We start from the raw sequence: 70,572 nt of genomic DNA on the forward strand, positions 1-70,572 counted from the left end.
GCCGGAAGTCCCCTCCCACCTCTCAGCTTCAGTGAAGGAGGAAGAGAAGAAGGGAGGGGAGGAGAGATTTCTTCACTGACTCAGCCCCAGTATTAGAGACAGGGTTAGACTCAGAAATAGCATTATGTGAGTCTGTGGGTGGGTGAATGGGTGGAGAGATGGGTGGATGGATGGATGTAGGTATGAATGGGTGGATAGATGGTTGGATGTATAGATGCGTGGATAGACGGATGGATGGGTGGGTGGATGGATGGATGTATAGATGGGTGGGTGGATGGGTGGCTGGTTGGGTGGATAGATGGATGATGGATGGTTGGGTGAATGGATGGATGGATGGATGGATGTGTGGATGCATGGATGCATGGGTAGGTGGGTGGGTAAATAGATGGATGGGTAGATAAGTAGATGGATGGGTGGATGAATAGAACGATAAGTGGATAGGTAGATAGGAGGATGGCTGGGTGGATAGGTGGACCAGAGGATAGGTGGATAGATGGATGGGTAAATGGGTAGATGAAGGATGGATGAATGGATGGATCAGTGGATGAGTAGATGTGGAAAATGCTGGAAGTGGTTTTCTGAGAGGCATCAGAATAACATGGTATAACACAGAAGTTGTTTGTTTCCTTGAAGTATGCCTCAGAGTTAGCAGAATTGCGATGTCACCCAAGTATCACCCTGGCTAGGTGGCTTGTGCACGGGCCACACATCCACGTGCCCCTTCCACAGGATGTGGTGGCCGTCAGTGGCAGCTGTCTGTGCGCTCTGCAGGTAGCTGGCTATCCTCTGCTCCCCACAGGGCTGCGGACACCTGCTCTGGCTCCACCTGGCAGGATGCGCTGAGCTGTCTCTCACACAGGCCCAAGGTTTGTGGGGGGAACGGGGAGGAGGAGTTGCTTCCTTCCTTATAAAGATTGTGTGTTTGGGGTTTCATAGATCTTTGCACTGATTTGGTGTCCAGGGTCCACACAGGAGGAGAGGCCGCTCCTTTGTGCTTCTGGGACCACTGATGTAATCAGTAAGCTGATCTCTACCATCTTTTCCAGGAAGCCCACTGGGCTCCCGCTGTAGGTTTACTTTGTAAATGAGACTACACAGAGTTCTTTCATGCCCGGGAAAGTGAGACCTTCCTGCTGGCTAGTCCCGCACCATTCCAGCCATCCCAGCCAAGAGCTGCCCGAAACACAGGACGCTAGCTGCCATCCCTTTGCTCTCGCCATTTCTTAGAAAATGCCATGTGTTCTGTCATCACTGCTGGTGGGAGATGAAACTCAGGAGCATGGGCTCTGGGGATAGCTCTGGCTCAGTCACACAAAGGTTTGGCCGTAAGATACAGAAGCCCCCAAATAACTGTTGTAAATTGAAGTGAATTTTTGCCAGCGCTGGTGGCTCAAGCCTATAATCCTAGCTACTCAGGAGGCTGAGATCTGAGGATTGTGGTTTGAAGCCAGAGAAATCCATGAGATTTTATCTCCAATAAACTACTCAGAAAAAGCCGGCTCAAGTGGTAGAGCACTAGCTTTGAGAGAGAGGAAAAAAAATGAAGTTCAGGGACTGTGCCTATGCCCTGAGTTCAAGCCCTAGGACTGGCAAAATTAAACAAAACAAAAACAGCAGCAGCCCAAAGCTGTGTGTTGATTGTGGAATGCAGCTCTTCAGGGACTCAGCCTCCTCCTAGTTCATTACCGTTTCCTCTCCCCACTTTCTCCCTCCCTCCCCCAGCCCCCCACCCCGTGTCACTCATGATCTCATGATGCACTCCTCTCATTGGCCAGAAACTGGTTAAAGTAAATGCAGAGAGGACCTGTGGGGCCCACGTAGGAATGAGAGGTTCTCTGTGCAAGAAGAAAAGATGGCTATTTGGGGTGGGGGAGCCAATAGTGTCTCCCCGACTATACCCAGATTTGCAGGGCTTTCCCTAGAGAGGGGCCTTGGATAGTTTCTGACCTCATTAGATCTCCTTTGTCGTAGTAAAGCAAGCACGGTCGCTGTCTGGGCTTCCTCCACTCATGCTCTGGGCTTGGTGCTCAGTTGGGCTCCCCGCCATGATGCCATTCGCCATGCCCGGCGGAGGGGAATCTGTAGCACTTGAGGACTAGGGGCTTGTCCAGGACAGCGCCTGGGCATTGTTCCCAGATGTTTGTGGCTTTGTACAGGGACAACAGCATGTACAGTCGTTGTTGTCCTCCTTCTCCTCCTTCTCTTTCTCCTTCTTTCTCTTCCTCTTCCCTCTTCTCTTCCTCCTTCTTTTGGTGGTAGTGGTACTGGGATTTGAACTCAAGGCCTCACACTCTTGCTCTGCTTGCTTGCATCTTACCCTTTGAGCCATGCCTCCATCCTAGCTTTTGGCTGATCATTTTGGAAGATGGAGTCTCGAAGATATTTCTGACCAAGCTGGCTTCAAAACTCCATTCCCCAGATCTCCGCTTCCTGGTGGCTACAGTTACAGGCACAAGCCATAGCGTCTGCTGATTTATTCTGATTCTTTTTGTCCGCGCTGTTGGTCTTGGGGACTGTCTCTGCACTTGGGAATTGCACAGGAATGATGCTGTGTTGAGTCTCAGCCCTGCCGGCTGCATGCCCTCCTTCGGCTTCCTTCATGTTCTCCACCCCGTGTCACGGTCCTGAGCCGGCCCAATTTGCACAGCTGGGATGATTGCTTGTGGAGTCCCTGGCACCTGCTATAGCGGTCCCCACGCTCCGTGTCCTCTGTGCACTGGTGGGGGCTGGGCGACCCCGACCCCCACCCCACGCCCACACCCCGGCGCCAGCACACGGCCCTCTCTCCTGGAGGCTCTTGAGCCAAGTCCTCGGGGTGGGGACCCCCAGCACCCCATTCATGCCTTCTTGATGGCATTGGTGCCTCTGCTCTGTCAACTCCCCCCCCACCCCCGCTGCTGGGAGGGCTCATGCTGTGGATCGGTGGGCGACTGCTACCGTCTTGTTCTCACTTCTGTGTCTTCTCTAACTTTTCCGTAAGCAACATGCTGAGTTGTTACAATAGCAAACACCATCAGTGTCTTGAAGAATGGATTTCCAGGAGCGGAGGGTGGGGCTCTGTGGGAGAAGGCTTGCCTAGAAAGCACAGGGCCGGGGTTCCATCCAGCCCAGCATCACTCACTGAGGGAGGTTTCTATGCTGGGTGTAGTGGTGCATGCCTGTAGTCCCAGCTACTCACGAGGCTGAGATGAGAGACTAGCTTGTGCCCAGGACAACCTGACGTCACAAGAGAGATCCTGTCTAAAAAACGATTGGGAGGTGTGGCACGTTGTCCGTGGCACAGGCGCAGTGTTTGGCTGTCCTTCGGAGCTGGCTCGTTCTGTCCCCAAGGACATGGCCACTAGCGAGAGTGTTCTGCCTGAATCACAATGTTCCCTGCAAGGCGGGATAGACTCCACCAAACTCACCATCACTTATGCAATTGGGGAAGTCAATGCCGTGTCTGCTTCACCTTTCCAAAGGCTGCAGTCTGCCCAGAAAATCAGAGCTGCTCAGCTGTGGGGCCGAGCCGTGAGCCTCGGCACGGCATTGGCCATGTGCACCCTGATACCCTGTGCACCTGCACAGTGGAGGCCTGGGGAGGCTGCTTCCTTAAGCCGTGGCTCCCCAGCCACAGCTGGGAGTGGCCCAGATGAGGCTTTCAGAGCCTCTGGTGATCCACCTTCGTGCCTGCGCTGGCTGCAGGGCTGGAGGGGTAGCCTCTCCTTCCCAGGGGCTTGCTGCCCCATCATTTGGGAAGGATGGAGGTTCCCTGGGGCCCAGGGTATGGCCAATTCCCACTTCTGGTCACAGAAGGACCCCTCTGTTTGTGCCCTTTCTTGCCTGGGCGCTAGCTCCCCTGTGTCACAGCTCTCTGCCGCTGATGGGGGTGTGGCGGCTCCAGGGCTGGTTGAGGAGGCTGCAGGGGCCCTGCTTCAGGCTGCCTGCGACCAATGGCCAGCTGGGCGCCGGTGGCTCACACTTGTCATCCTGGCTCCTCAGGAGGCTGAGATCTAAGGATCTGGGTTCAAAGCCAGCCTAGGCAGAAAAATCTCCCTCCAATTAGTCACCAAAAAGCTGGAGAGGGAAGTGTTGTGGTTCAAGTGGTAGAGTGTCAGTCTTTAGCGAAAAAGCTAAGAGTGCAAGGCCCTGAGTTCAAGCCCTAGTACCAGCATACAAAAGCCAAAAAAAAAAAAAAAACCACCAAAAAACCCTAACTGCTGCCTCCCAGGAGCAGGTGGAGGTGACCTGAGGTGAGCAGTCATTTAAGTCCCCATAGTCTGTCCTTCCAACGTTTCTTGAGCACCTACTGTGTGCTAGCTGCCTAGCTGGGTGCTGGACCCAGGAGGGCAGGTACCCTGGAGCTCACATCCAGGTGCTGCTGCAGGCGAATGGAGCCAGGGGGTAGACCCTGGTCCCCACAGACATCCACGCCCAGCCTTCACAGCAGAGGGACTTTGAAAGCAGGTTGAGGCTATTGAGATGAGTCTGCCCTGCCCAGAAGGGCTGAGTGTGCTCCAGGGACCTTGTAAGAGGGAGGCAGGAGGGAAAGATGGAGATGAAGGTTGACCCAGACCCCGCCCGGCCCCTTGATGCTGGCTTGGGAGATGATCACACACAAGCCCAACCATTCGCAGCCTTCCCTATGCCAGTCTGGGAATCTGAGAGCAGGTGGAGTTTGGGGGTGTCCCGATAACCCCCCCAAGAATGGTGAGGAGCAAGCTGTCTTTGGGCTTTGTCCTGAAGCCAGTTGGTGAGAGGAAGAAGGGGAGGTGGCTGGGGGGGGGCATGCGTTTACCCTCACCTCACCTGGCCATGGCTCCTGGCGTCACGGGGCTGGCTTGTGGTGGTGGTATTTTAAAGCTTTCTAGGGGAGGTTGTGAACTCCCTGGAGACTTCTAAAAATAGCCTACTTTCTGCTTTGGAAAGTAGAGCACGTCCACTGCCCAAACTATGGGAAAATATCAAAACTAGCAAGGCAGACATAAAACTCAACCCCAGCGGGGAGGTGGCTCAGCTCTTCTCTGCTGTGGGATTTTAGCCTCTGAACCATGGGTTAAGGCCTTCAACATCATTTCGTCAGTGACAGGGATAGGCGTGCTTCTCATTGGCTGTCTACACGCATCTGTACCAATCACTTTGTATTGTGAATGATGTCATGAATATGCAAATGACCCTTGGTAGGGGGAATAAAACCAAAACATGCCCTACCCCCAGATATGGTTTAAGGACCTGCTGGGTGACTTTGCTCCAGATCCTCATTCTCTCCTGGCCTCCAGTCAGCCCTGCCCCACCAGCTTGCATCGGGTGAGCCATGACTAGGCCACGGGCGTGTGCAACACACCCACGTAGTGGGCGTTGGATCTATGTCTGTCCGTCCCTAAAGGGGCCCTGTTTCTTCCCTTTGTGCCCTGCCCTCCGCGTGCCCCTGTGCTGCCCACACTCAGCCCACATCACGCCGCGCTCCTGTCCTCCTGGTGATGGGCATGGCGGCTGGCTCTGGCCGCTCCGTCCCCAGTTCTCTTGCGAGGCCAGCTCCCTGCACACCTACTCTTGTCCCCGTTTCTGGTGATCTCTCAGGACGCATACCTAGATGGAGAGATACTGGGCCACAGGCTATGGGAATTGGTTTCTGGGGCTCTGGGCCACGGCCAGGCTGCATTCAGGGGGTGGAAGGGTGTGGTAGGCATCCAGGCAAATCAAGTTAGATCAGGCCAGCCCCACCCCCCAGTGGCATCCTGGTCCAGTTGGTGTTTGCAGAAGTGATTCTCACCAGCACCTCCTGCCCTGGGGAGGGGGTAAGGGGCAGCTACTGGCCAATGACAGCGCCAAGAAAGATGCCGCCCCCTCTCTCCCCACAGCCATCACACCATCTCAGACATTAGTCAGCTCTGAGAAGGACAGGAGCCTGGAGCAGGCGGAGTGGCGGGGGTGGAGGAATCTGCTGTTGCCAGAGCCATCGCCAGGATCTTGGCTCCCATTTTATAGCAGCTTGTAACAGGTGGTTTCCTGGCAGACAGTAAGCACCATGCTTGTGCTTGGCCAGGGGGTTGTTGTCACCAAGGAGCAAGGACCAGGGACGCCGTACAATGCCCCCATCTGCCTGGCCAGCCCAAGCCTTTGCCAGCATGGCTTCTTTTTAAATTGTTTTTTGTTCCCTGGAAGGAATTGAGAATTGGAGAGAAGAGCTAGCTCAGGTTGGAGTCTCGAGGACCTGAGTTTGATGACACCAGCTGGAGTTTCAGGGGCACCAGGTTCACCGTGTGTGCTTCAGTGTATCTGCTGTAGTCGTGAGCTACCTGCTTGTGGTTCCAAGCCCTTATACTTATACTGCTACCAGCACCGGTCCAGCTCCAGCCCAACATCTACTGCATGCCTAGCACCAAGATAGGGTGAGACGTGCCAAGCAAGAGGCTGTTCCAACCCTGGGTGGCTGGCAGCCGTGGGTATGAGTTCCCTGTGGCTGCTATAACAAATCACCCTCCTTGTTACCCCAAGTGCTGGAGTTCAGCCGTCTGCTGCCCCCTGCAGGTCAAGGAGGGAAATGCTTCTTTGCTTTCTTCAGCTGGCAGAGGTCTTTCTTGGACCTGGCCCAGTCTTCTATCTCCACAGCTAGTGGCATCTTGTCTTCTGTCCCTGCTGCTGCCACAGGCTCTCACCATGGTGGCCTGCTTTTCCTCTGCCTCCCCCACCCCCACTCCCTGCAAAGGCCCCTATGATGTCTTATAAAGCCTACCAGGAAGGAGGAACATGCCTCCATCTCAGATCTTTAACCTCATTATATTCGCAGAGTCCCCTGTGTCACTAGAGGTGACGTTCACAGATCTCCAGGATTCTGGGCATCTTGGGGGAGCTGCAGCACGTAGAAGGGCCTCAAAGCACAAGCAGCTGTGGCTTATGGAACCCAGCTGGCTGTAGAGTCACTGCGACTGGAGCACCGTGGTCTGATACTCACCAGACCCTTTGGTGGCGCTTCATCGCTGGCTCTCTGAACCCCAGGCATTGCCTATTTTTAGCATCTTTGCACTTGAGGTGTAATGAGTGCACACTGAGTGCCCTTATCACAAGGAGACTGTGGGTTTTATTGAGTGCAATGTAAGTATAGTAATGTATGCCAAGTGCTGTGACCTTCAGCCCACAGCTCAGTCAGTGTCAACATGTGTGCACCAAGCACCCACGCCTCAGTCCAGGTGGAAGGCACTTCTGGAAGCCCAGCTGCTCCCCCATCCATCTCAGTGAAAACCTACCATCAGCGGTCATAGCTGCGCTGATTCCTGTGGCTGTTTACTTTGGAACTTGTTATACATGGGTTTCTGCCGTGTAGGTTCATTCATGTCTTGGATTCTTTTGCATGACGGAATGTCTATGAGATACATTCAAGTTGAGAGGTGTTCATTCCTTTGCATTGCCGTGTAGTGTTCCCCCATGTGACTGTAAAACTGTGATTGGTCTGTTCTATTGATGGGTAATGGGATCGTTTCCATTTGGGGGCTGTTGTGAATTGTGCTGCTGTTAAGAACTTGGAAACATGGTGCCGCTGCCTCATGCCTGTAATCCTAGCTACTCAAGAGACTGATAATCTGGGGATCATGGTTCAAAGCCAGCCTGCGCAGGAAAGTCCATGAGATTCTTATCTCTAGTTATCCACCAGAAAACCAGAAATGGTGTTGTGGTTCAAAGTGGTAAAGCACTAGCCTTGAGCTGAAGAGCTGAGGGACAGCGCCCAGGCCTAGAGTTCAAGCCCCACTACGACCACCAACAACAACAAAAAAGAACTTGGGTACTTCGGGGGATATTAGCACGTGTATCTTCTGGCTTACACTTGAGCTTACTAAACCCAAGGGCTGGTATGTTTAATGTTTGTGGACACTGCTTGACAGTTTTCTCATCCAGTACCAATTCACACGCCTGCAGCAGAGCCTCAAGTTGAGCTCAGACTTCTGCCTGTGCCTCGTGATCCAGAAACATCAACCCGTCCATCTCTCCTGCTAGCGATCACCCAGCAGAGCTCTGAGCTCCCTCTGTCTCAGCTGTGGAAGCTTCTGGAGCACGCGTCCCCACCCCGCTGGCCTCTGCTCCAATGCAGGCTTAGGGACCTGTCCTGCGACATTCGCTTTGTGTCTGTCCGTCCTTCCACCTCCTCTTTCCTGTGTTGATGCTGTTGTATCCTCAGCTGTGTGGGCGTCATGGTGCCACGTGGGTCTCACCGATGCTCCATGACTTAGGATCTGCTGGACACAGGCTCCGCCCCCTGAGAGCACCAGGCTGCATGCTGATAGCCTGGAAAATCCGAAATTCAAACTGTGATTGCTATTGAATTGGTAAAGTTGAGAAACCACATATTAGTGGTAAGCTAGGGACTGTCGGTATGTTGTTGCCTTCTGCCAGCACCTGTGTTTACCTGTGTGTGTGTGTGTGTGTGTGTGTGTGTCCCCTTGTGTATTGTATGTATCCGAGCATTTGTAAGTGTATCTGTGTGTGCATAATGAGATCAGTCTGCCTCTGTCCCTTCAGTCCTAACAGGTCTGGACCCAAATGTCACTTTCCATAGGCCCAGTCCACTGGACTCAGGGCTCATCAGAGGCAAGCGTGTTAGGGGGAGGCTAACTGCCTCAGAGTCGCAGTGGTAAACATATGCAAGTCCGTTTCTCCCTGGTGTAGAGACACTGCTGGGCCTGCAGAGAGCACCTGGGCCTCCAGCCAGTCTGTAGGACCAGGTGGGGCAGGAGCTTGGCTGTGGGAAGTTGATAGGCATCTCGTCCACCAATCTGCTGGCTGGAGGTTGTCACCTGATGCCTTGTACAGGCTGGGGGCGGGCCTCCACATAGAGATGCAGGAGGGACCGCAGCAGGGGCTCAGGTGTGGTCTTCAGAAGGCAGGATGTGAACAAGCAACCCTACGATGACCAGAACTTCCCCAGATCCAGGGGCCCCTGGCTCACTGCCATTAAGCTCTGGGCTGAAGCTGAGGACCAGATGTGATGGTCCCTGGAAGGCAAGGCCCTGTGGATTCCGCACTGGGGGAGGGGGAGGGGTGGAAGAGGGGGGAGATGTCAGCCGTCCCAGGAGAGGGCTGCACCTGCTGGGGACCTGTGTGGGGAAGTTGGGGCGCACTGAGACGGAAGCCCAGGAGGATGGCTGTGCACTTCCTCCAGGCGTGTGTCACAGAGTCCCTCCCACCACGTCAGCTGCTTGGAGGTAAATATTAAACAACTGTGTGGGATCAGGGAAAGAATTCTTTGTTCCTCCCGATTGCAGCCAGCTGCTCAAAGTCTGATTCGCTAAGGAATCCAAAACGAAAAATTGATATACTCGCTTGGGTGACGGCAAACCTTCACGGACAGAAAGTCTGATTCACAGAGAGCTCCCTCCTCCCCTTCCCTGCCCTCACCTGCAGGGAGGAGTCAGGGCCCTCCCTCTGCCAAACCTGGTGACTGGGCTAGGATAGAGAGAGGAGGTTTAGTTTAAGGGATTGACTTATGCAAATGTGGAGGCGTGGAGAGTTTAAACTCTGCTGGGCAGGTCAGCAGGCTGAAAGGTTCAATGTGAAGGCCACCTGCTGGACAGATTCCGTCTTGCCCAGGAGCTCAATATTTGGCCTTCTCATTCCTTCAACTCATTAGATAAGGCCTACCTCCATTAGGGAAAGCAATCCATTTTACTCAAAGTCTGTGGGTTTCATTGTTAATCTCTTAGAAAATGGCCTCACAGGGGCTGGGAAGGTGGCTCAGTGGTAGAGCGCTTGCCTTGCATGCTCGAGGCCCTGGGTTCGATTCCTCAGCACCACATAAGCAAAAAGAAAAAAGCCGGAAGTGGCGCTGTGGCTCAAGTGGTAGAGCGCTAGCCTTGAGCTGAGGAGCTGAGGGACAGCGCCCAGGCCCAGAATTCAGGCCCCACGACCAGACCCCCCCAAAAAAAAAAGAAGAAGAAAATGGCCTCACAGAAACATCGAGAGCAACATTTGGCTAAGTTTGTGGGGGCCATGTCCTTGTGACATGAATTGTCACCCTGTGTTTGTTCTCAAGTGTGTTCATGGTGGTGGTAGATGTCCCGGGAAGTACTTGGGAGGCTGGGCGTCAGTCTCTCCCTCTCAGCGTCTAGCGATGGGACCTGGAACTCTGTGAACCTCCAGGATCTTGTGAGCTCTCTGTAGAGATTTGTGGCTCTCCAAAGATTAAATTCAGGGTGTGAAAGACAGTGACACATGCCTGTCATCCCTGCCACGGGAAGCATAGGCAGGAGGATCGCCATCTGAGGCTGGCCCTGGGCTGACATGATGAGTATTTTTTCCTGACTCTGTCCTCTCATTAGTAATGAGCTCACACAGACTGGCCAGGTACCTGGTCCCAGGGAGCAACAGGTGGTGATGTCACAGGCTGAGCCTGGAGTGGCAGTCACCACACCACATGGCTGTTCTGAGCCGGACACTGAGAACCAGCCCAGGTTTGCTTCGTTCCTGGAAGGACAAGCTGTGTGGCCTTGGGCCTATCACCGACTCCCTCTACTGCTCATCCACAAAGGAGGGAAGAGAGTGCCTACCTTGAGCTTAGGAGAATGGGTGAGGCACTGGGTCTGGAAGCCTTCACACCCTTTCTGAATGAACACCAGTGGCTCACACCTGTAATCCTAGCTATATGCATCAAATCTCAGCCAGGTGGGTCTCTTCGTCCAGCTTTGCTATTCTGGATTACTTTCCAGGCTCTTCGCTCGCTGTCCTGTGCGCTGGTCTCTGGCGAAGTGTTGATTTTTATTTGACTTTTGTGCATGAGGTTGTTGTCTTCTGTTGAGCAGAACAGCTGGGGGAAAGTTACGTTTTCAGTAGCCAGGCCAGTAAGTGGGTAAAGCCCAGGGCAGGTGCAGGGATGAGAGAAAACCCCGCTGAACAGACCCCCACCCACCCCCCTGCACCCGCTGCCGGGCTCTGAGGACCTCTGTGAGGCTCTGGAGCAGGTGATAACATTGTGTGGCTATCTGTCCATGCACCGTGGGAGACGCAAGGAGGGGTCAGATGGATTCGCCAGGACATGGGAGCTTTGGGGAACGCAGCTAGATGCTGGCCAGGCCTCAACGCCTATCATCCAGCCTTCCATGCCTCCCACCGGGCAGCAGCCCTGCAGGGCCCAGCCCTGGCTCCTGCCCTGGAGTCTGCTTCTGTCAGTACCCATTCTTCTCTGATCGAGGTTGATGGGTGTGCTAGGAAGAAGCCGGTGATGGCGCCCAGATTCATGACGTGGCGACAGCAGGCTGTGGGCTTCCTCTCCTGCCACGCACATGTCTGGCCCACGAAGGAGCCAGATGCCTGGCCACTTAGTACAGCCCAGGCTGGGAGGGGCCGGCCATGAGTCACAGGGCTCCCCAGCCTTGCACCTTTGTGTGTGTGTGTCTGTGTGTGTGTGTGTACGTACGTACGTACAAGCACTGATACTAGGGCCTGAACTCAGGGCCTCATACAGTCAAGAACTGGTTTTTTAAAAACATTTGTTGGTTTTCCCTGGGGCGCTGTCCCTGAGCTCTCTTCACTCAAGGCTAGCGTTCTACCACTTTAGGCCACAGCTCCACTTCTGGTTTTCTAGTGGTTCATTGGAGATAACAGTCTCATGGACTTCCCTGCCCAGGCTGGCTTTGAACTGCCATCTTAGATCTCAGCCTCCTGAGTAGCTAAGATGACAGGTGTGAGCCACCAAGCTTTTTTTAAGATTCAAGACTGGCACTCAACCACTTGAGCTGTATCTCTAGCTTCAGCTTTTTGCTGCTTAATTGGAGATAAGAATCTGCTGGCTGTGAAGTGTGATCCTTCCTCTGATCTCAGCCTCCCCCCCCCCCCCCCCCCCCCCCGCTGCCACCAAGCAGCTAGGATTACAAGGCATGAGCCACCAGCACCCAGTTTATTTTCCCATGTTTGAGCCTCAGCCTTCAGGGGAAAAGCCACGGGAGAGCGCCCTCAGCCTGAGGAATGAGTCATGGGAGGCCACAGTGCCATCGCTGCCAGCACTGTGTACTCTGCAGTTGTAAGGCGCTCTGGGCCCTGGTTGGGGGTGGAGGGCCTGCTGTCTCTAAAGAGAAGAGGGCACAGATGTGTGCAGGTCATTGCAGGTTCCAGAGAGCACAAGGGCAGGCCAGTGTGGTGGAAGCACATGAACACTAGGTTGTGTATGTGCATGCATTCCTGTGCGTGAGCGTGTGCATGTATATGCAGCAGCGGGCTGGGCTGGCCAATGGGCTTAGGGAAGGAGAGGAAACTGCTCCCCTCTGACCACAGTACAGACTCCACCTCCTTTCACCCAAGGGCAAGGGCAAGGGCACCCTGGCTGTAACCCCAACAAGATGGCGGAGCTGTGCCGCCACCAGCTCCCCGCACACAGGGCAGAGGGGGAAATGCAGGTGCACAGCTCTCCCAGTGCAGGGGTGCACAAGGCCCCACCCAGCTCACCCCCACCCTCCTCACCTCCGTCCAGGCTGGACCCCTCCTGGAGTTTCCAGAAACCACAGGGAGGAAATGGGCCGAGGTTCCCACGGAGCTTCTGGGCGCAGGCCAGGAAACACAATCCTGCCGTACTATGGCTCTGCTTTTGTGCTGCACTGGGGTCCGGAAAGGAGTTAACTTATATACACCGCTCCCCGAGCATCTGGAGGACCTGATCCCTGGAGGACCCCCTCCCCGAGGCCCAGCACTGCGCCAGCTCTGCCTTGCCTGGGACTCTGGGCCTTTGCACTTGCTTTCACACACTGATTCACCCCCATTCTACTTACTCCCAAATTCCCCCCAGACAAATGCCTTTTTCCCCAGCACTGCAGCAACCCATGTGCACGTGTCACATCCTGACAGCCTCATTGGCCTCGGTGCCTTGACACACAGCAGGTGTTCAGTGTGTGTCATTCATTCATTCACTCACTGACAGTTCTGCATGCATTTACTCATGCGATCATTAATCATTTATCAATGACTAATATGGAGAGGGGAGAAAGGCACAGGAAGGCTGGCGTGACTCTGGGAGGCTTCCTGGAGGAGGTAGGTGGCTTTGAGTCTGTCTCCAGGGACTCGGAGCCTAGTTGATACCTTTAACCCAGTTGATCCTTGCTGTTTGTGATACTTAGGTTCTATAAAGCCATCATGGATGTTGAATTAGTGAATTCTGAACCACTGGCTGGGGGTGGTGGTGCACAGCATAAGGGGAATACACAGGTGTGTCTGTAAACTTGAAGCCACAATGTTTTTGTTCACTGATTAATACGTGCCCTTGTTGTCTTTGTGCTTTGGTTTATTTTATTTATTTATTTATTTTTGGTCCGGTTGTGGGGTCTGAACTCTGGGCCTGGGCGCTGTCCCTCAGCTCTTCAGCTCAAGGCTAGCGCTCTACCACTTGAGCCATAGCGCCACTTCCGACTTTTTTCTTTTTGCTTATGTGGTGCTGAGGAATTGAACTCAGGGCCTCAGGCATGCAAGGCAAGAGCTCTACCACTGAGCCACCTTCCCAGCCCTGTGCTTTGGTTTAAAGATGCCTGGTTTGACACGTGTGGTCCATTTCTTAGCCTTGAACTGGTTACCCGGAGTATAGGGACTGCCTTGTGGGCGGGGCTTGGATGGGGTGTGGCTTGTGAGTGATGTGAGGTAGAGGGAGGAGCCTAGGCCTGGATGGGGTGTGGCTTATATGTGAGGAGAGGTGGTGGGAGGAGCCTGATCTGGAAACCAGGGAAGATGAGTAGTTTGCTGTGCTGACACTGTACTAGGGTGTAGACAACAAAATGGGTTTGCTCATGGCCTGGAGGCCGCAAGTCTGAGCACAAGGTGCCTTGCAGGGCTGGTATCCCCCAGGCATGCCCCTGAAGATGGCCTAGGCCTTGCTGTTCTGGCTGCTGCTGTGTGTACACAAGCCTGGTGTCTCTGTGTACAGCATGGGTCACCTTGGATTCGGGACTGCCTGTTGTCAATAAAGGCCCTGTTGTCAAATAGTCACGTCCTCTAAGCAGTGGACTTCACTGTGTAGATTTGGCAGGGGGGCGTTCATTTTAGGAATGTCAGGTGTGGATGGTACACAGATTAGCTTCGAGAAGCCAAGGGCAGAGAGAGGCCAGACCTCTCGTAAGGCAAGGGTGACTTGTCTGCTGCTTCGACGTGCTGGCAGGACTGGCTTTGACTATCTGATAATTGAGGAAATTGGTAGAGGACCAGGACAGGCCAGCCGCTCGCCTGCTCTGCCGAGTGCTTGCTTCTTTTTCTCTCTCTCCTCTCTCTCTCTCTCTCTCGCTTGCTTTCTCTTTTTCCATCTCTTCTTTCCTTCTTTCCTTCTATCCTTCTTTTCTTCCTTCTTTCCTTTTTGTTTTTTGATACTGGGGCTTGAACTCAGCACTGATACTCTACCACTTGCACCACACCTCCACTTCTGGCTTTTTGCTCATTCATTGGAGTTAAGAGTGTCAAGACTTCTGCTTGGACTGACTTTGAACTGAGATCCTTGTATCTCATGCTGAGTTGCTAGGATTATAGGCATGAGCCGGGTCCCCAGCCAAGGTGCTCTTTCTAAGCACTTGGCAGACAGCAGTGTTGTTTGGTCCTCAGGGGACCCTGTGATCCTGAGCGCTGCTGCTGAGCCACCTAGTAGGCACGGACAGTGAGTGAGTGAGGGCAGCTTGTCCTTCATCCCTAGAGTGAGAAGAGGGCGTGGGCCAGGCCTCCTGGATCTGGAATGCCTGCTCCCAACCCCTTCCTCACACTTTGCCTTGCTTTGTAAACGTTTCAAAACATTAATTAGCAGCTCACCTACTTTGCATGGCGTGCTCAGTACCTCCCAGCATTCCTTTGGCAATTTCCTGCTTCTTGAAGAAGGAAGGACCACCCTGAGTCTGTGGGTCTTGGGGCCAGACTTGGTGAAGGCTGGGGCGAAGAGACACAAAAGCAGATGGCAACCTGGAGGAAAGTTATTTTTCAATCAAGTTCGGCTTGGTTTTGCTAATCCCTCTCCTCTGCAGGAGCTTGGAGCAGAAAGCTCTCTCCCCAGTAGGAAGATAGCCCAGGCCTGGGGCCGGCCTTGAGCTTGAGTTGAGAATGACTGTCTCAGAAGATACAGCAGGCCCAGCTGCTCTATCTGCAAGAAGGGACTGAGGAGTGGGAGGGAGAAGCTGTCTTTTAACTAAGACCAAACATCCTCCGCGTGTCCCAGACCCCACGTGCCTAAGGAGTCTAAGGGGTGCAGGAATACCCCACACCCCCCAAAACCGTGGCCCTGAGCACTAAGTCCCCTCCTGAAGTCTCTAAGCCTCAGTTCCCTTGTCTGGAAAAGGACTAAAGAACACATTGTCTTTAATCCCAAGGCGTCCACTGAGCGCAGACGCCAAGTGCTTGTACCTCACCACATGGGAAATAAGGACACAGGCAAAAATCCAGAGGTTAGAGGTGTCGCTTGGCTCCCTGGGGTTCCCTGAAACAGATTTCCTGTTCTGTTGTTAAGGCCCAGCTCCTCCTAATGCCTTTTCAAGATCTCTGGATGCTTGCCACCTTTCCCAGGCCCCTGCGCTTTCCATCCCACCCCGCACCTGCTCAGCCCCATGCCACAAGCCAGCATGGGCTCCACATGGCTAGCCTTGTGTCCAGTCCCTCCGTGTTTCTCCAGGCCCAACGCAATATGGAACATTATGAGCCCTTGTGTGAGCTTAATCTCCTGAATTCGTTGTTCTTTGGCCCCTGAGCTTAGAGACAGGCGTCTGGGCTTAACAGGGAGTTGGCCAATAGACTTGATCTGTGCATTTGGAGCCCTGATGATACACTGCCTCGCTCTCCAGAGTAATGCTGTGGTTTCTACTTCTGACTTTCACTGTTCACCAAACTTGCGGGTTTGTTGTTTGTGTGTTAGCATAACTTTGGTGTTATGGGCGATAAAAGGAGGGAGAGAATGTCACCACCTGCCTGGTGGGGCCTGTAGTTGAGCTTCTGAGCTACCCTGGGTTTAAGAGAGAGTGAAGGGAAAGGAATTGTGGATTTTGTCTGGTGCAGGTGTCCATGACTGTATCCTAGCTATTCAGGAAGTTGAGATCCTGGTGATTGGGGTTCAGAGTCAGCTGGAATAGCAATGTCTGTGAGACTCTTTATGTCCTGTTAATTACCAAAAAGCCAGAAGTAGAACTGTGGCTCAAGTGGTAAAGCATTAGTTAGCCTTGAGCAAAAAACCTCAGACAGCGCCTTGGCCTTGTCTGAGGGCCAGCGTGTGCATGAGACAGCATGTGCTTGCTTGTGTATACACACACAGACACACAGACACACACACAGACACACAGACACACACAGACTTGTGGATTATGAAATGTTAGGGAAATGGATAAAATACTTCTTTCTGCAGTATTTACAGCAGCAGGAAATAATTGGAGCTAGTCTTAAGTATGCAGCAGCAGAAACATGTTGGTTAGTGTTCTGTTCTCTGTCACAAAGGATGGGTTTGTAATCAAGACAGTTTCTCTTCCATAAGGTTGTGTTCAAACATAAGCAACAAGGGCCCACTTGCAGCACCTTCTTCAAAGAGGATTTATTTATTGCATACAGTACACACTCAGAAACTGGCAGCCCGGCTGTTTTGGATGATGGTTGCTTCTCCCTGCTCAGTTCTTCTCATGACTGCCATCCAGCCTTACAGCAGAGGATTTGAGGATGGAGCCACACCAGGCTTCTCTACTCCCTTTTAAAGAACCTTCTGGGAAGCCCCACCCCTTAGATTCCTCTTGACTTCATTGGTCCAGCTCTTTCACACATCCCCACCTCACCGCAAGGAAGGCTGGGAAATGCTTGTTCTTAAACTAGGAAGATTGGCTGCCTCAAAATTGGGGTCGTTAGAAAGCAGAAACTAGTATCAGGGTGGCAACCTGGAGGGTACCCCACTCGCCAACATCCTGAACACAGACAGACACATTGGCTTCTCCCCACTCAGGGGAGAAAAGCTCAAGGCCTTGTTCTGCTGCCGCTACCAAGGTTCTGCCCGGGATCAGGAAGGACTTTGCTAGCTTCCCACCATGCTGGAATGTGTCTGATCCCTCATGTTTGTAAACTTGGTTTTAGCTAAAAGGTCGAGAACTGATCCATCAATTGTGCTCACAACGTGAAGGACAGGTTCTAGCACCATCAACTCACAGTTTTGACAGCCAGGTCAACAACTGCCATTCAGGGAGGATGAAGAAAGGTACAGAGTTGGCAACCATCAAGCTGAGACACAGAATATCACCTTCTATATCATGTGGTCAGAATATACTCAAAACTTAACAAAAGTTAGTGCTGGTAATCCACGCCTGTAATCCTAGCTACACAGAGGCTGAGATCTGAGGATCCTGGTTTGAAGCCAGACAAGTCCAAGAGACTCCAATCTTCAATTAACCAGCAAAAAGCTACAACTGAGCCAGGTGCTGATGGCTCACGCCTGGAATCCTGGCTACTCAGCAGGCTGAGATCTGAGGATTGTGGTTTGAAGCTGGCCCAGGCAGAAAAGTCCTTGAGAGACTCTTATATCCAATTAACCACTCCAAACCTGGAAGTGGTGCTGTGGCTCAAGTGGTCAAGCACTAGCCTTGCGCACAAAGAGGGTCAGGGACAGAACGCAGGCCCTGAGTTCAAGCTCCACAACAGACAAAAAGAAAAGCTGGAACTGGAGGTGTGGTTCAAGTGGCAGAGCAAAACAGGCTAGTGAGTTCAAGCTCTAATATAGGCGCGTGCACACACATGCGTACACACACACACACACACACACACACAGCTTACAAAAGAAAGCTAGCAAAAAACTAAATTAATGCCACATTGAAGGAAGAAATGAAGAGAATAGGCAGTTTAGTATAACTTAATATATGTGGCTATTTTTCCAGTATTTTCTATCATAGATGTCAAGCAGTTTTATTAAGAGAAAATTCCTTTGTCAGATATTACCTAGGCAGATAGTTTCCCAAAGATGACAAAAGAGATTGGTCAACAAGAATAAAACTGACTATGCAAGAAAACTTTTTTTCAAATAGAATTTGGGTGTGGTGGCTTTCATGTGAAATTCCAGGTTTTGAGGCAGTAGAGGCAAAGAGGATTCTGAGTTCCAGGCCAGCCTGGACTGAGTTAGCCAGACTTTATCTCAAACATGAAATAAAAACAAAACCAAAAATATTTGGACTGTGACTTAAGCAGTAGAACCCTTACCTGGCCTGTGTGAGGAAGCCCTAAGTTCAATCCCTATTTCTTGAAAAATAAGTTTCTGTCAAATATGAGCACATGGTTGAAATGAAACAGGTAAAACAAGCTGGTACAAAGGCAGTTGTCCTCTACCGTAATGTAGTTCCTGCCTCGGGTCTGCTTGCTGGGTCCTTGGTTAGCTTGTAGCCTCTGAAGGCACGGCCCTCCCTTGTAGACCCTTGTAGGCCCGAACTGACTAAAGTATCTAAACTTGCTGACCACAGCCTTGGAAATGCAGGCTTGCACCTGCCGAGGGTCCAGCTGGGACAGCAGGAAGCCTGGCAGGGGGTGGTGACCTAATTTGGCAGGACTTAGAATTGTTCTGCTAATGATTTCCGTGCTGTTGTGCTGGGGGAACTGGAGGTGGAGCTGTGTGGGCTTGGTGTCTGGGTATAGGGGAGGGTGAGGCTGAAGGCAGAAAGGTTATATTTGGGGGCCCAGGGAGCTTAGGGGCTCCAGCTGGGTTTGAAAATGAGCTCTGTTGCTCACTACAAAGGGGTTCCTCCTTTCTCCCTGCCTTGATTAGCCGATGCTGGAAAAGCAGGGTTCAGGACCAGCCTGCCTGAGGCTGAATCACAGCCCCATCTGAGTTCCTGAGGGGCCCCAGCACCGTGGAAGGCGTGGCCCCAGCCGGGGAGGGGCACCCTTACCAGTGAATGCAGCGCCCAGAGCGAACCCCAAGCACCTGGCAGCTTTAGCTACCCAGCACACCCACCATCTCTTTGGAGTCAAGGGGCTTGCTTCATGCACAGTGGGCAGAGAGCCTTTCTCTCCTAGAGGAGCACTCATTTATTTAAGCCCAGGAGCAGGCCCAGGAGCCTGGGCCAGGCCTGTACTTGGGTGGCACCCCTGGGCTCCTGGTTGCTGAGGTGGAGTTGTGGCTAGCTGGGAAGGGAGCCGGGCTGAACAGCCCTGGAAGAGACTTTGGTCCTGGGTCAGGCTCTCCCTGATGTAGCCACAGTGATCCCCCCCCCCCTCCTCAGATGAACAATGATCCGAAGCCAACCCCCCACGCCCCACCCCTCTAAGGAACTGTAGTGCTGAGCTGGACCTCTGCCAATACCCCTGCCAATACCCCTGTCTATACATTCACTCTCACACAGGGCTGGGAGCCCTGCCCATGTGGTCACCAGCCCTAGAAGCAGTATTGGAGCACCAGGGGGAGGGGTTCTCCTGGCAGAAAGGATCCAGATGTGGGAGAGCCTGTGGCCCCTCCCCTGTCACAGTCTGCCCCCCCCCAACACACTTCAGACAGCTTCATGGTTCTTGGACTAACAGGAAGTCTAGGTGACACTTGCAGCCAGGAGGGAATAGGACACCTCCGCCTTTCCCCATCACAGGTTGTATCTTTAAAGTCTCACTGGTGACACTTTTTGTTGGCAGGCAGAAGCTGCAAGTGGGAATTGCAGGCTTCACGTGCCCCTTTCCTTGGAAGCAGATACTAGCCTTCTTTGTCTTCTGACCACCTGGGAGACCAGGTGGTCCTGTTCTGTATGTTCAACCTGCTGTCCCTGGGGCCTGTTTGCCTGGAGACAGCACCTGACCCCAGACTCTTCCTAGTGTTCCAGGACATCCCCAGATTTAGCACTGACTCTCTGAAGGAAATCCCCTTAGTCCTGGGCCAGGGGCAGTGGGTGGCCTCTCAGTGGGAGAACCTTGCAGATGATTGGTCTTCCATACATTAGAACACTGTCGCTTGAAAGGGGGCCTGAGGGTTTTTAGTAAAGACAGCTGTGCAGCAGGGCACTGGTAGCTCACAGTTGTAATCCTAGCTACTCAGGAGGCTAAGGTCTGAGGATCATGGTTTGAAGCCAGCCTGAGCAGGAAAGTCTGTGAGACTTATCTCCAATTAACCAGCAAAAAGCCCGAAGCAGAGCTGTGGCTGAAGAGGTACAATACCAGCCTTGTGTGAAAATCTAAGGGATAGCACTCAAGCCCTGAGTTCAAGCTCCAGTACACACACATTTCCCCTCTCCCCCCCACATACACACACACACACATACACACACACACACACACACACACACACACACACACACGAGGTTGGGCATGTAAAGTTTTAGATGTTAAATCTTCTTCAAAGTACCTGCATGCAGGAGATGGGACTTGTTGGGTCTGTGGGGGTCTGTTTTGTGAGGGACAGCTCAGTGTCAGCCTTTGATGTAACCTGTGGGAAACAGACTCATTGGGAAGACCTTTACTGAGACGCCTGCTTTGAAGGGTTCCCATCAGCTAGGAGGGTGCCCAGGAGCAGCTGGCTCCTAGTAACAAGGCTGCCCTCTGCTGGGTATCAGCTCTGAGAACCGTGTCCTCATCCACACAGGAGCACCAGACCTGCCCTGTGGTGGTGGTTGGATGGATAGGCAGGCCTCATAGATTCTGGCTCCCTCCTTTGCCCTCCTCTTCCTGGCCCTGGAATTTGATATGAAAATTCCCTGCTCGTTCAATAACCCCATAGTGACTTCTCTTTGGTGGCTCCCCTGGGGGAAGCCAAGGAGAGAATGGAAAGTCTAGAATCCTTAATTTTGTGGTTCTGCCCTCCTGTGGGTCTTCACTACAGAGTGGTCACAGGACCTGAGGATGGGGGAGGAGCTTTGTTTGACACGTCTAGGACTCCTCTACATGCCATTGGGCAGAGATCAGCCACATGACCCCACCTACCTGCAAGGGAGGCTGGGAGATGTAGTATGGCTGTGTGTTCAAGAGGGAAGGGTACCTGGGTCTGGCCCACACACAGTATGTCTGTCACCAGACTGTGGATGCCCTTGGCCATCTGTGCAGACCCAGTGTAGCCATTTCCCTTCCCAGTTAATGAACACCTCTCTATGGTTCTAAAGCAGGATTTTTTCCCCCAAGAATGTTGTGGTTTATTTTATATAGAAAAGGGCTCTGACTTCAAATGAATTTTTGTTCAAATAAAGTTAAATCAATTTCCTTATTGCAGGACTTGTCAAGGTCTTAAACACACTGATCACAAACATCTATGCCAGGGGAGAGAGTGCTCTGCAGATCACCTACTCCTGTGTAGATCTAGCATGTAGTTGGGAAAACATTGCTTCAAAAGTTGAAGCCAGCGGACTTTTATGAAAAGATGAGAAAGATCTCGAACCTTTGTGAATGTTAGTCGGGGTCGGCAGAGGCCTGGAAAGGGAGTCTGCCTGGATTGTGAAGAAGGAATTCTTTTCTATCTCCCTTCCCTTTCTTTGTCCTTCCCCCTTCCCCGGCCTCCTTTTTGTTTCCATCTCCCTTTCCATCTACCCATCCTTCCGTTTCAGACTTCATGCCCATGATGCCTGTATCATATTATTTATGATTGAGTGTAAACACTGACTAACAGTGAGGGGTTTGTCTAGTCCTGTCCTGACTGGAGTTGGACACTTCAGGGTAGTCAGCCTGCATTGGGCCTGTTGCCTTGGCCTGACCATCTGGGCAAATGTGAAAGCTCTCTGTTCCTCAGCTTAGGTTTTTATGGCCTGCTGGCGTCATCGGCCATAAATCACAGTGGGCTGAGGTTTAAGCACTAAGGTTTGACAGGATTACTCTCAGGAAAAAGTAGAGCAGGTTTATTTTTTTATTTGAATTATAGGCACCAACCATATATATATATATATATATATATACACACATATATATGTATATATACATATACACATATATGTATATGTATCTTAAAACTTAATTTGGTGTGTAATTGGAACTAGCTCTTTGGAGCCCTGGGTTATGTGTTTTGGAGCAGCCTAGAAGAAGGGTCGCAGTGGGGCAGGACATGGTATGTTAATTGGTGGCCTCTGGGACCTGTGAGAGAATTGGATCTAAGTCCCCAGTTAGAAGGAGCTTGGCAGTTTTATTTGAGTCTCTGTGGGCACGTATGGGGGAGACCACCGCTTTGTACCAGCTCAAGCCTTTTCCTTACTTTTTGTTTTCATGCCATGGGCTCCCCCCCAGCCCAAGCCTACACCAGAGGCAGAGAAAGAGGTGCAGAGGAGCCCCCCATGAGGCTGACAGAATCCCACCAAGGCTGGCCTAGCCCTGGACCCTGATCTGAGGTAGTCACACACCATTCAGGCCTGCGGTCCCAAGGAGGGTTTTACGTTTTATTACCAAAGTCTCGATAAAAGGGACTTGGGTCAGAGTAACTATTCAGGGAGGAAAAACAAAGGAAATTAAATGCAAAATCATGGCTGGTGAAAACCACACAGAGGCCTTGGCTTTAATACCACCAGAGCCACGGGGGGAAGTAGGCCCCCAGGAGGTGGAACCAAAGGAGTGTTGGCTTGGTATTCCTGAAGCCTGGTCCCTCTCCTGTTTAAAATAGAAATTGCCATTTAATTTGTTTCTGAGTTTTATTTCTCAAGTGAACCAGCATGGGGCCATGTAATGAGGCTGTGTTTCTGGGAGGTGTTGAAAGATGGAGAGAGGAGGAAAACCACCAAGCAAGGGAACGAGCGAGCGAGCGGGCAAGCGAGCAGGGCTGGGTGTCCCCCAGCAGGGCCCAGGCCTTTCTCTATGAAGTTGAAAGGGCAGGCACTGGTGGTCAATGTCTCTTGCCCTTCCACGGGTGGGAGGGGCCATTGTGTGATCCGGTGGCAGGCAGGTCAACCAAGTGCCCTGTGGCCCAGAAAGGGGTCTGAGACAGGGAGAAGAGGAAGAGGAATTTTCCCAGAGAATGGACAAGGCCAGGCAAAGACTAGGATGATACATGGAAGCCTGGGGTCGGGGGGAGTTGTCTCTGAATTAGCTTAAGTAACAAACCTGACAGCTGACAGCCTTCGGGACTATAAGTGGTGCTCTAGTCTGGCTGCAGACAGCCATGTCTTTCTCCCATGGCAGGCCCACAGGCCCATGGGCATTCTGCTCTACCTGGAGATGAACAAGAAATCATGCTAATCTCCTCCTGAGAGATGCAGATTCTGGATCTATCATCTATCTGAGACAAGTATGTGATGATTCCCGGGACCCACCTTTGAGTCACTAGTGAATCAGTGGTCTCAGATGGAGCCCAGTAACTAGCTTTTTGCTTTCGCTCTAGAGCTTGTGATGTCAGCCATCCCCACAGTGGCCACACTGAGAAACTCTATCTTCACTGATCACATGTAAAGTATGTGCATGATGCTTGAGAGGAAGGTCCTAGTGAAACCCATTAAAAAGTTTGCAAGGGAGTTTAGAAAAGAGGAGGATTAGGGGACAGGATATGAGAAGGAATAATAGAGTGAACGTTATCAAAGTGCATAATAGATATTTGTATGGGAAAAACCCGTTTTACACAATTAATTAACAGTTTTACATGATAGAAATACTAAAACAAAATCATGCTGGATGCCAATGGCTCATATCTGTAATCCTAGTTATACAGGAGGCAGAGATCTAAGGATTGTGGTGCAAAACCAGCCTACACAGGCAAACCTGAGAGACTCTTCTCTCCAGTTAAACAGCAAAATGCCAGAAGTAGAAGCATAATTCAAGTGGTAGAGTGCCAGCCACGAAAGAAAAAAACCAAGTAAGAACATAAGGCTATGAGTTCAAATCCCAGTAGTAGCACACATGTTCATACAAAATCTGTGCAAAATTTGTATGCATGAATACACATGTTAGATGTGTGTGTATGTGCAAATGTGTCTTGTGTATGTGTGTTTGCAATTTCAAGAGACTTTAGACCATATTCTCTGTATGTTTCTATTTTCTTTCAATTTAAAAAAAAATAATGGGCATGTAGTGTTTGTATAAGCCGCAAAAATCTATCAGTGCTAGGCAAGAAGCATTGTAGAAGCATTAGTACTCTGTAGTATTTGCCCCCTAGGAAGTAGGTATGGGAGGCATGGTCATAGATACCTACAAGGCCACAAAAGGGAATGAATCTACTTACACTTGGAGCCAGTGGCCCTTTCTCTGTGGCCTCCAGGGTCTGAGGTGGCTGCTTGCAGAAGAGAGAAACCTCTCGCTTTTAAATAGTCTGTTGTTGGAAGGCCAAAGCAGGAAGTTGGGCAGGCCATGTGGAGCTGGAAGGCAGGGTCTCCCCTCCTGTCTACCTCTATTCTTGGGGTCCTGGATTTGGCTAACTCCTCAGCACCCCACCACCACCACCCCATCCCAGTACCGCTCCCCTCCCCCCGCCCTTTACCCAGTTTTCTTCCAGCCCTGCTGGCCAGGCAGAACAGCGATGGCGATTTTACTGCACTGTTAGAATTCTGTTATATTGCCCGTCGTGGGGTCCTGCAGCCACTTCATGAGAAGGCCAGACCCTTCCAGAGAAATGGTTTCCTACACCTTTACAATGTGATAGGAAAAAAAGGGCCGTTCGGTTTATGGAAACTATATAACATTTATGGAGTCTTGGCAGGCAGGAGTTGGAAGGTCTGCAGGGTAGGGGTGGGTATTTCAAATGGTGAAAGGCCCTGCAAGAGCAGCAGGCCTCTGTGGAGACCCCAGACAAACTCTCCAAGCCCGAGGTGACCCTGGGGGCTGGGGAAAGCCGCCTGGAGGGAGCAGCTGTGGGTAACCTCCTGTGGTCGCGGCAGTGTTTCTGTGAAGGGGCCTGGCTGTTCTCATGCTGTAAAGGGATACTGAGGCAAAAGTATTTCAACTGACCAAGGTCAATACAGTATGGCTCTGAAATGCCAGCCACACCTTCTCACAATCTCTCTCTCTCTCTCTCTCTCTCTCCCCCCTCCCCCCACCCCTGGTATATATTGAGTGTTGAGCTACACTTTTTAGTTTTAAGTGATGAGAAAGACCCTAGCCATTAGGGACTTGTCTGCTACTCGTGGCTGAGTCTCACCTTGCCTTGTAACCCTCAGCCATCCTCTCTTCTTTGCTGTGGGTTGGCCGGCTTTGCTGTCAGAGCTGACTTGCACACAGGTGTGCCCAGTGATCCAAGGGGAAGAGAAGGTAAGGCCCCCTGTGACTGGCTCTGAGCCAGGGTGGGCTCTCAGCACATGGTCTTTGTGTTCAGGAGCATCTCCTGTGGGTTCCTCTTAGGGCCTTGGAGGAGGATGCCACGGGGAGTGAAATCACCCCTCCCGTCCCTGTCATCGTTGGCATTTTGAATTCATTTCTTCTTGCATATGTGCCCTGTGACATCTATGTTTTCTCTCCCCTACTTGGCTGCTGGGCTGTGAATTCTTGGAGTGCAGATTCCATGAGTGCTTAATTCTTCACTGCTGATTTTGCCCACAGAGCCTGGCATAGTTCCCAGTATGTAGTAATCACTGCATAAATATTAACTGGGAGGGTGGCTGGCCGGCTGGGTAAATGGATAGGTGCATGGATGACAGATGGATGGATGGATGGACGGGTGTGTGGATGAGTGGATGGATGGGTTGGATCAATTAGATATGTATTGTATATATGGATAGGTGGATGGATGGTTGGTTGGCTGAGTAGATGGATGGTTGGTTGGGTAGATGGATGGGTGAATGAGTAAATGGATGAATGGGTAAATGGGTGGGTGGATGGATGGATGAAAGAATGGATAGGTGAGTGAATGGTTGAATGAATGGATGAGTAAGTAAATGGCATGGATAGTTGAGTGGATGGATGGAAGCATGGATGGATGGATGATGGATGAATAGACGGGCAAGTGGTAGATGGATCGGGTAGATGGGTGGATGAAGTATATTTAGACCAGCAGACACGCACCTCTGCATTTACACCCTGGAGTGCAGTTAAACTGGCAGCCTGGTCCAAGTTCTCAAAGACTTTTTCTAAATGCACTTCTGTTTCAGGGGCTCTACTTTGCTTTCCTTGAGGCCAGATGGAGAAACCAGGCTGCGTGCTTGAATGTGTGTGTAAATATTTTACAGTCCCCATAAACTTGTTTAAAGACGCGTGAGGGTGAATGTATAAACTTGGGCAGCCTTTGGGGAGGGCAATTTGGAAGTGGCTATTAAAATTTTAAATGTGCCCACCGCTAAGACCCAGCAGCTCCACTTCTAGCTGTCAAGGGCAAGAAATACATTCGTAGGTTTGAGCACAGAGAACCACGTGCCAGGATGCTGGTGTGGGACGCCCACTGCCTGGTGGCTTGTGACAGTGGGAAATCAGAAGTAGCCTTCATGTCACGGAGCAGGAGATCATGATGAAGCTGTGGGAAATGACAGTCATGGAGGGTGAGGTAGATCTATGTGGGTAGAGGGAAAGAGCTCAGCTGGTTCTTGGGACCGGACCCTCTCCAAGCTCCCAGAAGTCCCCAGGACTCAGACTCACCCACCTTAGCAATAGCCCCCTCTACCTGCCTCTCATTTCTGCCAACTTCCTTTCCTTTCTCCCACTCCGTCCCTGTGAAGCATGGTATTATACTAGAATTAGAACTTTAATCCTCCTGCCTACTTGCCAGTGACATTAGAAAAAAGGAGGAAAATAAGAGCAAAGCTGTTACATGTACACTTACTGTCTGCTGTTGAAAAGATTTTGAAAGAATTAAAATTTGATCTATGATGCCACTGTCTACCTAATAATGAGGCCAAGGGGAAAACGTGCCATGGTCGCTACAGAAAACCCTAGGCGCCCCCCCCTCCCCTTTTGTCTACTCTGGTAGTAAAATTGGCTCTAATTTAAAAAAAATATTGCTAAAGATGTGTGAAATGGTTTTAGGCATGTGGGGGTTGTCCAACCAGGGCTCTACTGTTCCATGCCACAGAGGCCACCACGGGTTTCTCTGTGCCAAGAACCACATGCTTGCCTGGTGAACCTCCATGGGCACTTTATCCGTATCCTTGAGGATACAGAGATGGCCCAGGCCATGGGGCGTGTGTGTGTGTGTGTGTGTGTGTGTGTGTGTGTGTGCGCACCTGTTCACAGAATTCAGAGAATTCCAGTTTGGCAGCATACTGACCCCTGTCCTTCAACCATCCTCATGGATTTGTGACTTGGGCAAGCGGAACATCTTCCTGTGCTCCTGATGCTCATTTAGAGAAGGGGACAAAGGCAACTTTAGCCCCAGGGACTCTATTGCACTTGGCATATGGGGTACACAGTTTCCTTTCTTAGCCTAGGCAGGTCGGATATCCATAAAACTGAGGGAATGCTGGGTGCCAGTGCTCATGCCTATAATTCTAGCTACTCAAGAGGCTGAGATCTGAGGATCAGGGTTTGAAGCGAGGCCAGGCAGAGAAGCCTGAGAGACTCAAAAGCCAGAGGTGGAGATGTGACTCAAGTGGGAGAGCACCAGCCTTGAGTGACAAAGCTCAGGGACAGTGCCCAGGCCCTGAGTTCAAGCCTCAAAACAAAACTGATAGGTAAGACTCAAAGCTGACCGAAGGCTGTCAGATTCTTTTCCCTCATGCTCTGAACATTCTAGCCCCCAATCATTGATCTCCCTAGCCTGCCTTCCCCCATCCCAGCTCCTACCCATCTCTACCATCAAGCTACTGAGAAACAACTAGCAGAGCTGCCCTCTGTGTCCCCCAGCCCCTGGCAATACTGTAGATTGAACTCAGGGCCTCACACTCGCTAGGCAGGCGATCTACCACTTGAGCCATGTCTCCAGCCCTTTTTCCAAGGTAAATTCTCACTTTATGCCCCACTAACATGGGCTGTGACCTACCTACTTGTGTTTCCCGGCAGCTGGGATGCCAGGTAGGTGTCACGATGCTCAGCCATTGATTAAGATAGAGTCTCTTGAACTTCTTTTTGCTGGAACTGGCCTTAAATTGTGATCCTCCCATCTCTGCCTCCCAAGTAACTAGGTTTAAGCTCTCACTCACAGCCCACCAGCGCTTCTCCGGAACTGTCTAGAATCATAGTCTAGAATAAGTGTCTAGAATAATTTGTTCTGAGGCTCTAAATTCATGGATCGCACAGAGGCTTGGGGCCTGGGCTGGGGGAAACTGGGTTAAGGATGGCACACAAGCCCCTGCCAGCCTCCCTTGGGGACGGGCAATGCACTTACACGGGAACCGCCCCCAGCCCCCCTGGGCTCCAGTCGCACCTTGTTCCATGTGGAATCTTCCTGGGTGGGGAGTGGCAGGATTTTCCTTTCTGCTAATGGCATTTCTTTGTTTTCAGTTGAGAGGGAGAATGTACAGAAGAGGACTTTTACTCGGTGGATAAATCTACATCTGGAAAAGGTAAGTGGCAGCCTGGTTGGGGTTGGTAAGAGATAAGACTCATCTGTCACTGGATGGCGGGAAGGAGACTGCAGCTCTGTGTTCTTTCTTCTCGTGTGTTCGTTGCATTCTTACTGCTGCTCTCACCTGATTGTGGAAAGCATGGAGCCCAACAGTCACCTGTCCTGGGGTTGCCAGGGGAACTCCTGTCTTTAGTAGGAATCCGTGAGCAGATGCTACAAGGCATTCCATGTTGAACAATGCCATGTTTCCATCCATAGGGCGCGCTCACCCATGCCTCCATCACTGCTGACCTTTCTGGGGGCTCTATGAAGAGCCATCTGTAGATATTTGCACTGATTGATGCTGGAACTATAGAATGTGCGTGTTGGGGGTGGGGGGAGGGCAAGGTTTGGTCCTGGGGCTTGAACTCAGGCCTTGGATGCTATCCCTAGGCTTCTTTTGCTCAAGGTGAGCACTCTACTCCTTGAGCTATTGTATCACTTCTGGCTTTTTCTGAATAGTTTATTGGAGATAAGAGGCTCTCACAGACTTTCCTGTCTGGGCTGGCTTCAAATCATGATCCTCAGATCTCAGCCTCCAGAGTAGCTAGGATTACAGGTGGGAGCCACCAGCACCTGGCTTATAGAAATTTTTTTTTAAACAAAGCCACATTCCCTTTTTATTCTGATCACATGGCTACTGATGAGAATGTTACCAGCCCCTCCAATGTGCTGTATCCCGCTCCACCCAGCCTGCTTAGCACCACGCATATGCACGGTCTCCTGAGTCCTTCCAACAGCCCAGATCCCCTCTTCTGTTAGAATGAGGAAGCAATGGCGCCCACAGGACGTAGACCTCCCTGCACTCTGTGGCTTTTCCTGTGTATTTAATTCTGTGGCCCTTCTCTCCCCCTGTTTATGTTCTTTCTTGCACCCATGCCTTTTTGGCTTGCCTCACATCTGTGAGGCGCTGAGGCACTCTCCCTACCAAAGTGTGCAACCGGCTTCGGAACAAAGCAGCAGCAGTCAGAGAAGGAGGAATCCACACCCTCTTACCCACAGGTTGGACCCCCGGGCCGCCCACAGTCCTGGGGTTGCAGGGGGAAACGCTACTATTCTCTTTGGGTACCAGTCCCTGCTGCAGGATGGGTGACGCAGTGCTGTCATTAGTTCCTGCGAGCACCCTTTGGTGGCACCCAGGGACCACTGTAAATCCATCCCAGTTGCTTTGATGTTGGCTGTATCTTCAGAATTGTTCATATGTGAAATATTACATGTTGGAAAAAAAGGAAACTGGTCCCCAAACCTGAGCGGTTCATGCACTCCTAAATGAATACCTGAGGTGCCTCTGAGCGGCGGGTGGTTCCTTGTGGACCCAGTAGAACCAGGACGTCTGTCTTTTTTTTTTTTTAATTGAGAAAAGAACAAAGGGTTGGGGAGCAAGTATCCCCCCCACCTTTGCCCACCACCCATGAACTGCATTCTTCCCTTCTCTGTTGGTGGAGCTCCTGGCCCTTTTTGGGGGAGCAAGGGGGGGGCAGGTGGGTAGCGCCTGCTCCCAGGATAAATCAGACAGCACCTGAAACCGATATGGAATAAAACGGCAAAATTAACAGCCGCGTTTCCAGCTCTGAGACTTTCAAGAGCAGCCTTTCATGAGAAGGAAACCCAGGAACTCCTTGGTGAATTGGGCTTAACTGCAATTTGAAGGTTGTCAGGAATATTTACTGAGCCTCTGGCTTCTGGAAAAATTCCCTAATTGACCAAAGGAGTTAGATCATGCAGAAAGCCCTAGGGGTGCTGTTGACTCGGTCATACCAATCGCCTGAAGTCCATGGAATATTCTGGGGGGCAGTGTTTGGGCTGGAGCTGTTTCAACCTTCCCTATCCCGCCGCCTCCCCGCCCCCCACCCCCCCCCCCCCCCCGGCCCCCGCCATTCCCGCAGGATGGACCCCAGCCAAAGCCTAGTTTGGAGCTGGCCGGGAGAGGCTCTTACAGGAACTGACAGTGGAAATTATTCTTCAGGTCTAACTGCGGAGTCAGGCTGGGCCCCGGTCAGGCTGGGGGCTGGAAATCTTGTTAGAACACTTCTCAGGGGCTGTTTCGTTCCGGCCTCTCGTTTTCTGTCTGGGATTAGCAGAAATAACATCTCTGTAAGAGCCTGGTAACCCGATGCCACCATGCCACAGGCCTGGACCAGGCCCAGGGAGCAGCAGGGTTTGCCAAGAAAATCATTTGCCCTTTGGTTCCAAGTCTCTGTTGTCCTTGAAGCAAAGCCCTTTTCTCTGAACCTGGGGGCCTACTCACCCTGGATTTGGACTAAGGGGAGTTCGGGGGCTTGTTTCAAGGGTAAGGAAATGCTCCCTTCCTTAATAAAATCAGACTCAGGCTCTCAGGGGGAAGGAAGAAGGCTTTCCCAGAGGAAACAACAGCTGGCCAAGGCCGGCACTGGGTTCTGAGACTTCCCCTCACCCCTGGGTCTCTGGCTGCTTAGGGCTGTGTCTGACCTGGAACACTGAGATGCAAGAATCCCGGCTCCTGTGTGAAGGCCTGCCTTCCGCTGGGCTCGGGGCAGGGCACGCCAGCCAGGCCCAGCTGCCACAGCCCAGCCCCCAAGCTGGAGGGAATTCCTCACTGAGATTCCAAGGCCCAGAGGTTGAACTGCAGTAAGCCTCAGCCGGGATGCATTCAGGACAGGGACTGTCAGCAAGCATGGTTAGTCAACAGAAGCTTAGGCACATTCAAGGCTGGAGATGGGGAACCTCACCAATGCCCAGACTGAGCCAAGAATAACAGATGCAGGTCCACTGTCACAAGGTGATTCGTATGAACTGGGTTCCCCTGGATGGCCTGATGCAAAGGGCTTCAGTTTCCCCAAATTGGATAGAAAGGCCTGGGCATCATCATTTCCTGTAGGTCTCAATAAAATTCCGCGGAGTTCTGTGGAGACACTCTATTTCCTCATAAAGCAGAAATATGGCTGTGGCCCACATGTATGAGATCTTGGGTTAGGAGGGTTCCCAAGGTCACATATTCGATCAGTTCTCTGTGCTTGGGTCTCTATGCACAATTGTCCTGCCACCCAGCGGGTTACCTCGGGGTGATGACTTCTGTCTCTTTGGATGGTCTTTCTGCATGTGGACCAAGCTGTCATCTGAATATTCTCTCTAGAGCTGAAACTTGCATCTTTGAAATGGTTTTGTGATGGTTGCCTCTTTCCTCCTGTTCCTACAGTGTGACCCACCTCTAGAAGTTACAGACCTATTTGTTGATATACAAGATGGCAAAATCCTAATGGCATTGTTAGAAGTCCTGTCTGGGCAAAATCTGGTATGTATATCACTGGAGGGTTAGGAAGAAAGGGGAAGGGAAGAATCACTGAGAGTTTCTCTTGTGTATAGAGAGGTTAGCTTCTGCCACTGTGACAGAAAACCTGAAGCCAACAAAGATCAAGGAGGAAAGGTTCATTTTTGACTCATAGTTTTTTTAGATGAGGATTTCAATCCATGATTGCTTAGCTATGTTGTTTGAGCCTGAGGTAAGGCAGGAGCAACGGATCAGTGGAGCAGCTCACTGAACAGCAACAAAGAAGCAAGAGAAGCTGGTGCTGGTGGCTCACACCTACAATCTTAGCCACTTAGAAGGCTGAGAGCCAAGGATCCAGGTTCGGATCCAACCAGATCAGCAAGGTCCATGAGACTTTTACCTCCAGTTAACCAGTGAAAAGCCAGAAGTGGAGCAGGAGTTCAAATGGTAGAGGGCTAATTCTCAGGAACAGTGCCCAAGTCTTGAGCTTAAGTCCCAGGATGAAAGGAAGGAAGGAAGAATGGAAGGAAAGAAGAATGGAAAGAAGGAAGGAAGGAGGAAACGAAAAAAGAAAGGAAGGAGAGAAAGAAAGAAAGGAGAAAGAAAGGAGAGAAAGAAAAGGCAGGAAGGAAGGAAAGGAAGGAGAGAGAAAGAAAGAGAGGAGAAAGAGAGGAGAAAAAGGAAGGAAGGAGAGAAAGAGAAAAGGAAGAGAAAGGAAAGAAGAGAAAGGAAAAAAGAAAAGAGAGAAGGAAGGAAAGAGAAAGGAAAGGAAAAGAAAAGGAAAGCGCAAGTAGGAAAGGTCAGCATTCTAGTCTCCCCCTCAAGGGCACGTCCCCAAAGGCCTAACTTCTTCCCCCAAGGCCTCACCTTCCAGTAACACCAGACAACCAAGCCCCTCCCCTCTGTTCCTCACGGAGATAACTGTCTATGGTGCCACTCCAGACAGCTTCTGCTGGGTAGCTCTCAAGCTCAGTGGCCATAGGACAGCTAGTGCACATTGCTCTAACTCAAGTGTTAGCTGCATGTTGCTGCACATGGAGGGAGGAGGGTGGGGAGGCTAACAAGCCAGGAGACACAAAAGATGGACAAAACCACCCCCTTTCCCTGTGGACCACTGGGGCTCACCCTTCCCCCAGCTCCTCCGAGCTAAGTCCAGGAACTAGGAGGCTGGCCTCTCTGAGGACTCTTGGTGCTAGAGCCGTGTGGCACAAGAGGCACGTGTTCTGGTTTGAATGCAGTCCAGGTGGGTTTTAGCCACAAGCCCCTGACTTTCTGCAGAAATGGAGGTAAAGAAAAATATCGACGACACCTGTGTTGCCCCTGGGCATTTGCAGGCACCACGTCTGCTCAGCCAATCTCGTTCTGCCTTCTTTTACAGCTGCACGAGTACAAATCCTCATCGCATCGTATTTTTCGTTTGAACAACATAGCGAAAGCGCTGAAGTTTTTGGAAGATAGCAATGTAAGTGTCCGAGGCCCATCTCGGTAACATGAGCTTGCCCTGTCACAAACTATATCGTCGTAACTGTCAGTGCCGGTCACAAGAAACGCTCAAGAGAGCACCCCACTGCACTGCCAGGCTAGACAAGCTTCAGCTCAATGGCATCTGTCCTCTGGGGGTACAGTGCGGCCGCCTGGCACCTGCCCACTTGCTAGAACTCTCCAGCAAAGGGCTGAACAGCTAGCTGACCCTCGGGTCCTTGAAATTTGTTGATCTTGTATGTTTTCCTCCTCTGATTCCTCTGAGTCCGAGTGTAGTGAGTTTGTCGGAGTGTGAAACTTTGTGTTAGAATTCAGTAAATGAGAAGCAAAGCAGCAGCAGTGGGAAAGAGGGCAGCATTCTCCCTGCTTGGCGACGACTTCCTGATGCTGATGTGGGTGTTCTGTGTTTGCAACTCGGCTTCCAGTCTGTGGGGAGGGGGTGAGATTCCAGGACCCCACTTCTGTTAGGTTTCAGGGGTCAATCTGGGTGGAGAGACGTCTTCAGCTTCCCTGATGAAATGCTCCCCTAATGTGCGAGTCACTTGAGGGGCCTCGTGGTCAGTGATAGGGGCTGACATTGCCTGATCTTTTAGCAGAAAAAGCATTTGTTAAGAACAATGGTTGGTACTCCAGGAATGACCTGGAAGCCTCGACAGAGCCCAGGGACAGCAGGGTCATCCGGTCTCTAGGACACACGGTGTGGGCCTGCGGCCCTGCTCCCTGTGAGGACCCCCCCCCAAGGGAGCAAGTCATCCTCTGTGTTGTCAATCCAACCTTACCTGTCCCCGCATGCTGTGGAATGTTATACAGCCATGAAAAGGAATGAGACACCGATGTGTGCTACATCATGGATAAGCCTTAAAAATTCTAGGCCAGGTGACCCGAGGGCAGACCCAGAAATGTGATTCAGGACAGAAAAATCTCTAGAAACAGAAAGTAGATAACGGTAGCTTGGGGCTGGGAAGCAAAGGGTCTGGGCTTCTTTTAGAAGTGATGAAAATGTAGTAGAATTGACTACTGACGCTCGCACGTGTCGGTGAGTTCACTCACAAACCCGTTTACTCTGGATGGAGAATCAAATGGAATGTGACTTAGCTCCCAGTGAAGCCCCTTAAAAAGCAAGTACATCCTCGATGTCTTCAGAGACACCCCCCCACACACACACACACATACACACTGTGAAGGCCGATACTGTGTCCGCCACACCACAACAGTGGTCCACTGAACCAGCCCCGGTCCTGGAGTGTGACTCCATTTCCAATCCTTGCCTCCCCATTCAATCCAAGGAACTGTGGGACAATGGCACAACTGTCCACAGAGAGGTAGCAGATGCAGTGCCCACCTGACAGAGCCACACAAAGCCAGGGGCTGCACATAGGGCCTCACCTCCAGGAAAGACAGTGCCCAGAGCTGGAGTGGGTGCCAGCAGACAGACCTTGCTGTTGCAGGTGGAGGCTGCCACTGGGAGCTACGCTGGCTGCTGCCCTCTCCCCCATAACTGTATGCCACAGAGACGGGGCTGCCCATCAGAATGGAAGCCTCTTAGAGCCTTGGTGTTCTCATCTGTGAAATGGGTGAACACTAAAGGAACTAACCCAGGAAAGCCGTGCGGAGTGCTCAGTGCTCCACAGAGAAGCCATTTTCCTGTCGGTCCTCTTGTTATCATCCTGCAGGTGACTGCTCAGAGGGGATGTGCCAACATTGCTCCCTTAGTTTTCAGTCTGGCAGGATTCTGAGGAAGGAGGCAGAAGACGCAGGGGAGCCTGGAGCTCTTGGTGGGAGGCACCGGCCGGCGGGCCCTCCCCCTCCTTCTTTCTTTGGGGATTGAATGCTTCCCTGCCTCCTTCGCAGGGTGACCCAGGATGTGTTCCTGTTCCGAGAGCTGCAGAGCAGGGCTGGGGCGGAGCTGTCAGTCCTGGGCCCCCAAACACACAGGGAAATCTCACATGTGATTTGTCATAGAGGCTGAGCACCCGTGAGGAATGTGGATGGAATATTGGACCTGAATTTGATCGGCCATGTTATTCACAGTATTGACAACTTCCTTCCTGGCCTCCGCTCTTGCCGGTGATGAGCCAGTGTTGTCTGAATTAGGTTCTTGGCACCAGCTCAAACTGACTTCGCCCAGAGAGTTCCACGTCTGCCTCAGTTAGGTTCACGGGAGCCTAACTGGTGTTGTCAGAAACTGACAGCCGATAGGATCAGAGGCCAGAGTCCAACGATTCAGAGAGAGCCGTGATGGAGAGGAGGGGGGAGGTGAAGGAGGAAGAAATCGCTTTGTGGGAAATAGCCTCTTCACTGCCCCCGCCCCCCCCCCCCCCCCCCCCCCGTCAGGCACCAGAAATGAGATCCCTCCCCTTCGCCTATTGCGTCGTCGTCAATTACAAACGAAAGGGAACGAGCGACTCCTCCCCCTCCCCCTCCCCCTCCGCAACACGTCGGCTGGCGGTCGAAACCCCGCCCCCCCCCCCCCCCCCCGCCATGGCCAAGGCCAAATGTTCCAGGGTGGAATTCCATGTCTGTTTTGGAGGACCTTCTCTTTCCTCTCCTCCCCCTGAAAACCGGGGTTTACACGTATAAAGTGTAGTTTGACAATGAGAAGAAAGTGTGTAGCAGGGCCATGTGGCCTGATGTGGCCTCTGGCCCTTTTCGGTCTCATTTGTAAGATACAGTTATGGTTTGGCCAGTGACCGCCCCCCCAACATCCCTGCACCCCAGCCAGCACCTGAATCCTTGTCTTTGGTAATATATAAGTATAGTGGCCATGTGATGGGCGTGCTGCTGGTCCAGGGGCCACAGGTGGATTCAAGAGCATGCTTCTGTGGGCAGAGAATAGTTCGATGAACTTCCAGGGGTCTCTACACTGGGCACATTGTAACCCGTTGGAGGATATTTTGTCACGACACCGTCTCTGGGATAGCCTTACCCCAACTCAGGGTTCTGATCAGCCATATGTTTCCCCTCCCACCGTCCATGGCCGCTGGGTCTTGGAGGTGCTAACCTTGGAGTTGGTTGGTGTTAGTGTAGCATGCAGACAGGCCTACCGGGCTGTCACCACAGCCTCTCCTTGGGTGACAGTGGCAGAAATCGTGGCACCGTGTGGTCCTCGGCACAAGTTGAAACCTCCCTGAATGTCCTCCACTGTAGGTGTGATGTGAGGATAAGCTGAGTCAGGGCTTGAGCACACTCTGTGTGTGGTGCATATGCGTGTGTGCACGGGTGTCCCTGAGAGGCGATGGTGGGCACGAGGTGAGCCGGACACGCAGGCTGGGGAGGTGGGGGGCCAGGCCGGGTGGCCCCCAGGCCTGCACGCTCAGCTCGCTTCTCCACAGGTGAGGCTGGTCAGCATTGATGCAGCGGAGATCGCCGACGGCAACCCCTCCCTGGTGCTCGGGCTCATATGGAACATCATCCTCTTCTTCCAGGTGAATTTTCCCCCTCCAGGGCACACAGTAAGGACCGTGGGTCAGGAGAGCCGGGCCACGGGCCAGGCTCCGGTGAGAGAGACCCGGGGCTGCCCTGCTGGCTTTCCTACCCGCTGAACGGGGATCTGCACACACAGCACTGGGGTCCGCTCTTCCATCGCCTCCTCACGGCACCAGATTTTCCCCCATGGGTCTCGTTCTGTCTGAGCCCTGAACTTTAAAACAACAAGGCTCTCCATCTGTCTCTCTGTCTGTCTCTGTCTGTGTGTCTTTCTGCTCCCTCTCAGTCTCATTCTGCGAGCCTATCTGTGAAATGGGAGCCGTGGATATAATAAAAAGTGATAGACAACAAAGCCATGTGAGCTAGGTCTGCGTCACACGGGGGCTGGGAAGGACCCTGGTGCTGGCAGGCAGGGAAGGATGCTGGGCGCATCCGGGAATGCATCCTCAATCACACACGTGCCTTCATTCACCTGAGAAATGTCTGCTGAATTTCTCCAATATGGCAGGCCCTGAACAGACCAAGCCCTGTCCTCTTGACCCTCTGGGACCACAGAGGCTCCACAGTGCAGGCTGGGATTGAGGTGTGAGCCAGGCCGCTAACACAGATGGGGTGGGGAGGGGGTGAGCAGAGTTGGGTTTTGCAGGATGAATAGGAGCTTCTCAACCCTACTGTGCAGTTAACTGGGAGGGGGTTGAGATGCAGATTCTGAGTGAATGGAGGCCCCAGGGCAGGGCCTGGGCTTCTGCATTTTTCATCAGCATCCGGCCGTATAGGTGGAGAAATGGGTAGAGGAGTTGGGTCAGGGAGAGCTGCAGAATGCCCACGTGGCACCAGGCAGGGGTTCTCTGGGCTCAGAGGATGGTTCTCCTGACATGGTCATGTGACTGTGCATGCGCACACATGCCTTGGGCTTGAACTCAGGGCCTGAGTGCTTTCGATTTGCTTTTTCACTCAAGTCTAGCACTCTACCACATGAGCCACAGCTCCTCTTGTGGCTTTTTGTTGCTTAATTGGAGAGAAGAGTCTCACAGACTTTCCTGCCTGGGCTGGCCTCAGATAAAAATCCTCAGATCTCAGCCTCCCGAGTCACTAGGATTACAGACGTGAGCTCGAAGGCCCGGCTCTGTTTCTGGGATCTGAAGCTCCATTCTCCTTCCAGATCAAGGAGCTCACGGGCAACCTCAGCAGAAGCTCCCCATCTTCCAGCCTGTCACCCGGCTCGGCGGGCACAGATTCAGACTCCTCCTATCCACCCACCCCCACCACCGAGAGGAATGCGGCACTATCGGTGAAAGATCAGAGGAAGGCCATCAAGACCCTGCTGGCATGGGTGCAGAGGAAGACCAGGAAGTAAGTGCAGGCCTGGCGTGGTGTGTGGTTTGCAGGGATGGGGGATGGGAGGGAAGGGACCACCTGCCCACATGCCCAATGCTACGTGGAGATGATCAGAGGCCAGATGCAGGTCCCTCACAGTCTTTGCGGCCAGATGGCATATTCCTAGTGGAGACTTTGTTGGCAGGAAGCTGGTGAGAGATGAACAGGAGCCAGGGGGCTCTGTTGGGTGTACCTTTCCATAGACCCCACATGCTACAAGTGTGTGCACATTGATAACTAGACCTCAGAGTCTTTCACAATCTGCACCTTTCAAATAGTAATCAAGGTGCTGGCTGCCGGTGGCTCACTCCTGTACTCCAAGCTATTCAGGAGGCTGAGATCTAAGGGTTGCAATTTGAGGCTAGCCAAGGTAGCAAAGTCTGTAAGACTTTTGTCTCTAATTAACCACCAAAAAAAACCTGGAAGTAGATTTGTGGCTCAAGTGGTAGAGCACCAGCCTTGAGTGAAAGGGTAAGGGAAAACACTCTGGCCCTGAGTTCAAGCCACAGGACCGACGTACACAAAATAATATGTCGTAATCAAGGCTGTCCCAGTCTCAGCTCTGAGTCCTGTCCCCTTGTGCATCAGTGCCAGTCACCGAGGGCAAGCTTCGGCAATCTTGCCAGGCCATTCACCGGCCCCTGCAACGTTTTGGTACTCTGATGGGATTTTGAAATAAAAAGTTGTCTGGGGTTTTTATTTTGAAAGGTCAACTATGATGACAGTTGAGAAAATGGGACTCTTGTGGGGTCAGGACTTGGGCCTGGTGGAATTCTCCCTCTTTGTCCCTTTCTATCAGACTTATAACCCTTAGCTGGGTGCCGGTGGCTCACGCCTGTAATCCTAGCTACTCAGAAAACTGAGATCTGAGAATCATAGTTCAAAGCCAGCCCAGGCGGGGAAGTCTATGAGACTCTTATCTCCAATTAGCCACCAAAAACTGGGAGTGGAGCTGTGGCTCAGAGTGGTGTAGTGCTAGCCTTGTACAAAAGAGCTCAAGCCGGGCACTGGTGACTCACGCCTGTCATCCTAGGTACTCAGGAGGCTGAGACCTGAGGATTGTGGTTCAAAGCCAGCCTGAGCAGGAAAGGCTGTGAGACTCTTATCTCCAATAAACCACTCAGTAAACCAGAAGTGGTGCTGCGGCTCAAGTGGTAGAGCGCTAGCCTTGAGCTGAAGAGCTGAGGGACAGCGCCCAGGCCCAGAGTTCAAGCCCTATGACCAACCCCCCCCCAAAAAAAATGATTAGAGACAGCATCCAGGCCCTGAGTTTAAGTTGCACGACAGAAAAAAGAGAAAATTATAACCTTGTTTCATGCATACCAAGAGTGGCTGTCTCTGAGCAATTGATTTCTGGGTGCCGCTTGCCTTGTATGTTGGGTTGACAGTAAAACAGCCATTCTGGTGGGGACCAGCAAGATGCCCATGTGGTAATCTGTATCTTAACAGCTGAAGGGTTGAAGCTCAGAGAGGGTGTGTGGTCTGCCTGAGGCCCGGGTGGCAGAACACAGAGGAGGCAGGTGAGGCCATCCTGGCCTCGCTTTCCACACATCCCTGCAGGTGAACCCAGTGTTCAGCTGGGCCTCTATAAACCTGGGATGTATGCCTCCTGACCCCTTCATCCGGAAGTGTGACCATTCACCCGGAAGTGGAAATGTGACCATTCATTGGAGCACAGCGCTTGGGGCGTCTTCTCTGGCCAGGGTGCCCAGCCCCCTGCGGTCCCCAGCCACCCCCACCCCCCCACCCCACGCTGACCTCCCGTCTGGAGTGCCTGGCTTCCTCAAGCTCACGTGGCTGCTGTCTGTTTGTTTCCCTCAGGTACGGCGTGGCGGTGCAGGACTTTGCTGGTAGCTGGAGAAGCGGGCTGGCTTTCCTAGCTGTGATCAAGGCCATCGACCCCAGCCTGGTGGACATGAAGCAGGCCCTGGAGGATCCCATGCGGGAAAATCTTGAGAAGGCATTCAGCATCGCCCATGATGCCCTGCACATCCCCAGGCTCCTGGAGCCGGAAGGTGAGCTGACTCCCCTCTCCCTGTCTTTTCTTTCATGATAAATGGGTCACCTTCCATTTCAGGTAGAAATTTAGAAATCAGAAAAAAAAAAAGTAATGAAGCGAGTTTTCTATCGTCTATATCCCTGTGCATCCAGTTACAACCTTTGTACAGAGTTAGCATCATCCTGTGTATGTATAACGTACACCACATTTTTACTGAACACATAAGGGCTTTACACCGCAATGATATCCTCGCTATATATTTTTCTTGGCTGTGTAATAGTCCATCTGGTAGGATGGACTGAGAGTTACTCAGCTGTTCCATACTGGCATCCTCGAGCTTGTTTTAGAAGCGATTGCTTCTGTCTACAGCCACGCGGTGGGCGTCTCACTGAGCAGGGGCAGCGCATGTCAGAGTGACAGCCTCTGCGAGGCTGGCCCCCCGGCGCCTGGCCCATTGCTTTCCGCGTGCGTCTGTCCAGCTAGTCTGGGGTAGGATGGGGTGTGGGGCCTTCTAGACACACTGCGGGAGCCAGCAGGACCTGACTGTCCATAATGGGAGAGATTAGGACATGGGGAAGGACGGATGGGATCCTGGGGAGGAGGAAACCTAGATTCTCCACCTTGGGGTTTGGTTCCCCAGACCTCAAGGGCTCTTAGAGCCTAAATTTCCTCAAGTAGGAACGAAGAAGGAGACCCTCTCAGCAGTGTGGGGCTCCTTCACGTCACCACCCTGCGTCCCTGTTGAGGAATTGTGTGTCCCGTGGCCTGCTAACTCCCCTATCTCTCCACAGACGTCATGGTCGACACGCCGGACGAGCAGTCTGTGGTGACTTATGTGGCCCAGTTCCTAGAGCGCTTTCCGGAGCTGGAACCCGTATGTTTGCCTTTTCTTACCTTCCACTCACAAACTGGCCAGCCTCCGGACATGGCGGGGCTCGGGCTGGACCCCCGGGTGGACGGCAGGGGCCATCACAAGCTGACCTCGCGCCTTGCCTTGCCCCATTAGAATGTCTGGAGCCGCATAGACATGGAGCCGCATCTGACATGGCTGTTGGCTTCTTGATTCTTTAGTTAGCCAATGGAACAATTTTACCAACCCGCCGGATTCCATCAGTGGCCGTGTGAAGCTTGCTTTCGGTGTTAGAATCGCAGGCTCTTGTTGGGGCAGAGTGGAAGGGACCAGACCTCTTAGAACTTGCCCTGGCACCGGCACACACACCTGTGCTCAGCCCCCGGATGGCAGTGATGCAGGGATCCAGGATGGGCTAGTCCTGCCTTCTCAGGTGGTTTAACCCAAGCCAACCAGACAGAAAGAGAGGCAAAGAATCTCTGGCTGAGAATCTCTCTTCTGTCAAGGACACAGAGTACTTGATTTTGCATCCACAGTTTGTTGTTGTTGTTGTTGTTTTTGCCAGTCATGGGGTCTGAACTCTGGGCCTGGGCTCTGTCCCTCAGCTCTTCAGCTCAAGGCTAGCGCTCTACCACTTGAGCCACAGCACCACTTCTGACTTTTTCTGCTTATGTGGTGCTGAGGAATTGAACCCAGGGCCTCGTTCATGTGAGACAATCACTTTACTGCTGAGCTACCTTCCCAGCCCCACATCTACAGTTTTTTTTGGGGGGGGGGGAACCCAACTTAGTGTTTTGTATTATGTATCTGGTATTTTTGTATCGCTGCAGGAATGTAAAACTTTCATAATCATTTCCTAAGTGGAATACTGTGGGGTTTTGGGGGTTTTTTTGGTCATGGGTCTTGAACTCTGGGCTTGGACGCTGTCCCTCAGCTCTTCAGCTCAGGGCTAGCGCTCTACCACTTGAGCCACAGCGCCACTTCCAGTTTTAAGGTAGTTTATTGGAGATGAGTCTCATAGACATTCCTGACTGGGCTGGCTTTGAACCATAGTCCTCAGATCTCAGCTTCCTGAGTAGCTAGAATTACAGGTGTGAGCCCCCAGCGCCCAGCTATGTGTTTGTTTTTAAGTGGCCTTTGTGTGTAGTTTTCTTTTGCTATTTTGGTGGTGCTGGGGTTTGAACTCATTGCTTCACACACACTAGGGAGTTACTCTTTCATTCTACTACTTCATCCATGCCCCCAGCCCTTTGTTTACAGTTATTTATTTAAGAAAGGGTGTCTTTTTGTCAGAGGCTGGCCTTGGATCTTGTTCCTTCTATCCCTCTTCCTAAGTATCTGGCGATTACAGTTGTGTTCTACCACTCTCAGCTTATTCTTTGAGACTGGGTCTTCTTAGCTCCCCAGCCTGGGTTCACCGTGAACCTCGATCCTTCTGTCTCTACCTCCCCAGCAGCCAGGATTACAGGAGCGAGCTGCTACCCCTCCCTCTTGTGTGAGTTTTGATCAGGGAATGTATTCAGTGGCTGTACCTGTTATTTTCTGGTGTCTTGTGTTTTTCAACAGGAAGATTTTGTGGATCCCGATAGAGAAGCTCCCATTGAGTCCACCTTTGTCCGCATCAAAGAGACCCCTTCTGAACAGGAGAGCAGAATCCTCCTCCTGCCTGAGAATGGCGAGCGTGCGTGCACCGTCAACCACGAGTCTAGCCACCCACCACCTGCTAAAGTGTTTGTCTGCGAGCAGCCTGAGAGTGGGAAGGGCTTCAGCCTGGGCACCGTGTCCCACCCGGCCCATGCCGACAGCAACAACGAGTTCATGCACCAGATCATTGACCAAGTCCTCCAGGATGTCCCGGGGCGGGTAGATCCCATCAACGAGCCAGCGCCAGATTCCTCCATCCTGTCCACCAGGAAGGAGAGCCGGAGAGCCACCTCCTTGCCCATCAAGAAGAGTGTCCACTTCGAGGCTGACACTTACAAGGACGCGTCCTGCAGCAACTACAACCCAGACCTCCGCTTTGAAGGGAGCCGGAGAGCCACCAAAGAGCTGCTGAAACCAGATGGGCATGTCTGCTCCGTTGGGCTGACCCAGGAGAAAAAGCCAGACCCCGAAGCCAGTCCGATCCTGGAGGCCCCCTGTGACAAAGCCCCCGGGGATGCGGCCCGGCCAGATGCCCCGACCCCTCCGGCTTCAGCTCCCCAGGGCTCCCCATTTTGTAACGGCACCTTAGAAAGCCCACCCAGCTATGGTGAAGAAACGTCTCATCCACCCCTTGATGTGATCATGGCCGAGTCGTTAGAGATCAAGGTGAAGCTGTTGACGGTAGAGGCTATGAACAAGGACGATTACTTTGAAGGCATTCCGTTAAAGGCTTCGAAATTTAACAGCGACCTGGTGGACTTTGCTTCTACCAGCCAGGCTTTCGGTGAGCTTCCTTCACCCCAGGACAAGACACCTGGCGAGAGAGAGGAGGAAGAGGAGGAGGAAGGGACTGACAGTTATGCTGAAAAGCTGAGGAAGAGGAGAGCCAAATCTGCCCGCATCAAGTTCGAGTCACCAGCACCCCAGGAAGACAGCCATGAGGGTGAACCCCCCGAGAACCCCGGCCTGGAAGCTCAGGACCACCATGGCGCAGCTCCAGATCAGGCCCCCGCAGATAAAAAGCCAGAGGTGTTTGAAAAGGCCAAGAAGAAGTCCACGCGGCGTGGGAGTGAGGACGACGCGGAAGCCGAAGCCCTTGTGGGAATCAGCGCAGAATTGCTTTCCAATCCCCCGAGTGCCAACATCAGCCTGGAGACCCTCAGGAGCCACAGCGAAGAAGGCCTGGATTTCAAGCCCTCCCCACCGCTCTCGAAGATCTCCGTCATTCCTCACGATCTCTTCTATTACCCGCACTACGAGGTACCCCTCGCGGCTGTGCTGGAAGCATATGTGGAAGGTGCGGAGGAGCTGAAGAACGAAGACGATGTAGATCTGGATGAGCCCGAAGGGTTTCTCCATGGCCTGGACTCCAGGGAGGAGGCCTACAGCTCCCAGAGCAGCTGCAGCTTCTCATCGCCTGATGAGGGCCACCCTAGCGCCAGCCGCCTCGCACCCTGCGTCACCGGGGCTGCTACCGGGGCTGCTACCGGGGCCACCACTGGGGCCACCACTGGGGCCACCCCACCCACTCCCCAAGCTCCCCACAAAGAGACCAAAGAGAGTGGCCCTGAGGACAGCCAGCAGGTACTTGATGGTGGGGTTCAAGAATCCTGGGTTGGGGCTGGGAAGGTGGTTCAGTGGTAGAGTGCTTGCCTTGCATGCCTGAGGCCCTGGGTTTGATTCCTCAGCACCACATAAAGAAAAAAAAGCTGGAAGTGGCGCTGTGGCTCAAGTGGTAGAGCGTTAACCTTGAGCTGAAGAGCTGAGGGACAGCGCCCAGGCCCAGAGTTCAGGCCCCACGACCGGACCCCAAAAAAAAAAAAAGAATTCTAGGTTGCTGGGTACTAGTGATTCACACCTGTAATCCTAGCTACTCAGGAGGCTGAGATCTGAGGATCATGGTTTGAAGCCAGCCCAGAAAGAAAAGTCCATGAGATTCTTATCTCCCATTAACCACCTAGAAGCCAGAAGTAGTGGAGGTATGGCTCAAGTGGTAGAGCACTGGCCTTGAGCGAAAAATCCAGGCAAGAGTATGAGGCCTCTCTCTGTCTCTCTCTCTGTCTCTGTCTCTCTCTCTCCTTTCTCTCTCTCCCAGGGAAATCCCTCTTGATAAGACAGGGGTGAAGGGCTGGGAAGGTGGCTCAGTGGTAGAGTGCTTGCCTAGCATGCATGAAGCCCTGGGTTTGATTCCTCAGTACCACACACACAGAAAAAAGCCGGATGTGGTGTTGTAGCTCAAGTGGTAGAGTGCTAGTCTTGAGCAAAAGAAGTTGAGGGACAGCGCCCAGGCCCTGAGTTCCAAGACCCAGGACTGGCAAAAAAAAAAAAAAGACAGAGGTGAGAAAAAGCTTTCCTCTCAGGCACCCCAAAACCCAGACTTCAGATGCCCTTTATGAGACACAGGTAACGCAGGGTGGGCTCTCAAAATAGAGCTCCTCCTGCAATGTGGCCAGATGCGTCCCAGGCCCTACCTACCACAAGATGTAGCCTGTGCGGGTTGGCCAGGCACGGGAATGGTGGCGACAGCCAGCAACCTCTGGTGACAGTGGCACCAGCTCACTGGCCGCAGTAATTCTGCAAGGCTTTTGTCATGTTCCACATTTCATCCTATGGCATCCAATGGCTGTGCAAACACAAGGGGCCACTCACTGCGAGCTTGAGCTGCTGGATACACACTTGTCTGCTACTTGTTTGCCCACTCCATCTATGGGGCCAGCAGTTCAAGAGGGATTGGAGAGACGCATGAGGGAGTCAGGTGTGCAGGGCCCCAGAGACCAGCCTGGTGCCTGGCAGGGCCGCATAGTCCTCCTGCCCACGGTGGGTGCAGGGTGAAGCCAGGAGGGAAACAGAGAGATAAATGGCTCAGGCTTCTGCATCCCAGGTGGAGCAGGGAGACACAGGAAGGCAAACTCTCCATTGCTGCAGAAAAAAGGGGGTTCAAGGGTCCTTAAGAGCCACTTAAGATTTAGTTGGAAAACCACCACAAAGGAGGTGGCTTTTGTGTGTGTGTGTGTGCTCGTTCAGGACTGCATGGTGGGAGGGGCAGGATTCTCAGGTGGAGAGGCGGGAATGGCGGCTGAGGGGGCAGGGCGGGAGGGGCACAGCCACCATCTGTGGGGCAGAGAAAAGAGGGTTGGTAGTCCCACAGATCCTAGGGGTCTACCTGTCACCCCCACCACACACACACATATACATGCACGCGCGCGCGCGCACACACACACACACACACACACACACACACATTGTAGACTGACTTATCAGAAGCCAGGCCTGCCACACTGGTACTTCCCAAAGGAGGCCCTCTGCCAGCATGGTTGGAAGGGGCCTTTGGTGAGATCAGGCCTTGCTGTCTCCAAGGTGGAGGCTGAGGACAACTGGGGTGATTGTCAAGGTTGTTCTCGGCCACTTACCTGTGTGTGCCACCTTTGAACCCCTTAGGCTTCTCGGATTCCCACCGCCCCCCACCACCACAGGTAGAGCACTGGAGGGACACCCTGTTTGGGATGTCGTAGGAAAAGGGCCAGAAATGGTTGTATCCATTTGTCAAGCAAGGACATTGAAGGTCAGCTGCTCAGGGGCCCATAGCTGAGTCAGTCTGGAGTTGAAACCAGAGCTTCCTGACTCTAAAGCCTGCCTTCTTCTGTGGCCTCTGAGTTCTTCACAGTGGGGGTGGGGGTCATCGGGGTGAGCTGTGCTGGAGTCCGTGAGCCGCCCTAGCTAGGCTGTGGTTGGAGCTCTGCTGGGCTCTGTGGCCTCTGCCAGCAGGACATTTGACTTTTCTTTGTCTGTTTTTGTCTTCTAGACCCAAGACTCCACCAAGTCTGAAAACATAGCGAACCCATTAGAAACGAAAGTAGCGGGCGAGTCAACCAGCAGTAAAAAGAAAGAGAAAAGAAAGCATGTGGACCATGTAGAAACCTCCTTCTTTGTAGCGCCTGGGACTGTTCGGTCCTCGGAAGACCTCGAAGATGACTCTGGAGACCACAGAGTCCCTTCCAGGTAGGGGATCGCGACAGTGGCTTTCGCCCTGGAGGTGGTGCCAGAGTAGCTCTGACCTTGGCCCTGCTGCACTTTCTGATGTGGTCAGAGTGGGGGGGGGGAGTGGAGGGGAGCGGGATGACAAGAGTCATATGTGTCCTCATTCTCTGATGTCACAGTCACCTGACCAAACCTGGAAGGATCTGGAACTTGCCTCTCCCCCCACCCCCGCCCCCCCATCTCCCCCTGTGGGCTGGTGGGTGGGAGCCCGCAGGGAGCACCAGATGGCAGACCTAGATGGAAGCAGGTGGGAAAGGGAGATTGGTAGACTTGCACTCAGCCCCCTGGCTCCAGAGCACTGTGGATTGAGCCAGGAGGAGGCAGGCGTGGTGGTCAGTGAGCGCCTCGCTGACTTTGAGCGAAGGTATGACTCTCATCCCTGGAGATAGGTGTGACGCGGAAACTGGACCTGGCTCCCAGGAGGGGGGGGCATGGGTTTGTTTGGAAGTCTGTAGCTCATGCCATGTGGGCTACTCCAAACCCACCAAAGGAGCCACCTGTGTCATGGGGAAAGTAGGGAGCCACTGAGTGTCCAAGACCCTGGTGGCCCCATCCTCACGAATCCTCCAGTAACCACCCTTCACCATTTTCTCACCCAAGTCCATGCTCACCCCAGGGGCACGGAGCTGGCACTCTGCCTCATGATGGCTGATGGGAGGGTCGGGGGCCCAGGCCACGGCCTCAAGTTCTCCCAGCTCAGGACATGCAGTGCAGAGTCTCACACTCAGGTCTGGCTGACTCCACAGTCTCCATTCTTTCTCTGGCCCCTCTTGGCCTACAGAGGACTACACTGGTCACAAAGAGAAATGGCTGAGGTGTGTCGTGAGAGTAGGCAGAGAGGCTCCAGGTAGAAAGAGGCAGAGGAAGCGTGAGCAGAGTCCCAGCGTCTGTCTCTTCTCTGTCTTCTCTGCCTAGGCTTTGGGGGGGGGGTCCCCACTGTGGAAATTGGTTGCAGCTTTGGCCTTGACTCCTGGTACCCTGGGGAGGAGCCACAGTCACATGCTCGGTTCTACCTAAGCAAGCCCCTCCCTGGGTGATGATCAACTCAACTCTGAGGTCTTGGTGCAGAGCAACTCCTCCTCCCTGTCTGGCTACAGGCAGTGTGACAAGGTGTCTGAAGGCGGGGTGCCTCAACACTGGGGAGGTTGCAGGCAGCTTGGAGGTGTGCTCATTAATGCCAAGAAGCCATCCTGGGCCCTCTGGGTGTCTACTCATCCCGCCTGCCAGCCATGGACGCTTCCCCTCCCAATCCCACCTCCCCTCTTGGCTCCCGCCTTTTGGGAGGCTCCAGGAGCCCATGTGCTTTCTGCCCCCCCTGGGCCTCTCCTTCCTGCCTGCCCGAGCCAGGTACCCCGGCCTCCGCTGAGGGTCAGGAAACTCCACCTGTGCACTGCTCCAGGCTCCTTCACACTTGAGGGCGATTCTCCAACTGGAACACTGTCCCCTGGCTCAGTCCTTCTCAGTCTTTGGTGTCAGCTCCACTGCCCATTCCTCCAGGCAGGCGTCTGGGATCTCCCAAGGCTGTTTGAGCCCTCTTTCTATAGCTGGTATATCCATCCTACACTCTCTTCTGTGCCTCCTTACCACCTCTCACAGCCGTCATTCCTGTAATCATTTGTGTATGGACCTGCCTTGTGTATCACCTGCCTTACCCCGGCTGAACCAATCCTGTGAAGTCAGGGTCTGCATGGAGGGCTCTCCAACATAGCCCAGCCTTTAGCACAGCCCTGGCTGGCAGCTGGCATTCAGTGGCTATTCTCTGGGTAGAGGAATGCAGGAAGGAATGAATGCATGATGGCAGGAGATGGGCCTGGGCACCTCGCCTGGTTCCTGACACACAGGAGACTCTTTATAGTCAAGATGAATACACAGCCAGACTCATGCTAAAAGAACCAAATTTCCTGTGGAGGACAGAGAGGGAAGAGCAGGGTCCCTGCCCAGCGGGAAGCGCTGCTTTGTTAGGAAACATCACAGAAGTGTGGGGAGAAGGTGAACTCCTTTAAGGCACCGTCTCTTGGGGACAGTGTTGCTTCAAGTAGATGCTGTGATTGCAGCTAGGAGCAATCAGCATATTTTGGGATTGAAGAAGATCAAATCCTGGGAATAGATGTTTGGTCAAACCCAGACCCCAGGAAGCACATACTGGGAGTTAAAAATCCATCCAGAATCCAGTGCTTTCATGTAGATGAGGGCCCACTTCATCTCCAGGTGCAGTCCAACAAAGTGGGACACATCGGGTGCAAGTTTCTGGGTCTGATGTCAGTGGCTCAACTCAGTGTAGTTGTGGAAGGTAACTGCATCATGGAGCCTCGAGGAAGCCCTGGCTGGTACTAACAGGATGTGTATCTTTGTCTTTCAGGACTAGCCACAGTGATTCCAGCATTTACATTCGGCGGCACAGTAATAGGTCTTTGGAAACGGTTAGTATGTGAATTTCTCCTCCTTTTTGGGCCCTGCTAATCAGTGCCTTTCCATCCTTCCTCCTCCCCAGCCTAGAGCTGAAGTGCAGCACCTGTACTTTTGGATAGAAGACAAACACATTGAAACCTTGTCATTAAGTTCAGTCCACTTGGATATCCCAGTTTCGGGCAATAAGGGATGTAAATAAAGTGTTGATTTTAAAGCCCCAAAGCCTCTTCATTATATAAATGAGCGCAAGACACCTCCCTCTACCCCCACACTTGTGTCTAGACGGACTGCATTGAGAGGGTCCTCTTGACAGTTACAAGTGTCTAGGCCCCAGATGTGTGCTTGGGAACCGCTGGCATGCCAGCACTGGTCAGGGCTTGGTGGGGGGTGGGGGTGGGCCTGTCCCAATCACCAGTGGGTAGGAGGGTGGTGAATGTCACTTGTTTAGTGTTTTAATTTTGGAACTAGCTGTTTACAGTATCAAGAAAAGCATGGCATGTTCGGCTTTGTGTGTTTAAAATCATCTTGTTTTCTGTTTCAGAGATTTCATCTTTACTAATTGGGTTGCGGGGTTTTGTTTATAAATTTCACTGTAGGACCATTTTAGCTATGTCCAATTGAGGAATGCAGCAGATGTGGATGACAGAAGGAATCGAATGTTAAACAGGTTGGTGACTTGGGCCTGCCTACTTGGTGTGGATGGTTGTCAGCTAGGCTTTGTGGGTGTCATGATTAATGATTTGGGAGAATGAAAGGGGTAGCAGGGAAAATGAATAGCAACTCAGTGTGGGGGATGGGGGAAGGGGCAAGAGGGTGTGCCAGCAGCTACCCACAGAGTGGGTGTGCCAGGGGTCTGGGTTTTGGAGCTTGCCGCCATATCACAGCTGCAGACTTAGGAAACATGGAGCCAGGCAGGAGAGGGGAAGTCTCGTGGTGGTTTCCTGTAGTCCCTGATGACCATGTCTCTTCTGTCCCACTGCAGGTACAATACTCAGAAGCTCACTGAGCTCATTTTACAGTTCTATGGCATCAGAGCAGACATGAAGAGGGAATGCAAACATACCAGGATATCTATGAAAGTATTTCTTACCGTTGAAGAACTAGCTGGCTGAGTTGCCGCAAAACAGCCTGTTTAGAACATAGGAAACCAGAAAAGCATCTCACATACACACAAGTCCCCGTCCCTGCCAAAATCATTGTGTTGCTTAGTTTTTCCTTTCCTTCCCTTTCTTCCTTCCTTCTTCTCTCCCTCCCCTCCCTCCTTCCCTCCTCCTGTTTTCCTCCCTCCCTCCCTTTCTTTCTTCTGCCTTCCTCTCCCTCCTTTTCTTCCGCCCATCCTTTGCCATATACTCGAATTGGCTTGGAAGGATTTTGATTTCTGGAATTAGAGGCCCATTTCTGAATATTGCTCAGGACCCAGGAGTGTGGGCCTTAGAATTTCACCCACTCTGACTCCTTAAATAAGAACCAAGATAAAGCAAGATGCCCATGACTCCTGCCTATACTCCTAGTTACTCATGAGACAGATCTGAGGATTGTGGTTTGAAGCCTGGGCAGAACCATGGCCTCTCATCTCCAATTAACTACCAAAGGATTACACTTGTTTTTGTTTTTGTTTTGTTTTTTGTTTTGGGTCCGGTCGTGGGGCCTGAACTCTGGGCCTGGGCACTGTCCCTCAGCTCTTCAGCTCAAGGCTAGTGTTCTACCCACTTGAGCCACAGCGCCACTTCCGGCTTTTTTCTTTTTGCTTATGTGGTGCTGAGGAATCGAACCCAGGGCCTCAGGCAAGGCAAGCGCTCTACCGCTGAGCCACCTTCCCAGCCCCCCAAAGGATTACACTTGGAGCTGTGGCCCAAGTGGTAGAGCACCAGCCTTGGGTAAAAGGGGCAGCACCCAGACCCTGAGTTCAAGCCCCAGGACTGTCACACAAAAAAGAAGCAAGATAACTTTCCTTCCCTGCCCCAAATGCAAGTGAGAATTCAAGTTTTCAGCTAAGCAGGACATAATTTTTGGCAAATCGTATGTTTAGCTTTTATGAGACATGTTGACAGTTGAACCTGTGACCTTCATCAGTGTGGGCATGTCTTCTGCACTGAGTATATATCACTTTGGAAATAAAACATGATACTACCTATAGGCATTTTTTTTTTGGGGGGGGGGTCCGGTCGTGAGGCCTGAACTCTGGGCCTGAGCACTGTCCCTCAGCTCTTCAGCTCAAAGCTAGCACTCTATCACTTGAGCCACAGCGCCACTTCCGGCTTTTTGATTTTGCTTATTTGGTGCTGAGGAATTGAACCCAGGGCCTCAGGCATGCAAGGCAAGCGCTCTACCACTGAGCCACCTTCCCAGCCCCCTATAGGCATTTTTTAAGACAGGAAAGTCGTATTGGTTGGCTGGTACATGCGTGTATTCCTCTATTTGTAGATGGTGGCAAATGCTGAAGCCCCCTTCTCACCCCTCAGTGGGCAGGAGATGGTTCAGGGAGAGTGTGGTCCAGAAGTTGGCCCTAAGATGCTAACACTCCAGGCTTTGCTACAGTAGTCCCTCCCCTTTCTCTTCCCCCTCCCCCTTTCTCCTCTTAGACTTTTGGGTCTGAGGTTGGTTTCCCACCCTACCCCATTCCAAACTCTTCAGCCAGCACTCTTGTTACCTACCAAGGCAAAAGCAAAAATATCCTTTTAAAGTCAGGTGCTTCCTGTGAAATATAAGGTAAAGCGGCCCAATTCACATAGACCAGACCGGAAAGGATGGCTCTGTTTCCAGTGGCTGTTTTGAAATGTGCCTTACCTGTCATTGGGGTGCTCTGTGTTCCTCCCAATGGCTTGCAAAGTCCTCTCCATGATCCCAGGATGACTGAGAGCTCTCAGGGCCTAATTTCTCCTTATGGTGAGCTTTGGGTTATAAAGGGGGCGTCCTTGGGGACTGACTCAGGTGCCGTGAATGTCAAGATGCCCCATCTCTGCAATGGGGCTGGCAGCTTCTGCTGCTCCTCAGCCTAAGATGGCCTGGGGGTAGGGAGGTGGGGGGGAGGCCTCTTTTCCTCCCCCCAGTGCATCATGGGGAGCTCTCCACTCTGCAGGTGGGATGTGGGCGGAGCTGTCCAGTGGTGCAGGGTATGGTCCACTGTCCATCTGTGGACCATGCTGGTAACTGCAGTGTCTGTCTTTCCTTCCTCTCTGCAGGAAGGCCAACCACTCTGGAGAAGCCATGCTGCAGGGGAGCCAGAGCCCGCAGAGTGACTCTCTGACCCAGCTTGTCCAGCAGCCAGATGTGATGTATTTCATTCTCTTCCTCTGGCTCCTGGTTTACTGCCTGCTGCTCTTCCCACAGCTTGATATGAACCGGCTCTGATGTGCGTGTCTGGAGAATAAAAAGACAGGACCCCAAGCAGGGGTGGGGTCTTTTTTTTTAAACTTCATTTTATTTTCTGTTCAGGGTTGTGGACAGTTGAAGCTCTCCCCGTGACCCCCCCCCACACCCATCCCCTGTTGGATCTTGCTTTATCTCCATTTCCTCTTTCTCTTCCCGAAGACTGGGGAGTGTGCTTTCCTTTGTTGGCTATGTACTCTGAACTCAGGTTTGCAACTGGACCCTTAGGTGGGTTTTGCCTCTGTGTGCCTTGCTCAGTTAGACGGTTATCATTCTTATTAATATGCAGTCTATGCTTAGATCTTAGCTCATGAGCCATGTAGTTCTTGAAGGTTCTGGAGGAACCGGAGAGACTTGTGTTTCAGGTGTGGGGGGGGATTCTCCCTGACAAGAAAATGAATGTGGTTACCCATGCCCAGTCCCCATCACTGAGAAAGCTGTCACAGTATCCTCGGAAGCAGGTCTGTGAAGGAGTAGAGGTGGGTAGGGAAGGGATGGGTGGAAAGGGGATGTGCTTAAAGCCCAGCAAGGAGTTGATTATCTGTGGGAAATCCAAATCCCAGCTTTGTGACTCCCAGACAGCATATTTGGGAATTGGCAGGAATTGGTGATTCCAGGGAAGAGCGGGGAGGCTTTGTTGTATGTCACAGATCTTTGTTTTTGTCTTGGGGATGTGGATTGCATATTTAATTCCCTTTTGCTCTGATTGGATTGAGGTAAGGCTCTGATTGTCTAGCCTTTTCTACCGGTGGGATCCTCCTGTCAAATGAAATCTGAGAGGGGTTGGTGCCTGTAATCCTAGCTATTCAGGAGGTGGAGATCTGAGGATCAAGGTTCCAAGCCAGCTGTGGAAAGGAAAGTCGGTTGAGACTTCCAATTAACCTGCAAAACTGGAAGTGGTTTAAGTGGTACAGTGCCAGTTTTGAGTGAAAAAGCTAAGCGACAGTGTCCAGACCCTGAGTTCAATTGCTGGTACTGGCAAACAACAATAATAAAAAATCAGAACTCTGGATGGATAGGGTAGGCCCAAGATACTCTCTCACTTTTCTGAGCTTTCTATGCAGACCTGGAAAGCCCCACAGAGCACTGAGATGAGCCCCTTGAAGAAGGGGCTGGATGAGGAACAAGGTGCTGGTGCTGGAGCTGGGCGGAGTCCACCGGCTGCTGCCCAGGCACTGGGGTCTCAGGATGCCCCTTGGCACCAGCATCCTTTGCAGTGGGTTGTAGTGGATTTCTTACAGAGGCTTTCTGAAAGCATAGCCTGGTGAACAGACCAGAGCAGAAGGTTTCTGAGAGAAGAAAGAAGTATATCTCCCACTCTCCCACCTTCCTCAACCCCAGATCTTTCTTTTTTGGGGGGAGGGGTCTGGTCGTGGGGCCTGAACTCTGGGCCTGGGCGCTGTCCCTCAGCTCTTCAGCTCAAGGCTAGCGCTCTACCACTTGAGCCACAGCGCCACTTCCGGCTTTTTTCTTTTTGCTTATGTGGTGCTGAGGAATCGAACCCAGGGCCTCATACATGCTATACCCTCTTCTCTGTAAAGACTCACATAATAAAGACTGTGGATTGGCTCTTTCCCTCCCCGCTTCCCCAAAGCATGTAGCAGGCAGCCCTTATATACCAATAAACATGAGCAGAGGCTCTGGGAGCATCTTGCTTATAGCATTCCAAAGAGGCAGGATGCCCATGACCCTTCAAGCCATCTGATACCCAGCCCAAAGCTGTCACTTGCTGTGAGAAACATCTTCCACTAGCTGTATGTGCATCCAAAACAGAAACAAAAAGGTTAAAATGACCTCCTCAAACAAAACCAAAAATGTTAGGCTAGCTTTCAACCCCTGGTTCTGGCTTATGTGTGAGGTTTTATAGTTTTGTTTTCCCTCTCCATGCAGAAGTTTTATTTACTTTCAGCCTCTCCTCCTACTCCTTCTGGAATAGCATTGACAGCTGTAGAGCTTATGATTTGACATTTGCATTGTTCTCACTCCTGGACACTATCGCTCCTTCCTAGCAGTAAGCCAAGGCCTTGTTAATTTTGAGCAAACTTAATGGGATTGCAGCCTAGCTAGTGTATTGTCCCTTTAAGCCATTCTGATTCTAGGCTGCCTTCCCCTCCCTGATAAAATCTCAGCCTCCCAAGGCCAGGGAACTTGGAGTGAGTCCATCCCAAACACCAAGGACCCCAGGGAAAATGTGCTAATTGCTGAGCTTGAGGGCAGGACCTGAAGCGCCAGGGTACAGATCATAGAGATTATCCACGTGACACTTTGAAACTCTGGACACGGTGCAATCCTCACCCAAATTAGAGACCAAAGAAGACTTGACCCAAGAGCAGTGCCTTCATTTTACAGGTCTAGACCTTCTCCAAAAAAATTCTGGTGGCCCTCTCTTCTCTATTTTGTATAATTTGTAACACTTTTTAAAACATCTATTGGCAAGGTGCCTAAGAGTCATGTGGTTCAGAAAATGGACTCTTTTTAGAAAAAGTAAGTCTCATTTGAATGCAGGCTTAGCTAGAAGAGACTGGATGTAGAAGAAGGCTGCTTGGGTGAACCCCCCTATTGCTTGGTGTCTTTTTAACACGCATGATGTTAATGAGAACTAGCCAACCCCAAGTCTTACTAAGAAGCAATTCAATACTTCTAGCTGTTTCTTCTATTTCCCATTGTGCTTCTACGTGACATGCTTTTTAATTAGTTTCCAAACATCCACTGGCTTTCTAGTCATAGATGAAGGTACCCTACAGTGAGACCCCAAAACTCAGTCCCTATTCCTTGTGGATGCTGCCTTGAGCATGTCTAAGTCGTGTACTGTTTTCCCCCTTTTTTCTGTCCACATTCTTTAGAAACGTTCTAAGAGGCAGCATTGGATATAAGTAGTAGTATAAATATTTTGAGATTTTTCTTTTGAATGTCTTAAAATGTCTCTCAGGTTGGGTACTATGGTTCAAGCCTATAATCCTAGCATCCTAGGAGGCGGCAGTTAGGAGAACAATTTCAGGACAGTGTGAGCAGAAAAGTTTGGGAGACTTCATCTCAACCCATGGCTGGGCACGGTGCTATGTGCCTATTATCCCAGGGTAAGCATAATGGTAGGTCCCAGTGGCTTGTACATGTCATCCCCAACAACTGTGATCCTCCTATGTATGGAGAGGCACAAATGGGAGGATCGCAGTCCAGGCTGACACAGGCATAAAATATGACCCTACCTAGAAAATAACCAACACAGAAAGGGTCTGACAGAGTAGCTTAAGGTAGTAGAGTCTTGCCTAGCAAGTGAAGGCCTTGGGTTCAATTTCCAGTACCACCAAAAAAAAAAAAAAACAGAAGAAAAGGTCTTCTGCCCTTACCCAGTGTGGCTGAGATAGAAGCAGGTGTAAATTATACTTTCCCCAATGGTGGTGGTGGAGATTTCTGTCACTGTTCAGCGTCCAGTGCCTTTGTGTGTGACCTGGGTTTCTCTCCCTTTCTTGAAAGAACTTCCTGTCTTTACCCTTGGTGGTGTCCTTTGTCTCATGGGAAATTTTTTCTGTTTTCTTGTAATTATTTACATTCTTTCTTGTGGACCACTGTTCCAATGTTGGACTTCTCTGGCTAATCCTCTAATATCTTTTTAAATCTCTTTTTAAATTTCTCATCTCTCTTTATCTGCTTTCAGGAAACTTATTGGGTTATATTTTCCCAATATGAATGTTTTATTTAATCCCCAGAACTGTATCCTGCTGCTGATTCTGGGATTTTCAGGTCTTGCCTCTCTGTGGATGTACTTGAGGGGGGTTTGAAGAAATCACTCCCTGTGTTGTCTTTGTCTCCTCCAGTTTTCATTTCTCTTGGTTGGTCTGAACTCTTTCTTGTTATAAGCTTTTCTCATGTACTGGGTGGTTGTGTGTATCTGTTCATGTTTAAGAGTTAAGACTCAAAGCTAACCAGGAGTGAGGAGGTGTCAGCTAATGAAGTTTTTGGATTTGTCTGTCAACATTTGCACATCTTTTCTCTGGAGTTCCTTCAATTGCTGTGACATCTTTCCATTACTCCTTGCCCTAGAAAAGGGATATGCACTGTTTATGCACTGTCCTTGTGTGATTTCAATAAAACTATTCCTTCTGGGCAGAATCCACTCCTGGGCACTTGGTTTGATTGCCAACTGCCCCCATTCTGGGCACATACATCTGAGACCTCAGGCAAAGCTGGAAGAACAGAGCAGATGCCAGATCTGAACTCCCACATCTTGTCTGGGTGCCTTTGTGCAGCGCACAGACTATATGACAGGACCGGAGACCCTGGTGCAGAATTTTGGCAGCTGGACAGGCCAGTGTCATCACCAGTGCATCCAATCTCTGGTGAGGTAGCTCCTGCCTTGCCGTGTGTGTCGTCTCTGGATTGGAGCTTCTCCATCGTCCTTCATGGAGTAGGGGCAGTGTAGTCATCTGACTTCATAGGAAGGGAAAGAGGCCTGAGAATGGACAAATGCCCATGTTTCTAGCTCTTATCCCACCTTCCCCATCCCTATTCCCAAGTCTGTCTCGGATGCCTCAGCCCGAGATGTCTCAGTGCTGCCCCCTGCAGGCACCTGGCACCAGGCTCCTTCCTACCCTGCTTGACCCTGCTCATTTCTCTGATCAGTTCTGTTCCTGGTACAAATGGAATGGGATTCCTTGCCTGCTGTTGCCTTTTCTCCATCCTCTATCTACGTGGTTGTATAACTTTCATTCCTTTGCTCTTATTTCCACGTGGGTTTGTGACGGCAGTATGGGGTGCTTGGAGCCTCTTGAGTTCTACATACCATCAGATTTTGAAGGATAGGGGTTGAGAATGGGTCTTCCTATGTAGCTCAGAACTGTCTCAAACTCACAAGTGGCCAGGATGGGCTTGAACTTGTGATTCCTCTGCCTTAGGCATCACAGTCCTGGATTTATAGGCATGTTTCACCAATCCCAGCTTTCATAGACCATTGTGTTTGTGGTGTGTGTGTGTGTGTGTGTGTGTGTGTGTGTGCCAGTTCTGAGGCTTGAACTTGGGGCTTAGACACGTTTCACCAATCCCAGCTTTCATAGACCATTGTGTTTGTGGTGTGTGTGTGTGTGTGTGTGTGTGTGTGTGTGTGTGTGTGTGTGTGCCAGTTCTGCGGCTTGAACTTGGGCCTTAGACACTGCCCCCAAGCTCTTTTTCTCAAAGCTAATACTCGCTCTACTACTTGAGCCATAACTCTACTTCCAGCTTTTTGGTTGGTTAAGTGGGGATAAGAATCTTAGAGACTTTCCTGCCTGGGCTGACTTTGAACTGCAGTCCTCAGATCTGAGCCTTGTGAATAGCTAGGATTACAGGGGTAAGCCACCAGCTTCCATAGACCATCGTGACCCGTAAATCCCCTTGAGTTTCCTTGCTGCCTGGGTGGGTGTCTTACTGCTCTGCTAACTCACTTATGAACCTGCCCTGAGTCCAGCTGGAGTAAGAGCAACATGAATGTTGTCAAGCTGTAGTGTGCCAGCTGCCAGAGAAGGTGAAATATCTAAGACAGAGGCTAGGAAGCTAAAGGCAGAGAATTGGTGCTAGTGTTATCATCATTCAGATTTGCTTAAAAACTGTTGCTACGTTTCCTTGATGGAGAGGGTGTGGGGAAGGCAGTACCTATGCCTCCCCAGGGCGCAAGGCTCTGTGCCTCTGTCTCTCCTCAGGCACTGGCCGGGACCACAGCCAGCACTCGGGGAAGTAAGCCCACAGCACAAGGGCCCTGGGCTTTGCACCAGTTGCACGCTCGCTCTTCCGCTCTCTTCCTACGCTGAGGCCTGTGTCCTCAGCTCTACCTGTTCTGATTTGTAAGAACCCCAGAGTGATCTTGGGCCTCACCGTGTCTCACTGTGTGCAAGATCGGGCTTGTGGTGAGCTTGCTCCGGAATGGCACGGCCCTGCAACTCATGGTTGGTAGGAGTTCCGGCTCTTGTAGGGTTGCCAGAGCCTGTGGTGTTAGGAAGACTGGCCTGGCTGTGTTTAGTACACAGTGGACTCTGAGAGCAAGTGACAAGAGCAGGCAAACCGGCCTTCCCAAGCACGCTGGCTAGAGTAGCACCAGGCCAGACACCACCTCTTCTATGGGAAGAAAGAGAACCAGGGTTTTAGATTCCAATCTAGGACCCCGATCCACCGCTCACTCGTTTACACCTGTGGCACTGATGTCACATACAGCTCCCTCCTGCAGGGGTTCCCTTCAGCAGAATTGTAGGGTAGGGGTCTCTACATCTAGGCTCCAGCCTCTTTCTAACACCTGGTTGCCATCTTGGGCAGATGAAGTTTTCTAAGCTTCTTGGTAGCGTAGACACTCAGCACACATTTGACAAACTAAAATACGTGCTTGTGACTTCCGTGTGAGGTTGTAGAGTGCACTGTGGCCCGTGGTGTTCTGGCCCCTTCCTCTGCCACTCAGTGCCAACTACCCTGTCACAAACACACCAGCCTTTTTTAGCAGGATGCTTGTGTGCTGCTTAACTCACTGTACCCCTGCAACAATGGTGGAGGTGTTTACTTCCGGGAGGAAATGAAAGCACAGGCCTGAAAGATTCCAAGGTCACGGCCTACAGCTTCTCCAGTGGTAGAACCCAGGGCTTCTTGACTTCTAGACTTGGACTTCTTCTCTAGACTTCCTCTATTTAGAAGTGTAGGGATTCCCCGGTGATATTCTGATGCCAGCTTGCCCTGGCCTGGTTGACAAGTTATGGGGAGCAATTCTGTGGGCTGGAAAGGGAGGGGGCAGAGTTTTGAGTCACATTCTAAGCTACTTCCTTGCATCCTTCTCACCATCCCCCTCAATGCTGCACCCCTTGACTCCCAATCCCATTATCAAAACTACTTAAGTTTCTCCTTCCTAAAAACAAGTAATTTGTGTTTAGCCTACAGTTGAAAATCTTAAAAAATAAAATTCTGCCTTTCAAAGGACTTTATGCTGGAGGTCGGAGGCTCACCCCTTAATCTTAGCTACTCAGGAGGCTGAGATCTGAGGACTGCTATTCAAAGCCAGCCTAATCAGGAAAGTCTGTGAGACGCCTGTCTCCAATTAACCACCAAGTGGTAGAGCATCAACCTTGAGTGAAAATCTAAGGGACAGTGCCCAAGCCTTGAGTTCAAGCCTCAGTACTAGCACAAAAATAAAATAATAAAAGGGCTTCACTAGTTACATCTCAATGTCTAATATCAAGCATTGTTCTTCTGTAACATGATTAACTCTAGCTCTTTTCTCTCCATCTCCCACACAAGCTTCTCACAGAGTAGGATTCTGGCTTTCCCTCTGCTAAAGGCATACTGAGAAAGCTTGCGAAGCACATAATGAAAATGGGAATCACAGCTAAACAATGGTGGTACATATCCTACTTACTTGGGAGGCAGAGATAGGAGGACTGTGATTTGAGGTCAGCCTGAGCAAAAAGCTCTCCAGGCTCCATCTCCACAGAAAAGACGGGGTGTGGTCGTGTGTGCCTGTTTATCCCAGCTACACCAAAAGCATAAATGGGGGATTACAGACCTTGGACACCACAGCCTGAACAAAAGCGCTGAAGTATGGCTCAAGCAGGAGAGCTCCTGGCTGGCAGGCACAAAGAGCCCTTAGTTCAAACCTCAGTCTTGCAAAAAGGGGGCTGGAGACCATGAATTACTTGCATGGAGTTGTAATTGATTTTCTCTTTCAGATAGGGAACATTATTTTTTCTTTGAGTCATGATATTTGCATTGTTATAAAAAAAACAAATAGAAAAATAGTATTTGCTAGATTATTTCATTTGTAACAGCTACTTTTAAAGCATCACCAAAAAAATCAACAGGAGCATATTGCCTGGAAGACCATGCATGAGGAAGGACAGACAAATAGTGCAGAAATTGCTGGAGGTCATGTGAGGATTGAGACACTTTTTGGAAGGAAATTGGGAATTGCATGCAATCTACAGAGCTAGACATTGCTAAAGTAGGACAGCGCTGGCCTGGGCACGGGAGACCGGCCTCGTAGCTCAGATAAGGCTTTTTTTTTTTTTCTTTTATCATTCTGAGGTGGAAGATGGAAAACCTCTTAGGGAAAAAAATCCTTTCTGGGTTTAAACATCCAAATGTTAACAAGATGGTTCATCATGTGTTTCTGTTGATCTTAGTAAGTGGCCTATTGCTTAAACTCAATGCACTGCTTCCTGCTTAGTGCCTCAGAAAGGTGACTTCAAAAGGAGTCAGCTGAGATGGAGTCCCACTGGGAGAAGTCTGGCAGACCCACTTTTAGGGTCCCATGAACTAAGCTGGTCTTCTTAAGTCAGCATCAGAGGGAGACAGTTTACCGAGGGATTTCCTTACAACTCAAAAAGTTTAGCTGCAGAAAGATAGAGTTATACTGGACTGGCCCTTCCTTCTCCTCCACCTTTTCCCCTACCCTTGGCAGTGATTCAAAGACATAGCCAGGCGCCAGTGGCTCACACCTGTAATCCTAGCTACTCAGGAGGCCAAAGCCAGCCGGGGCAGGAAAATCAGTGAGACTCTTATCTCCAATAAACCACCAGAAAACTGGAAGTGGTGCTGTGGCTCAGGTGGTAGAGCACTCTCCTTGAGCTGAAGAGCTGAGGGACAGTGCCCAGGCCCAGAGTTCAAGCCCCATGACCACCAACAACAACAGAATTTCTGCTCAGAGACAGAGCTCTTTGCATTCCTTAAGCGAAAGGCTGGTAGATTGGTGTGGCCCATCCCTGGGGAGGGAGAGATAGTGGGTCACAGGATGCTGCCTTGCATTGCTGACTTTGTTCCTGAGAATATCAACCAAAAACAAATGAGAAAATAGTTATTCCTCATGTATGCTCTTGGGACGAGTTATTAAACCTAAAGACAGGAGTTTGTTCAGAGAATATTGGATGGTAATAGGTGTTTCATTTTTTAGAGCCTCTGATATATTTAGCAGATTTTATGTTTCTTTAATGTCATGGCAGGACATAATTAACTATGTCTGATTTTTTTTCTAACTGAGCATACCAGGAGAATTACTGAGGGAAAAATGAAATGAAATGTTATTTTGTAGTACAAGGACTATTTTGTCTATTTAATAGGTCTGTAGCTTTGTTCAAAAGGGATCTTTGTAAAATATATTGTATGACTGTGCATTCTTATTTATTGATTATTATAAATGAAGATATAAATGGCTATTTGCATAATTTATACCTGTGGGAAGCTCACTGGAGTATTTGTTATTCTGACTGATTTCTATTGGGCTTGGTGCTATGATGAATGAGCTTGTAAAAGGACATGCATTCGTAAGAAAATTTTGGAATACAAATTTCTTGAACTTACCATCTCAGTGGTAACTTTTTATTTCCTTGTGTGTTTGTGTTTATACCAACCAGGGGGGACACTGTCCCCATCTGACCTGTGAGCCCCTACCTTGAAAGGGTCCACTCAGCCTTCCCATTTCAGTCTTCCTTACACAGTGCCGGGCGCTTCTCACAAAGCTGCCTTAGGCCCATTCTGAACCTGCACATTGCTTTGGTGGATGGAATAAAAAGGAAAGGGACAGAGGGATGAGGGTGACGTCACAGGAAGATGGACCCTGCTCTTAGGTTTCCAGAGCCTGCAGGCAGATGTGTTCATCACTCAGCTTGGTGGGGGGGGGGGAGTCTTATGTTGGAAAGGGAGGAAGGGTCATTAGAGAAAACAACTTCAGGTAGAAGATAGGGTGATGTTTTCTTGTTTATTGATCTCTGTAATGTTTAGGATTAATTTCAATTGCACATACAGAAGCCCCAGAAGAACTGTGGCTTAAACACAATAGAATTCTATTTTTCTCTCATGAGAGGGAAAGAGAGAGAGAGAGAGAGAGGGAGGGGGGAGAGAGAGAGGGGAGAGAGAGAGAGACACTTGGGCTTGGTGCAATGATGCAAATTCCTGTTTGGATCATTTGGGTGCCATGTTGTGTGTGGAATGGAGGAGGCAGCAGTAACGGGCCACCTCTGCCTTGGGAAAGATCCAGAGATTACCACCCAACCTGAAAACATTCATCTCATTATCTGAGCTAAGCCACCAGCCACAGCTGTGAGAATGGAAATGAACTTTGGTGGGATATGGTGCTGAGTGGATCACTCATGAGGACAGCAGTTAGCCACCTGGGTGACCCTTGACTATGTCCTGCTTGTTGGATTGGGCTGGCGTTCACTCAGCATACCTGTCTGGAAGGCCTGCTGTGTGCTGGAGCTCTGGCCCTGGTGACTGGTGGGAAGGAGGGGCAGTCCCTCCAGGGCAGGAGCTCAGTGAGCACCTGGGAAGGTGCACATGGACCCAAACTGATGGTGTGAGCCGTCTCCTAGGTGCCAGGGAAGCGATTTACACAATCATGAGTCTCGCTCATTTTATGATTGGCAGCTATGACCTCCGTGGACCTCAAATCACACCCTTAACCTCCCAGGAGGGCTTCTTAACGCTGTTCTCACTTGCTGAACCTCTCCTGGAGGCTTAGAGAACGGTAGGGGAGAAGCCATATTTTTGAAGGCCTGGTCTGGAACCATCTATAGTTGCTACCTTCTAAAGGAAACTATTTCTGTTTTAAGGCCACTAGAGCAGATATGAATTAGATTACATATTACAGATCAGTTATTTATTGATCATCCATTTCTTAGCTCACTGGCTTGTTTTCTAATTTTGTTCCCACTCAAAAGGTGCAAAATACTTGCAAACAAACATAGTCTATGTTTTGATGATAGCAAAGGCATGTGCTAAGCCTTTACCTAGCAGTCAGAAGTAGGCTGATTACGCTAATGATGGCAGTGGGGAAGAGGAGGCATGAGACAGGACATTCTCCGTGCAGCACGCACTGGCAGGCTGGCTCACACAGACCCTTCCCCGCCTCAGGCCTCCCCAAGTGTCCAGAGAAGTCATTAGTGAAAACACCTTAGGAGCTTCACTCTGGCCAGAGCCAGATTAAGTATCTGAGGATGCAGGAGACTGGGGATATGGGAGTGCCAGGCTTCCCCAGCTGGCATCCTCCAGCATTGCCAGGGCATAGACAGGACAGAAGTCAGACTTGTCCCAACTCTGTCAATGCGCCAGGAGCCCTGGGCGCACATTAGGAAGTGGAATCCCCAACCTCCACCCTGGCTGTCGCACACGTGCTGGGGCCTCGCATTGTTCTCTTTGTACACTTCACATTCGCATTGCTTGCATTGTACCCTTCAGATCCAGGGCAGATACCCATTCCAAAGGAACTATGGGGAGACACTTTGCTTCTCTGAATCTGCATTTTCACTTTACTGCTCCTGTGATAAAATGGGGTGAAAGTCAAGGCTGCCTTCTCCTTCCCCAATACATGCTACCCTTCATATTACAAGATCATGATCAAAAGTTACTTCATCCCTGGGTGCACCGGCCTAGCAGACTTGGCTGCAGGTGATAGAAATGGGACCAAAGCACCTCAGCACATATGGGATCAGGTTCTAACTGAGCAACTGCAGTTCATAGTTCTGGGAGCCAGTGGCTCTGCCACAGTACCCCAGATTTCTGTGATTTTCTATCTTCTTTCTCCTTCAGGGTCTCTCTTTTTTTTGGGGGGGGTCTGGTTGTGGGGCCTGAACTCCGGGCCTGGGTGCTGTCCCTCAGCTCTTCAGCTCAAGGCTAGTGCTCTACCACTTGAGCCACAGCACCACTTCCAGCTTTTTCCTTTTTGCTTATGTGGTGCTGAGGAATTGAACCCAGGGCCTCAGGCATGCAAGGCAAGCGCTCTACCACTGAGCTACCTTCCCAGCCCATCCTTCAGGGTCTCTTGTGGTAGAAAGATAACCTCCACAGCCCATCTCCACAGTGCTGGGCTGGGAGAGTACAGGAAGCTAGAGGAGAGAAGCCAGAATGAAGTCCAGTACACTCCTACAAGTCCCACTTGCCAGTGCTGTGGAACAGGGCCACATGTGGGCAGCGAGGGATACTGGGAAACAGGGTCCTATTAGGAATATTGCTGCCCTCTAAGAATGAGAATGGATTCATGAAGCAGAAAAAAGAATGTGGGGAGAATGGTTATCTCACTGGGATACTGGAATCAGGAAGAGTTAGGGAAACTGGTGGTTGAGGGGTGGCTGGGCTGTTGCTAAGGAATCTCAACCTGGACTGTTAATGTGCATGGAATGACCTGTGATGTACAGCAGAGGCCGGCTGACCACAGGACCCACAGCCTGTGGAACATGGCAGCCCTGTTCTGACTGTCCATGTCCTGCCCAACACATGGGAGGAGTTGATGACACGTAACCCAGTCTCCGAAGTGAGGGACACATTTCCCAGTTCTCCAGAACTCATCACCCCCATGTCCGTCCACCGGGCCCCAATCATAGCTCAAGATCCAGGGATTAGCAATGCGCCTTCCTTTTGGAGTCTGTGTAGAGGGAACCTTTTGCTCAGCTTTCACTTTCCTTTGCATTTATAAACCCACTCCCAAGCCGGGTGTTGATGGCTCATGCCTGTAATCCTAGCTACTCATAAGGCTGAGGTTCAAAGCCAGCCTGGGCAGGAAATTCCATTGTAAGCATCAGACCAACCTTTGGTCCTCGGATCCACCCAGACCTGAGCTCCTCTCAGCCCTGGAGTTCCCGCCATATAGCTGGCCCCTCCATCTCTCCGCCCAGACGCATCTGAGCTCCCATCTACCTCACTGCCCCCAGACCCTGCTGCTACCTAGATAGCGGAGGTGCCATGTGCTCTCTCCAGGGGAAATATGGCTCCTCTAAGAAAGCTTGTAATAATCTTTCTCCTGTGCCTGCCTCTGCATGGTCCCCTGGGATGTATGTGATGGATCCTTTCATCCGTGAGACTCTTATCTCCAATAAACCCCTCGGAAAACAGGAAGTGGCACTGTGGCTCAAGTGGTAGAGCACTTGCCTCGAGCTGAAGAGCTGAGGGACACCACCCAGGCCCAGAGTTCAAGCTCCATGACCAACAAAAACAAAACAAAACAAAACAACAACAACAAAAAAACACTCCCAGAGAAGTCTCTTCTCCTGTCTGTCCTTGGGTTCTTTCTCTGAGTGTGCATGAATCATAGTTAGAGCCCCAAGAAGCTGAAATCTGGGTGAGATCCCCACCACTCTGGAAGCAGGCTCACCTTGTGACTGACCTTAGATGCCCCTCAGCTTGGCTTCAGATTCTAGAAATTTTATAATAGCAATACTAGAAGCGCAAGGACTGAGACACATCTTTTTCTCTATCTTGGGATCCAGTTGAAACTTGAATCTTCAGGAAATTGCTTTGTCAAAATGTCTAGTTCCGAGCCCTCGAAATGCACACTGGACAATCGTACAGTGAAGAGAGTAGAGAGATATGGGTGAGATACTTAATGTCATGGGTTTGTTTGCTCCTCTTGTTAATATACTCATCAGTTATAAATTATCCTCTGAAGAAGTAAATACAAGGACTGAAGAGTGCTAGAAGAATTACAGGAAAAAAGAAGTTAATGTCAGTAACCTAACAGGCTACCTCTCGGGTGGAGAGCAGCAGCAGGGCTGGGTCACAAGCATGACTTTTCTAAGGGCAGGTTCATGTGACAAGGGGAAACTACGTTGCAGAAGGGGTTAACATTTACAGTTGCAGCTGTACAAACAAGGGAGAGGGAAATTGCATGAGGGGAGGAGCTGCCATTAGAGATGCAGCTACCTGTGTCACCTGTTTTTCAGGGGGGGGGGGCAGCAGGGAAGGAGAGCCTGTGTCACCTGATTTCAGGGAAAGATAGTTTTGTTTCTGCCCAAGGTCTAAGGTGGAAGACTGGGAAGGAAGATGGAAGAGGTTAGGCTAACACACTTGCTTTGAGAACAACTGCCAAGTCAGATGAGACAAGCCGTGCAGAGGGACTGCCCACTATGCTGTCAAAGGCTGCTTCTCCACTGCCCCTTCAGTGCCAGGAACTCAACCTGGCACATTCTTAAAGGCGCTCCCACCCTGCTGCCATTTCCAAAGATACATGTCTCTGCCACCACCAACCCAGCAAAAATGCAAGAGCTTCCTTCCAAATCTACCTTGCAGGCCTATGTTCTAGCTTCAGTTCAAGTTTTCATCTTTGCATTAGGGTCCCATGTGCAGGAATCTCTACAGGAAGACAACTCAAGACAAGCTTCAGAGGATGCTGATGGAGGCATCTTCTACCTTGACTGTGTCCGTAACGGGGCTGTGATTCTGCATTGCAACTTTGTGAGTTGTTACTATGGAAGGAAACTGGATAAATGATTTCCCAGGACTCTGAATGACTTAAGAGAAATATAAATCTCCAGCCATCTCAGATAAAAAGTTTAATCATGAATGACACTGTTAGGAGAACAGAAAGGCAGGTAAAAGGATTGAATTCCTAGTATTGCAAAAACAAAAACAAAAAGTGTTAACAATAGAGGAATTTTTAAGTAAGAGTAGGGAAAGTACATTAGAACTTGACACTTCAGGATCCAATTTTTGTTAACTCTAAAATGAATTCTATTTTTTTTTTGTAGCCTAGGCTGCTGGCCTTGAAATCCTGGGCTTAAGTGACCCTCCTACCTCAGCCTCCTAAGTATCTGGAACCACAGGTGGCATTACTCTGCATGGTTGAGTTTCATGTTTGTTTGTTTTTTTTTTTTTTGGTCGGTCGTGGGGCTTGAATTCTGGGCCTGGGTGCTGTCCTTCAGCTATTCAGCTCAAGGCGAGCGCTCTACCACTTGAGCTACAGCGCCACTTCCGGTTTTCTGGTGGTTTATTGGATATAGGAGTCTCACAGTCTCTCCTGCCCGGGCTGGCTTTGAACCGTGATCCTCAGATCTCAGCCTCCTGAGTAGCTAGGATTACAGGCGTGAGCCACCAGCGCCCGGCGAGTTTCATGTTTTTGAAACAGAATCATGATTGTAACAGGACATGAAGTTCTAGAAGTTCAAGGGCTGCACTTGGGTCTAGTGAGGAGTTATGAGCAGCTAGTCATGTCAGAAATATATACACATGGGCTGGGAAGGTGGTTCAGTGGTAGAGCACTTGCCTTGCATGCATAAAGCCCTGCATTTGATTCCTCAGCACTACATAAGCAGAAATAGCTGGAAGTGGTGCTGTGGCTCAAGTGGTAGAGCACTTGCCTTGAGGTAAAGGGCTGAGGGACAGCACCCAGGCCCAGAGTTCAGGCCCTACAACCGACAAAAAAAAAAAAAAAAAGAAAAAGAAAGGGAAGAATTGGATAAACATGAGGGTGACAGTGGCAGCTCAGGAAGCGGAAGTCAGCGATACCACTTTACACATCTTCAATTAACAAAACATAGAGTGATGAAGTGTTTCCACACATGCCAAATTAGCACCCCGCTGAAGAGCCTGCCATCTGGCACTCAGAAGCCGTGAGGATGAGGTGCGATGGCACCAGCTGGTGGTGGCAGCAGACGTGACAAACACCTCTGTCAGTGTGGTGAACGAGAGCCACAGCTTGTATTCTTTGTCCAGATAATCTTATACCAGGCTCCTGAGAAGCTGATTATGGCAGTTCACATGCACTCCTGGTACTTGGAAGGCTGAGACAGGAAGACAATGGAGTCAAAGCCACTCCAGGCTCCACAGCCAGACCAGGTCTGAAAAACAAAATGAAACCAAAGAAGTTTCTGAGGAGCTAAATGGACAGAAGTTAAAACATACTGTAAAGTATTGCGCAGGAAAAAAAAAAAAAAACAGTTCCTCGTGTGTCTAATAAATTGATGATATTTTAAAAGCAGAGCTAAGGACGTATAACAAGCCTAAAGAGGCATGTTTAGTAAAAGCTAAATGCAATATTTAGATTCTAGATAGACCTAATATGGAGGAGTAACTGTAGAAAACTGCCTTTGGACATGGAATTAATGTTTCTATGGCCTGGAAGTTAGATTATATTAATAACTAATTATGTCATTTGTATAAATGGCAGATGACTGTGCTCTAAAAGTCATTATCAGAGACATTTTGATGGGTAGAGGTGCAGTTCATCTTCTGTTCTGCTAGACTTGAAACACATAATAAAAATGTAAAACATCTTATAGCAGCCTACTCACTGTGCCTTACTAACTACCGTAGTTCAGCTCTGCCCTAGTTGCTTGCATTCCCAGCATTCCTTGCACCTAAGGTGCAGTCATGTGACCAAACTCTGACCAATAAGATTCAGGTAAAGATGATGTGCAAACACTCATGGTTCTTCTCAGTGAAGTCAGTATAGGTAGGATCCATTGGTCCTTGCTGTCTCCCACCTCCATTCTGCTGGGGTCAGACACGCTAGGAAAGCAACCAAGATACTCTCACCCCTTCATTGCTCTGGACCCTGAAGTTTGTTCTTACTGCATCAAAGTTAGACTGAAACATACTGCATGCTTCTTGTCCTATTTTAGGGCCAAATTTTATGACTACAAGTGCTAATTTCAAAGCTGTTTATCAAACACTCCTTGCACAGGTCTCTCCTGAGTTTAAGTCTGGCCATCAGAAGCAATCTGTAAATTTCACAACACAAACCAGGAGCTTTTGGCAATGGCTGTTTTAGGACTTTTTTAGTCAGCTGGTCCCTTAAAGTGGATTACGGAAGTTGATATTGGGCATCTACTATGTGCCAAACTCTGTCCTGGGGCTGGAGAAAACAGATGAGTAGGGTATTGTTCCCCCCCTTTTATTGTTTTTGTTTTGGGTTTTTTTTGGGGTCCGGTCATGGGGCCTGAACTCTGGGCCTGGGCGCTGTCCCTCAGCTCTTCAGCTCAAGGCTAGCGCTCTACCACTTGAGCCACAGCACCACTTCCGGCTTTTTTCTGTTTGCTTATGTGGTGCTGAGGAATCGAACCCAGGGCCTCATGCATGCAAGGCAAGCACTCTACCACTGAGCCACCTTCCCAGCGCCCCCCTTCCCCCTTTAAAGATCTTGTAGTGTAGTCATTTAATTTATACCCGACTGAAGACAGCAATTTGTGCATTGGTGATGGAAAAATAACAGAGCTGCCTGAGACCAAGGCTATATAGAATTTTGATGTAGTTCTATTTTAGTTTAATGAACAACTCAAAGGGGTGGAGTAAATATTCTAATTTTTAACTGCAGAAACATTTTAACAATGCTAATATTTTAAATAAAAATTCCACTAGTGTCATTTAACATACTTCAATTTTTCTATTTGGGTCTTTTTCTATATTTATGTACAAGTGTTATAAAAATCTAACCAGAGAACAGTTACTGTATTCTAAAGTCTAACCCTCACCTTGAGCATTTTTTCAGTATCTCTATATAGGCTGCTTTTGTATTTTAATTTTTATATGATATTCCACTATTCTACTATTTTGTTTAGTCATTTGCTCTTTACTATTTAGATCTCCCCCTCTCCCCTGCCCACCAGTCCTGGGGCTTAAAATCACGGCACTGTTCCTGAGCTTTTATGCTCAAGGCTAGCATTCTACCATTTAAACCACAGATCCACTTCCAGCTTTTTGGTGGTTAATTGGAGATTAAACTTTCCTGCTGGATTGGTGTCAAGCTATGAACCTCAGATCTCAAACTCCTGAATAGCTAAGATTACATGTTTCTTTATGATAAAGATACTACAACAAACAGTTTTATGAATCTATCTTTTTTTGGGTTATTTATTGACAAAAGAACTCAGGAGCATAATCACCCATTCAAAAGATGAATTATTTTTCATCTTCCCTACCAAATTGATTTAAAAAGAATACCAATGATCATTACTGTGAATGTAAACCTTCCTGTTGAACTTTGCCAGCCTCAGGTATAAGTTACAGTTTTTGGCTAATTTAGAAAATGTACGTATAGCTGAGTGCTGGTGGCTCATTCCTGTAATCCTAGCTACTCAGGAAGCTGAGATTTGAGGATCATGGTTCAAAGCTAGCCCAGACAGGAACAATCATGAGACTCTTTTCTCCAATTAACCACCAAAAAGCCAGAAGTGGAGCTGTGGCTCAAGTGGTAGAGCACAAGCCTGGAGCACAAAAAAGCTCAGAGACAATGCCCATCAAAAAGATACTTTATTCCCTTCTTTTTTTTTGTGCATTTGCTATCTTATGTGACATGTTAATGTCCCTTGTACATTTTATCTACTGGGATCTTGAAGATTCCATTGTATCTGTAGCTTTTAATCATGTTCTCTTTTACTTTTATCAATTGCTTTTTATCAGTGCAGTGTTTAGGGAAACTCATTCAGCAATATTTTCTGGTAATATATAACTAACAAGAATAAACAGGGCAATTAGATACTGTGGCTTTTTATACACTCAGTCAAAAAGTGTGAATTGGTTACTAACTGCTGGTGGTAATAATGTCACAAGATCTACGAAGTAAGTAGCTGTCAGTGAAGTGGACAGCTCTATCTACTGAAGTACTTTGAGGGGGCTATCTCCATGTTTTGTCTTGATGGGTCAATTTTCCTAAGGAATTTAGAAGGTTTATAAGTCATGCCTAACCTGTGACGGACCAGCTCGGCCAGAGCACTGGGACCGGCGGGACAGGGATCTCGGGATAGGTGGGCAAGGAG

The 70,572-nt window shown here is 50.6% G+C and overlaps 1 protein-coding gene across 1 annotated transcript; it reads left to right on the forward strand.

Annotated features, from left to right (window-relative positions):
* The first annotated feature begins 26,236 nt into the window (after positions 1 to 26,236).
* Clmn (calmin (calponin-like, transmembrane)) lies at positions 26,237 to 52,150 on the forward strand. The gene is made up of 14 exons (XM_013013216.1): positions 26,237 to 26,270; positions 27,727 to 27,738; positions 28,168 to 28,229; positions 31,446 to 31,541; positions 32,896 to 32,979; positions 36,332 to 36,424; positions 37,588 to 37,778; positions 39,624 to 39,817; positions 40,593 to 40,675; positions 42,218 to 43,879; positions 46,098 to 46,294; positions 48,693 to 48,753; positions 49,339 to 49,409; positions 51,925 to 52,150. Exons 1-14 carry the CDS (start codon positions 26,237 to 26,239, stop codon positions 52,091 to 52,093), a joined length of 3,009 nt encoding a protein of 1,002 aa, XP_012868670.1. The 3' UTR covers positions 52,094 to 52,150.
* Positions 52,151 to 70,572: the final 18,422 nt, after the last annotated feature.

Source organism: Dipodomys ordii, unplaced genomic scaffold (genome assembly GCF_000151885.1).
Source record: "Dipodomys ordii isolate 6190 unplaced genomic scaffold, Dord_2.0 Scaffold2, whole genome shotgun sequence".
Lineage (NCBI taxonomy): Eukaryota > Metazoa > Chordata > Mammalia > Rodentia > Heteromyidae > Dipodomys > Dipodomys ordii.

Bases quoted from the DNA above. Each gene is read 5' to 3' on its own strand.
- Clmn (XM_013013216.1), top strand. From the start codon at position 26,237: ATGATGAAGCTGTGGGAAATGACAGTCATGGAGG. The intron at 46,295-48,692 runs GTAGGGGATCGC...TTTGTCTTTCAG, and splicing joins GACCACAGAGTCCCTTCCAG to GACTAGCCACAGTGATTCCA. The intron at 49,410-51,924 runs GTTGGTGACTTG...TCCTCTCTGCAG, and splicing joins AGGAATCGAATGTTAAACAG to GAAGGCCAACCACTCTGGAG.